The sequence below is a fragment of the Hylobates moloch genome, unplaced genomic scaffold (assembly GCF_009828535.3).
Source record: "Hylobates moloch isolate HMO894 unplaced genomic scaffold, HMol_V3 SCAFFOLD_9, whole genome shotgun sequence".
In the NCBI taxonomy this organism is placed as follows: domain Eukaryota; kingdom Metazoa; phylum Chordata; class Mammalia; order Primates; family Hylobatidae; genus Hylobates; species Hylobates moloch.
Window position 1 is genome coordinate 10948312 of NW_026652284.1, and position 70513 is coordinate 11018824.

Consider the following 70513-nt stretch of genomic DNA (forward strand, 5'->3'; position numbering starts at 1 on the left):
CTCACCCTCACACAGCATGGCAATGGCCTCCCTCCTTTCTGGCTTCCATCACTGACATCCCTCCACCCTGCAGCTGGGGGCTGGCAGCTGGCCCCCTTTTGAGGGGTCCCACTTCACTCTCCCTGGGCAACACCAATGCCAATGCTCTCTGAGCCTTGACGGAGAGAAATGGGCCAGGGCACTGGCCTGCCCCCCTCCCCCGGCTCTTTCTCCTTGTGGCCCTTTGGCTAGGGGTGTCAGGCAGGCCATGTGCTAGAGCTGGAGGGATGCCCGGTCCCAGGGGCTGGCATGGCTCCGGGTTCTGGTGCCAGAGGGGTAACTGAAGAACAAACGAGGAAGGGAACGCGCCAGGAGCCTGGGCTTGGCAGCTCCCTCCGGAGGGCGCCCGGGGATGCCTGCGAGTGTCCAGGAGGCTGGTGACCTGCCAAGGCTGGGCAGGCTGGCTGGAGAGGAGCGGGAGCGCGGACCCAGGAGAGACTTGGGTATCAGGAAACTCGGGGGCGGGGCTGGGCGGGGGGGGGGCGCCTGGCCCGGACTGTCTGCAGGGGCGGGGACCGACCCCAAGGGGTCGCTGCGCAGCGCGCTTTCCCCGCCCGCGGGCGCCAGGGCCGGGCTGAACCACCGCGCGGATCGGTAGGGGGAGCGGCGGAGAAGACAGCGCCAGACAGCGGGCCCCGGAGACCGAGCGTGCGGCGTTGCGCAGGGTCTCGCCGGCCACGGACTCAAGGCGCGGCGACGCGGAGCCAGAGGAGGCGCCAGGGCCTGGGCGGCAGCGCGGCTCCGGAGCCTGGCTAGGACACCCCCGCGACCCGTGGTAGGAGCCCGGACCCAAACAAAGGCGGGCGGCGAATAAAAGGCGGCAGCGGAGCGGAGTGCTCGGGTTGCGAGCTGGCGACTGAGATTTGCGCGCAGTTTCCCGCCGTCTGCTTGCCCTGGAGCGGAGCGGGGAGCCCCAGCCTCCTGCGGCTCCGAGGAGCTTTCCCCAGCGACTCCCGCGAGGAGACGAGTCTGCGCAGCGTGGTGGCCGCCGCCCCCCGACCCTCTGCGCACTCCCTCCCGCGCCGGCGGCTCAGCCTAGCCCCGTTCGGCCGGCCGAGGTGAGTGCACGGCCGCGGGGCGCCATCCGGGCTCGGTCTCGGGGTTGGGGGGTGCATTGCTACGAGGAGGGGGAAGTCCTCCGCGCCGTCCGCACCCCGACCTGCGTGGCGCCGCGCGCGAAGTTCTCCCGCTCTCCAGCCAGCCCGGGATGCGGGCCTCGGAGCCCCCCGGGAAAGACGGTCAGGAGTGGACAGAACCCAAGCTTGCCCTCTGCGACCCGGCCCCAGCTCCGCACCATCTCCCCGCGGGACTGCAGCATTCTCGGTCGGCCAAGGGGAGTTGGATGTTGGATGTCCAGGAACGGCAAGGCTTCCGACCTCTGGCCCCTGCTCGTCCCCGCTGAGGGATATCTGGGTCCATAAAAGTTGAGCGTCAGTCTGAAGCTGCCCCTGGATCGGGCTCTCGGCCATGCTAGAGCGGAGGGAGGGGACAGAGTGAGGCTAATGACCCCCTCCACCCACCCCCTACCTAGCGTACTCGTGCTCTCGGAGGGACATTTCCCCGATTAACCTGGCTGCAGGTCCGGCCGGGGAGGGCGCGTGGGGTCTTGTGGCGGGACGGGCCAGCGATGGATCCGCGCGCGCGAGGGTCCCCAGTCTCTGCCGAGAACGCGAATGAGGGTGGAGGTGGAGTGGGCAGCCGGGCAGTGGCAGCGCTGAGGGTCGGGAAAGATTCCCAGCGCAAGGGGTGCCAAGTCCCGGGAGCCAACCCCACAGCCGGGAGAACTTTTCCTAACTCCCTGGGGAGGCCGGCAGCAGGGCTGGGAAGGCGCCTCCTTGGGGGCTTCTCTTCTCGGCCTCTCTGTGCTCCACAGCCGGCGCCAGCTTCCCGCTGTCCCCCACTCACTGCAAGATTGCGCGCAGGTCTCCGTCAGCCCACTCCCCGGGTCAGCACCGCGGACAGCGCCTCGCGGCCGCCCTAGAAACTCAGAAGCCCGCGCACACCCACAGTCCACGCGCACACTCACACTCATCCATGCGCACATACATATCTACAGACCACTGGAAAACAATCCACACACATATACTCGCGCAAGTACACACCCACCCACAATCCTCAGGCGCACACAATCCACAGACCCACAGTTCACACGCACGTGGACGGACAGATCTCACAAGCACATACGTTCGTGGACCTGGGCAGCATCTTCGCCCCCGTTCCGCACTCGAGGCTGCTGTCTCCGGACTCTGACTAAGCCCCAGATTCCAGAGTCCACCACCTGGTGTTCCCACCGATGCCCAGTGACTCACAAAGCCACTCAGACTCCCACGCACAGACACACTCCCACCCCCAGCGTGCGCGTGCACACACACACACACACACACTGTCCTGCTCCTATGGGCGAAGCATGGGGATTTAGAGCAAACACCCCCTCCCCACCTCCTACTGCAACACCTGCCTGGGGACCAGGGGATCTTCTGGAGGGAGGGAGGAGGCTGTGGCTGGGTGGAAGCTCCGGGCAGAAGCCCAGCCCGGACAGGTGCCTTACAGAATCTCCATTTTCAGCCCAGGGTCCATTTTGCTTGGCTCTCTACTTCAATACTCACTCCTCTTTCTCTAACCTTAGTCCAGACACACACATGTACAATCAGGGTCCTCATTCTTTGCTTGTACCTTCTGTTTCCCTGCTCTGTTCCCTCCCCCAGGTTTCTCTCTCTCTCTGTCTCTCTCTCGCACACACAAACACACGCACAGGCACCCTCTTTTTTTGGTCTTTCTAGTCATCCTTCCCCACTGTCTTCACTTCTCTCCCCAACTTTCCTTAGGCTGGGTCTGACCCAGTCTTTGCTGGGATGTGGGCACAGCTGACCCTTAGGGGGAGCTGACTCCATTCTCTCAGACTTGCCTTCTTCACTGCAGGTTCCATGTCCCCATTACTCTCTCTTTGGAAATCTGACGGCCCTCCACTGTGGCCTCAGCAGCTTCTGTTCCCCTCCCCAGGAAGTTTTCCAGGGCCAGATGCCACAGAGCCCCAGTGATGTATCCAAGGGGCCAAGAACTTTGGGTGAAGCATTCTGGACCTCCCCCCCGGAGATTTGGCTAGCCATGAGATCTGGTAGCCATGACCTGGCTTGCCCTTTGACACCTCTCCTGCTGTTGTCCTTCAAATCCAGAAACTGGGTGGAAAGAAGAACAGTCCCAGCATGGTGTGGTGGAAGGAGCACTGGACTGGAAGTGAGGGGACCTGGATCCTAGTCCCAGCTTAACCACAGACTCCCAGTTTGCCCTTGGGCAAACTACTTCCCTTCTGTGAGCTTCAGGCTTCCTGTCTGTTAAAGGACTGGCTGAGGTGACCTGTAGGGTCACTTTTTGGCCCTAATAATCTGGAACATTGACTCTCTAGTGAGTCTCTTGAGTGTGGGTGGGATTGAAAATTGTGATTCTAACCCAAATAGTATCCTACCTTTCCCCTTCCTTGGAGCACCCACCACTAGTGAAGTCATCCCGTTCCCTGAGTGAGGGATGTTTAGATGATTTCCTTAATAGGACCAGAGATGTCAAGTAATTTTCTTGAGGTCATACTGCTGAAGTGCAGTCTTCACTGGGGCAGGCATTACTTCTACTGTCTATATATCCTCTGCATATACCACCGGTTCTGCTGGTAGATGTGTGGTGAATGAATGAGTGAATGAACAAATGAATGAATAGAAGATTTAAACCTGGATCTCCTGATCCCCAGGTCCTTGGATGGTTTAAGCCCCTTTCTCTGCTAGTATAGACATACTTCCCTCGTCTCCGCATCCTCCCCACCCCCTATTCCCCTAGTCATCAAAGGTGGATGGAATTGTCTGAGTTAAGGTCCTTCCTCCCAAGTGGCAGACACTGGGCTGGTTGTAAATGGCTACAGAGACGGGAACAGCTGAGAGCAGCTTTAGAGGTCCTGCCCAGTGAGTAGGGGCTTTGCAATCAGCCTCATGTCCTTGGACCCAAGCAAGTAGACTGCCCATGGGCAGTTGGTTGCTGGCCAGGCTCTGATGCCAAGAGGGAAGATGGCCATGACCACCATGTGGCTGAGCAGCCTCTTTTCATAGCCCCATGAGCTGGGGATGGCAAAAATAGCCTTCACAGATGAGCCAAATGAGATGCTGAGCAAGGAGGTGGTGTCGCTAAGGGCCAACAGTCAGCCGACTGCCAGCAATAAAAGTAGGCACCCCAAAATGGTGGGGGTGGTAGTAGTGATGGTTGACAATAACAATACTATAGGTGTTGATAATGATGTTAGTATTGTTAAAATCGAGAGCTCAATGATTAGCTTTTTTGGTTCCCTTCCCCCTCTTTGAAATGGTTTCCCCACCTGAACCCCTCTTATACTCCTCCCTACACCCAAATGTGGAGAAACGCAGGGCTGGGACAGTGAGGCAGGGGTGTGGGATTGTCCGTCAGTCCTAGCCAAGGAAGAGGGCTTGTCGTTTGAAACCCTCTTCTTCTCTGCCTGCCCTCCCCTTACCCAAGCATGGTGTCTTGCCAAAGGAGCTGGGAGAGGTGTCAAAGTCTGTCAAAACACCCTTCCACGCTAGATTCCAAAGCATCGAAGCCCGGGGAAAATAAATAAAGAGAGCAGTGTTGGCCCAAAATAGAAACATGCTCCAACTCACAAATATGCATGTTTTCAAAAAGTCGCATTTCACGGGCAGACAGTACGGCTCACACTGCAGCTGCCCAACAAAGGCCGGAGGCATGGATGCTGCTGGACCAGTCCAGGGATGGCGGCAGAGCCTCCCCGAGTGAGCTCACTCTCTGCCTGGCCGCCGGGAGACCAGACTGCCGCACTCCACTCTGCACCAGCTGGAAGGTACACGGGCGGGAGGATTGCGAGGAATATGTGTCTGTGTGTTGTCAGAGCTCTTTGGAAACAGGCACCAGACATGGCTGATCGCCTCAGGTCCTCCGCCTTATGATGGGAGGCTGGTGATAACAATACCAACCAATCATAACTGCCATGTGTTGAATACCTACTGTGTGCCAGGTGCTAAGCATTTACGTGGACTGTCTCACTTAAGCCTTGCCACCATCTCATGGCACATGAATTGTCATCCTCATTTAATGTATGGGAAAAACAAAGTTCAGAGAAGTGAAGAGACTTGCCCAAGGTCACACAGCGAGAAGAGGCCACGCTGGGATCAGATTTTGATCTGAATGAAGCAAAAACCCCCATTTTGCCCAGTACCCTGTATTGTTTTGGTTACTGTCATTCAATAAATATTTTCTTGTTGAGAAACCTGTTTATATTATGGGTTTCAAAAGAATGTAAATTCCTCTGCCAGTCAGGCCAGAGGTGAAGGGCAGTACCCTCACCTGCGTTTATCAGTCAGTGGCCTGGGCTGGGTACTCAAGGCTTCTGAGCCATGGCTGGGCTGGAGCTGAGTCCCCGTGAGGGTCTGGAATGGGACAGCTTGGAGTGTGAAAGACAACTTAACTCTGTAAGAGGTCAAGGATATGAGAAGCCTCTGCAGATGGGGAAGTTACTTCAGAGAGGGCAAGTGAGTTGCCCAGCATCACACAGCATGTTGGTAGCAGAGCCTGAGTCTCAGAATCCCAGGCCAGAGATCTTCCCAGGCAGCCGGACTGGCTTCCTTGGGTGTGTGGGAAGCGTCCAAACCACACCAGGGAAGGGGACCGAACTGATGCAGCCAGTAAACCTAACAACTTCCTTCCAAGGGCAGAGGTGAAATTCTGCTTGCTGTCATTGCTCCAGTCCTCTCCGCTGCACCCCCTCTGACATCAGCCACATGCCAGGCAGTGTGCTAAATGCTTCATGGACCTTAACCAATGTGATCCCCATAACCACTCAAGAGGGAGGTGCCCTGATTCCATTTCACAATGGAAGGGCCTGAGGCTAGAGAGGTCAAGTCACCTGCTCAAGGTCACACTGCTGGTGAGGAGGCAGGTGGAGCCCAGCAGAGCCCCTGCTGGCTGGTTCGCTCTGGGGGTGAAGAAGGCGAAGGTTTGGAACTAATGCCAAGGGGGCGGAGGAGCTGATGGGCAGCGGCAGGCTATTTATATTACACCTCCGGGCTGGTCACGCTTGCTGGCATGTGTACCAGCAGAGGCTGTGTCTCTGCCAAAACCTGGAAGGAAGAACCCGGTGCAGCTTCCTGGGGCCATTCCCTGAGGGCATTAGTGAAGTGTAAGGTCTGGGTATATTTCTCCCTGAACTCAGGGGAGAGAAGATGCTGGAGAGGGTCTCGTTGCCTGCAGAACTCCCAGCATGCCCTTGATCTTGGCAATTTACTTCCTCCCATCCGTTCCTCCCTCTGAGGGAACCAGATGGGGAACCTGCCAGTTTGGAAAAGGCTGTTGGGTGGCAGGTTATGGTGTTTCTGTATACAGTGAGCTTCACCTGGGAACAAGGGGGTGGTAAGGACAATGGGAAGGATTGGCGTGGATTTAGATTCTAGCAGGTACCATTTACAGGGGCACTTCTTGGAACCACAGAGTGATGTCCTGGGAGATAGTGTCCAGGGACTTCAACCTCCTCTGTCAGAAAAGGCCTTCTCCATTATCTCCCATCTCACAGGCATCTGCCTGAGCAGTCCTACTGTGTGCCAGGTGTGGGCTTGGAGAAGTGTTAGGTTGGTGCAAAAGTAATTGCGATTGTTGCCATTGAAAGTAATGGCAAAACCCCTGATTCCTTTTGCACCAACCTAATGGAAAGGTCTCTGTCTCTGTCCCTGTAGAGCTCATCAGAGTCCCCATTCCCACCCCCAGGACCTCTGGCCGAAGGAGCAGAGGTGATAGATGATTAGTGGTGTCTCAGCCAGGCCCCCCACCACAGTAGAAGAGGGACCCAGCTGTCCCCTGGGGCTGAGAGGGCATGATCCAGTCAAGTGGTCTCTCCAGGGTCAGGAGGAAGGTTTCCTGTAGGTGTTGCCCCCAGTACAACTAGACTGTCCATGAGCTTGATGTCTTGGTAGGAGGAGGGTGCAGTGGAGAAGGCTCACTCCGCCCAGCCATCTGCTCGGGGCAGCCAACACCTACACTGGCACCTGGATGATGTGTCCTTCGCCAACCTTGTTAATAGAGGAGATGTGACTGCCAGCTGGAAGCCAGTCCTGTTGTGAAGGAGGATGTGGTGATCTTCTTGTCTCTGGGGAAGGCAGCTTCAACGAGGGTCAGGGTGGGGAAGGTTGTGGCAAATTGGTGTTCCTGGGAGGTTTGGGGAAAGTATATGTCCCCCACACCCTGCAACTGCGTTGACCTTTGCACTGTCCTGGGAGATCTCTCTATTCTTCGGTGGGGAGCTCTGCAGGCCAATCACCCCGATGATAATGATCATGATAATAACAGTCAACATATTTTGAATGTTTACTACCTGCCGGGTCCTGGGCTTAGAACTTTACAGATATGATCTCATTTCATCCTCATACCTGCTCAGCAAGGGGGATAGCACTGTTATCTCCATGTTAAGGATGAGAAATATGAAGTGCGGAGAGTCTAAGCAGCTTACTAATAAGCAATGGAGATGGGACCCAGCTGCCATGTGCACAAGGACTGAGCCCCACACTCTGGCCTTTACTTTCACTTGATTTGGGTCTTTGAGGATGAGTATGATTGAAGCCAAAGTACCTTATGAGTCCTTCAGTAATCTGGGTAATTGTACATAGGGACTCGGGCTGTGTTCTGATGGATAGGGTGATGTGGGCTGGCCATTTGCTTCTTGACTGCTAAGCCACCGAACAGATCACTTTTCGAATGTCCAGATGTGGGCAGCATCTGGCAGAGTGGCAGGACATTGCTGGCTTTCATCCAGATGTTTCCCCTTTTCATTCCGTGTAGACACAGCTGAGACTTGCACCCCTCTGGACATGACCGTGTGTGGGGACTCCCAGGTTGAAAAGTATTTGTTGGTTTTAAGGCATCATCTTGTGACTTCAGAAAGGCAGGATGTTGGTTTTTGTTCCTCCCTGCAATCCAGGCCTGGGAGACATTAGAGAGGAATCAGGCTTTGGAAAAGTGTCAGCAGCCGGAAGAGAACCCCCGCCCCCTTCCCTTCTTTAGCCGGGAAAGCTGGGAAAAGGCTGGCTGAGAGTGTGCATTACAAGCTAGTAGCTGCTGTGGGTTCCCTCCAAGGGTTTCTGACTTTCCGACCTAGTGCTCCAGAGACTTCCAGCAGATGATCCCAGAGTAACAGAGCCAGGAGTCTGCAATGAACAGGGACATGTCAGCCAATTGGCATTCTTGGGAGTTAATGAACATGCGAATAGATCTGGGGTGAAAAGGTTCATGGAGCCTTCAGGAGGAAAGGAGTTGAAGACATCACTAAGTTAAGATTATGATTATTATTTTTTTTTTTTTAAGATAAGCTCTCTGTCTTCCAGGCTGGAGTGCAGTGCTGCAATCACAGCTCACTGCAGCTTCAAATGCCTGAGCTCAAGCAATCCTCCCCCATCAGCCTCCTGAGTAATTGGGACTACGGGTGCGCATGACCACGCCCCGGATAAGTTTTTTACTTTTAGTAGAGACAAGGTCTCCCTATGTTGCCCAGGCTGGTCTTAAACTCCTGGGCTCAAGTGATCTGCCTGCCTTGGCCTCCCAGTGTGCTGGGGTCACAGGTGTGAGCCACCACACCTGGCCAGATTATGATGACTTAACAGAAAGTCCTTATTTTATATAGCAAGCACCAAGCGAATGAAGTTAGAATGAGTGAATGAATTGGTAAATGTATGAATTGGGGAATGGGGCTGAGGGACTTTGACAGTCAGGGCTTTGATTTGGCAGGGCCTGACCCCAAGTATGGACAAAGAGAAGGGTCCTTCTCTTGTCCTCATCCCCCCAATCTTGAAAGAATGTCGCCCACCCCAGGAAAAGCTGAGGAGCCGCCCTGCTTGGCAGCAGAGTGCCCTGGGTCGGAGGAGCCTGGGATGGGGAGGGCAGCTTTGGCTCTGGATTGGAGACAGTCATGGATGTCCTCCCTTCCTGAGGGGACATAGAGAATGGGCAGCTACATGGAGAATGGGCAACTGAGCCCAGGTCTGGGGGAATGGGGCGGCTGCCACTGCTAACCCTGCTCAGAAGTTGCTCTGATGCTCAGCGGGTGCGCTTGGAGGTGATTGCTTCTGGAAAAGGAGGCTTCTGCTTTCCCTGCCACCACCTTGCCTGGGACAGCACTTGAATAGGAATCAATTTGCATCATTCCTGCTGTCACCAGCCTAAAAGACTAAGTAGCTTAAGTAGCTTATTTCTCCCTCTGCAGACCTACTCTCAAAGCATTCCCAGGCTTCACCTCCTCCAGCTGCTTCTCCCGTCCTGGAGTAATGAGGGGCCCTGAACACCCTTGGCTCAGGTTCGGTAGAGAGACTGACTCCCTGAACATTGCCCTCTCACTGCCTGCCCCACCCTCATCCCATTCTGCAGGACCCTCTGGTCATGGGGTGTCTCTGGCTTCTGGCTATGGCATGGATTGGAACCCAGGCGGCTGAAAGCGGATGGAAGCTGCTGCCTCAGGACCCCAGGGACCCTACAACACTTTTGACCTTCTCAACTCGTTCCCCAGCCCTAAATTACCCCATCGTCTCTCCTGTGTCACACTCCTGTGTCCTGGCCCTCTAGGGACTCCAAAAGACAGAACTGGGAGGTACCTGAAAGCTCGAGTCCAGCCCTCCCATTTGACAGAAGGGCAAACTGAGGCCAAGGAGAAGGAAAGGCTTGCCCAAATTCAAATAGGAGACAGAGCCCTGTTATCATGGAAGAACTGGTGCGTGGGGAGGGGCGTTCCCATTAGACTTTGGATAACACTCCACCACTGAGCGGGGCAGGGGTGTGAGGGAAGCAGTCTGGGATTTTTGAGCCCAGGTAGCTTCGCTGGGTATCTCCTGGCCTTTGGGGCTGGGAGCAGCAGTTCTTAGTTCCTGGAGCCCTGAGCCTCCCAAGCATTTTATGAGAAAGGCAACAGAGTTGGAGGGGGTCAGTACTTGAGGGGCCACTTTCCATCCCCAGCCCTAGCGGCTGAGCACCAACCCCCGACTCCTGTCTCCGTAGGGAGCTGCATCATTGTGAAGGGGGTGCTGAGGCTGAGGCCAGTGTGAGACTCCCCCCACCCCAGAGCAAGGGCCTCTGTGCTGGCCCCAGGGGCTGAGGGGTACTGAGCCCATCTCCTGGATGGACACCTGCTCCCCACTATCCATGCCTGAGCTGTCACTCAGCAAGGGAGCCAGGAAGCCTTCCCTGGAGCCACTGACCTGTGTGGGCACCGAAGGTGAGATTCCACCTGGGCACCCGTGATGGGGGAACTTGCAGGTCAGTCTCTCATGTCTCCACCCTCCTCCCTTCCGTGGGACCCACAGTCCAGCCAGCGCTGTACCTAAGCTGTGACCAGAACGGCTGAGGGCAGATGCTGTGTGTGTGTGTGTGTGTGTGTGTGTGTGTGTGTGTGTGTGTGTGTTGTGTGTGTGTGTGTGTGTGTGTGTGTGTGTGTGTGTGTGTGTGTGTTTGCAGATACGTGTGTGCATGCATGCACACACACCCAAGTGGGGGTTGGGAGGACTGATTCTAGGACCCTGAGATTTTCAAACATGTAAGACTCAAATAAAATCTACCACAGTGAGAAGGGTACTAAGCTCATCAGAAATCAGGTTTGAATAAGTCCCTTCACTTCCTTAGCCTCAGTTTTCTTGTCTGCAAATTGGAAATAATTCCTAGGAGGAGAAAACCTACGCAAAAATGATCTGGAAGCTGGAATTTGCTGCATGGATGCAACATGATTCAGTCCCACCGCCACCCCCGCGATGAGAGGATCGAGGATGGGAAGAGAAAGGGCTCTGGCTCAGGAACACAAGGGCAGCCTCCACCATCTCCTCACTGTGCCCCTTTCATCTGCTGCTGGCCTCCTCAGCCCTTCACAGGCCCAGGCAGCAGGGGATGGGGGAGCCCCAAGTTCTCAGAGGGAAAGAGATTTGCCCTAAGGTTCTCTGTTCCTTCCCAGGCAGTGAGGCTGCGGGTACAGACCTCTCCCAAAGCTCCATCCTGAGCACCTCATGGTGGCCCCTCAGCAGGTTTGAGCACGTTTAGCTTCTGATGTATCCTCCAGCTTCTCTTTGGGGGCTATGGGGCAAAGAAGAGTTTTGCAACATCTCTGGACCCACAGATTGTGGTCTGGGTGTGCTGGGGCTGTGGGAGGGATTGCAGTCTCCCAAGCCTTCTGCAGAGCTGGGAACTGGCAGGTGACCACCTGCTGTGTCCCAGCAAAGCTGATGGCACCCGGTACATGGCTATTGGCTATTCAGCTGTTCTTGCCACTTGGCCAGGCCCCTGTCCGTGTTCCCCTCCAAAGACAGCAGGACCTCTGAACGCTGCCCCCTCCAGTAATTCTGCAGAGAGGTGAAGGGGAGCCTCTCCCAGCATCCATCTCCCCTTGCTCCGCCTCCCCCAACTGGGTGGTGACTGAGAATCAGAGGCAGAAGATTTAGAGAGCATCTCTTCCCGCTCCCCATCTGGCAGACGGAGAAACTACCTATCCAGAGATGTTAAGTGACTTGTTCTAGGTCACACAGGCCAGTGGCCAGGCAGGTTCCAAGCCCAAGTCCTTGCGGCCACTTCTGCTGCCCCAGGCACAGATCCCCTGCTTCCTCCACCTCCCTTGCCCCCAAGCTTGAACTTGCAGCAAGATCCCAAGATGAGATGCTGGGGGAATTGTTTTACATATCTGTTAATCACGTCTCAGAATGAAAAGGGCCCTGAGCTCATCAGCCAGGAAGAAATCCAATTTGGCTTTTATGGCCGTAGTTATTGGTCATATATCGTTGGGATCTTTTTATTTTTTATTAACCCAGCAGTCTAGGGGCTGGGGTGCTGGACTGCTCTGCTGGGCCCAGAGGTTCCTCTGTACTTGGCAGCTGTGATCTCCAGCCTCACACACCCAGGACTTGGGACTGAGGATGGGAGAGATGTGGGGGGCCTGGGCAGTCTGGACGGATTGGCCAAGGCCTGCAGTGAGAGTTTCCAGGAACCTGTTGACCTGTCAGGCCAGGGGCATCTGGGAACCTGGTCATATTTCAAAGGTTCTGTAAGTGTTGCTGGGGTTTTTTGTTTTTGTTTTTGTTTTTGAGACGGAGTTTCGCTCTTGTTGCCCAGGCTGGAGTGCAGTGGCATGATCTTGGCTCACTGCAACCTCTGCCTCCCGGGTACAAGAAATTCTCCTGCCTCAGCCTCCCAAGTAGCTGGGATTACAGGCACCCGCCACCATGCCTGGCTAATTTTTTGTATTTTTAGTAGAAACGGGGTTTCACCATGTTGGCCAGGCTGATCTCGAACTCCTGACCTCAGGTGATCTGCCCGCGTCGGCCTCCCAAAGTGCTGGGATTACAGGCGTGAGCCACCATGCCCGGCCATGTTGCTGATTTTATTAAGCTTCCATTGTCTTTTCCTCATTGATGCCAAGGCTGCTTTGTGGGCTTCAGGATCCAGTGCTGATGGGTCCTGGAGATGAGGCCTGAGTTGCACAGGCAGGGGCAGGAGGTGGCCAGAGAGGGTTAGTCGGGTGGAATTCCTTTTGGCATCAGGGCATGGTGGCTAAAAGGATGGGCTCTGACATTGCCTCCAGAGGCTCAAATCCAGCCCAGCTCTGTAAGCAGCCTTGTAAGGTGGGGGTTGGATCAGACGTGATATAAATAAATAAAGCACCTCCCATGTGCCAGACACACAGTAGTGCTCAATGGATGGTAAACTCCCCACCCAGTCCCCTTGTAAGGGGCCTGGCAGATAGTAAGCCCTTGGACTTCCAGTTCCTTTTACTGTCTGGCCCTGCCAAGAAGAGCTGTTTGGCAGATCTGGGTGTTCTGTTTGTATCCCCCTGTCTGGCTGGCCCAAATGCCATCATTTCTTCCCTCCCCATGGCTGGAGGAAAAGACACCCTGAGGAGTGAGCCTTGGCTAGAGATACAACAGCCTGAGTCCATTCCCCGAACCCCCAGGGACACATGTGAGCCACGGTGGAGGGGTACGGGGAGGCCAAAGGCTGAATCAGTTGCTGGAGGGAGCCACTGGGAACAGGGAAGGATGACCAGGGCAGCAAGGGTTTTCCAAGAATGCTTCTGGACCACCTGTATCAGAATCACCTGGGGAGGTGGTTTAAATACAGATTCCAGGTTGGGCATGGTGGCTGACACCTACTGTAATTCCAACGCTTTGGGAGACTGAGGCAGAAAGATTGCTTGAGTTTGAGATCAGCCTGGGCAACCTAGCAAAACCCCATCTTTACAAAAAATTAAAAACAAAAAACAAAAACAGCCAGGTGTGGTGGCATGCACCTGTAGTCTCAGCTACTTGGGAGGCTGAGGTGGGAGGACCACTTGAGCACGGGAGGTCAAGCCTGCAGTGAACCGTGATAGTGTCACCTCACTCCAGCCTGGGCAACAGAGTGAGACCCCATCTCAAAACAAACAAAACAAAACCCAGATTCCTGGGCCCCACCGCCTCAGAATCTGACCTGGTATCACCCTAGAGTTTGCACCCTAGAGTATGCCTAGTGACTCCGATTCACATTAAAGTCCAAGGATCTTTGGGGCAGAGAATAAAGGAGTCCGCTCCAGTTGACTTGTGGACCTGCCTACAGCGGGGGCCAGACCTGGGCTCTGGCTGGCTAAGAAGTTAATAATCATACTAGCTGCTCTGGTTCAGCAGGGGAGCAGTATCACCATCCCCATTTTACAGATTTCCCTCTTGGTGTTAGGGGGTCAGATTCTGTTCCACTGAGCCCACTAGAGAGGGGACACAGAACAGGGAAAGTGATAGTGGCTGTTGTGCCCATGAACGTTGGATCCCTCTGGTGTTGGCTGGGACGTTTCCTCAGGTGATATATTGACCCGGACAAAGCTTGTTCGCCTGATAAATATTGAGCCATTGGGTTTTTCGAGTCAGCACCTGCAGTTTCCTCACCAGCTGTCAGCCCCGGGAGGCCAGTCATCGTTCATCCACTCCATCTGTGCAGCCTGACCTTCTCTGAGAAATAGGGGGCTTGGACAGGCTCGCCACAGAGCCCCTACCGGATTCCTCTCCCCACCCCCACCTGGGCTCCTAATAATAAGCCCAGATTTTCTTTGCAGAGAGGAATGGTCATTTGTACCCCCTCTGAATTTCCGGCTGGCAAATTGAGCCAACAAAGATCGTGTTTCTTAGGGGGCAGCAGGGGTGATGGGGAGTAGAGGTAGGTGTTTGCTTTGGCTGCAGCCACAAAGTCAGGTTTCCCTGGGGCTGGGGCAGGAGATATGAGGTGATAGATTTAGGGTCTTCTTGCTGGGGAAAGAGCTCAGACAAGTGTGGAAAGTCATCCAGCCATACCCCTTCCTCTATGGATCTAGAAGGCATTCCCTGGCTCTGTTGCCATTTTTATTTGAGATTCTAGGTAGGACTTGGAACCTCTTCAGAGAAGACTCTGGGAGGGCCCTAGGATCCATCTGCTAGGATGGGGCTCTCTGCTTCACTCCTACTTTCTCGCTGGGATGCTTCACGGCCCCAATGTATTAGGGTTCTCCAGAGGAAAATAACCAATAGCATATATATATCAGAGAGAGAGATTTATTAAAAGGAATTGGCTTATGTGATTATGGAGGCTGAGAAGCCCCGAGATCTGCAGGCAGCAAGCTGGAGACCCAGGAGAGCTGATGGTTTAGTTGCAGTTTGAGACTGAAGGCCTGAGAACCAGGAGGGCCAATGGTGTAAGTTCTAGTCTGACAGCTGTCAGGCTGAAGACCCAAGAAGAGCCGATATTTCAGCTTGAGTCCAAAGGCCAGAAAAGACCAATGTCCAAGCTCTAGCAGTCAGCAAAAACAATTCCCTCTTAGCCTTTTTGTTCTATTCACATCTTCCAACTGATTGGTTGAGGCCCACCCTCATTAGTGAGCACCATCTGCTTTACTCTGTGTACCGATGCTAATCTTATCTGGAGGCTGGGCTTGATGGCTCACTCCTGTAATCCTAGCACTTTGGGAGGCTGAGGTGGGCAGATCACTTGAGGTAGGAGTTCAAGACCAGCCTGGCCAACATGGCGAAACCCCATCTCTACTAAAAATACAAAAATTAGCCAGGGATGGTGGCATGCACCTGTAATCCCAGCTACTTGGGAGGCTGAGACAGGAGAATCATTTGAACCTCAGAGGTGGAGGTTGCAGGGAGCCAAGATCTTGCCACCACACTCAAGCCTAGGCAACAGAGCAAGACTCCATCTCAAAAAAAAAAAAAATTATCTGGAAACATACTCTGTCTCACACACACACACCCAGAATCATGTTTGGCCAAATATCTGGGCACCCCATAGTCCAGTCAAGTTGACACATAGAATTAACTGTCACACCCATGACCCATTGAAGGGAAAGCCAAGCTTCTGAGGTTGGTGGGAGACTTCCTTTACATCATGCCCTGAGTTGCCACCTGCTGAAAGCAGAATTGCCAGGCCCGGAGTGATTTCTGGTCTTATGGGGATGGTGCAAGCTTGCTAAAAGGCAATGGGTTTCTTCAATGAGTGCTGACATATCAGCTTTCAAAGAGCTCATAGGCTACCTGGTATGGCCAAAAGAGCCTGGGCTTTAGGATCAATAGACCTGAGGTTCAAATTCCAGTTCTGCCCCTTAGTAGCTGTGTGACCACCAGGGGGTCACTTAACCTCTCTGATTCTGATTTTGCTTCTGTAAAAAGTGGATGCTCATAATGCCTTCCCTAGCATCCTTGCAGGGCTGATGTGAGGATGACAGAGGATGGATAAGGAGTACTGGCACGTGGTAGATGCAGAGTTAATTATTATGGTGGTCTTAATGGGTGTCAGAGTGTCTGCATTGAACTAGCTGGGCTTTTGCCTTCACTTCATGTGTGTGATTTTGCCCCAATTTCACCACCACATCTCCAGTGCCTCTTCAGCCTCCTGGCCTAGGTGGAGTATCCAGGTCTCGGGGAAAGGTTTGGGATTCTGACGACTGGCACATAGCCAGGGCGTCCGGAGAACGGTGGATTCTCAGAAGACGGAGTATCAGGACTTAGAACAGTGATGCCTGGGAGGCACCAAGGCCTCCCCTTTTCTTTCCTCCCTTCTCTGGAGCTGTTCAACTCAAAATAACTCATTTTGAGCCTCTGCCCAAAACTCTCGACCCAAGGGTAAGAGAATCAAAGACCTCGAGATGTTCAAGGACCAGAGCTGAACCAGGGAAGGCAAAACACCCTGAGCCAGGAAGAAAAAGCTGATTAGCTCCTAATTGCCGTTAAATTGTATATACATATACGTATTTTAAGTCAAATCTGCATGTCTAATGTGATTTTTTGATTACATTTTAATAGTCTGGCTGGGATGGGGGAGTGGAGAAGGAAGGGTTCTGTCATCCTTTGCCAGAGGAGGGAAGTTATAAACAGGACCACAGGGAGGCTCTGGCATGGGTTCACATCCCTGGGAGCCCCACCTGCTCTGGAGAGGAGTGAGGCCTGGCAGGGGCCTGGGGGTGGTTTTGAGGCAACACCACCTCCCACCAAAGCCCCGTTCTGTCCAAATGGGGAAGTCCATCTGGCCTGTGACTTGAAGACTGGCTTTTCTCTTCAACTTCAAAAATGGCTCTCCCAGCTGGGGGTGGTGGCTCATGCCTGTAATCTCAACACTTTGGGAGGCGGAGGCGGGCAGATCGCTTGTCAGGAGTTCGAGACCAGCCTGGCCAACATGGTGAAACCCCATCTCTACTAAAAAATACAAAAATTAGCCAGGCATGGTGGTGCATGCCTGTAGTCCCAGCTACTCAGGAAGCTGAGACACGAGAATCGCTTGAACCCGGGAGGTGGAGGTTGCAGTGAGCCGAGATCGCACCACTGCACTCCAGCCTGGGTGACAGAGCAAGACTCTGTCTCAAAAAACAAAACAAAACAAAAACAAAAATAGCTCTCCTATTTTGGCATTTTGAGTCCAGAAGCCATCTCCCCCCAGGTCTGGTTGTTTCCTGGGGCTGCCAAAAACTGCCCCCAGAATCTGGGGATGCAGTAGAGTGAAAACTTCTTCCAGGAGTCCTGGTCCTGCCACCGATAAGATGATCTTGGGTTAGTCCCTTCTCCTTGACTTGACCTGGGGTAAGTCTGAGTTTCCCCAGGTATAAAATGAAGGCATTGGACAAGGTATACTCTGAGGTCTCTTCTGGGTCCAGTGGGCCATTATCTACTTCCTGCTCATTGAACGATCCCTCTCCCCATCTCAGGGGAATAGGTGATTCCACACTCACCCACCGGGCATTTGCCAACTCTCCCTGTTCAAGGTCCTTCTGCCTTCTCACTGGGCTCTCTCCTGCTACAACCTAAGCCAACTCTCCTTGGTTTCTCTCCTCGGAGGGCAGAGCCCTCCTCCTCTGCCTATTACAGTAATTCCTCAGAGTTGAAGGCTGTTAGCAAAATCCCTTCCCCACACATACACACATATTCTATTTTTAAATAACATTTATTTCTGATTCTAAAAGTAAGGATATACCTGATCATTGCAGAAAAATTAGAAACAGACAAGTACAAAGGAGAAAATAAAAATCACCCATAATCCTCCCAAACAGGTTACTGCTATTAATGGGTTTTTAAATGCATATAGATGTGCGGTTTTTTTTTCTGTTATAAAGCTGGGATTTGACTGCAGATATGGCTTTGGATTTCCACAAGCCTGGGCTTGAAAGTGGGTGAAGTCTTTCCTTATGAGGCTCCCTAGGGCCTGTTGTTCTCTTTTAAGCAGCTGCCCCAGTTGCCTTTCCCAAGAGGAGGATGATCGGTTTCGTGGATATGCGTCCACCTTGATTCATGGGCCCTGGCAAGACCCAGAGTTTAATTTTTGACTACCTCTGAGTGTGCCTGTATGTGTGAGAGAGAGACAGAGACAGAGGCAGAGAGAAAGGGCATTGGTCACTGAGAAGGGCCCAGAAAGGCCTGATCACAGCCCCCACTCTACCCCACCTCACTCCACCCCCATGGCCACAGTCCTCCTAGTCCTACTCCGGGCTTTGTCTGAATCAGTGACAGCTACTGCAGGAACCACCTTGGTTCCTTTCCATGGAGCAGCTGGAGCTCCTTGCTAAGCTAATCAATTCCCATCATTTGAGGAAGGAAAACAAATTTACAATTTGCTGCCCATCCTACCAGCTGTGGAGGGGCCTGTGGAGGGAGGTGCTGGCTGAGGCATTGGTGTTCCACCCTTACCAGCCTGCCTCAGTTTGGTGCGAAGGATTCTCAGATGGCTCCTGCCCTACTCGGGCTGCAGACTGGGAGGTGGGAAGGCCTGGCTGGGGTTTCTTGGAGACTCCAGGGGTGGCACAGCTGGAAGGACCTGGGCTTTTACCATCCTGCTCTGAGATAGGGGAGACAGAGTCCCAAGAGGGGCAGGACATACCCAGGGCCACCCAGAAAGCTGGTGGCTGGGCCAGGCCTGGAGACACGTGGGTTGACCACCAGTCTGGTGTGATTCCCTTGTGGCACTTTTCATGTTGGGGGCGGACTGAGAAGGCAGGCGTGGGGTGGGGAGGGTGCATGATAGACCAAGAACTCATCAAATCCACTTCCTACCTTGTCCATTTCACACTCTTCCAGATCCTTCCCAACCCGGAGGAAGCTATATCCCCTGCCTATGCTTATGTGGCTTGGGGTCTGACTGCCCTTTCTGTCTAGGGGAAAGTTCTTTTTTTAAAAAAAATTAAAATTTTTAAAAATTTTTCCATAGGTTATCAAGGTACAGGTGGTACTTGGTTACATAAGTTCTTTAGTGGTGATTTGTGAGATTTTGGTGTACCCATCACCCAAGCAGTATACACTGCACCCTATTTATAGTCTTTTATCCCTTGCCCCCCCACCCTTCCCCCCAAGTCCCCAAAATCCATTGTATCATTCTTTTTTTTTTTTTTTAGACGGAGTCTCGCTCTGTTGTCGCCCAGGCTGGAGTGCAATGGCGCAATCTCAGCTCACTGCAAGCTCCGCCTCCCGGGTTCAGGCCATTCTCCTGCCTCAGCCTCCCAAGTAGCTGGGACTACAGGCGCCTGCAACCATGCCTGGCTAATTTTTTGTATTTTTAGTAGAGACGGGGTTTCACTGTGTCAGTCAGGACCGTCTCGATCTCCTGACCTCGTGATCCGCTCACCTTGGCCTCCCAGAGTGCTGGGATTATAGGCGTGAGCCACTGCGCCCGGCCCATTGTATCATTCTTATGCTTTTGCGTCCTCATAGCTTAGCTCCCACGTATCAGTGAGAACATACGATGCTTGGTTTTCCATTTCTGAGTTACTTCACTCAGAATAATAGTCTCCAATCTCATCCAGGTTGCTGTGAATGCTGTTAATTCATTTGTCCAGGGGAAAGTTCTATTGAATACCTAGCCCAAGTTCATCAGAGACTCCTTTTCCTTCTTTCTCTCAACAAATATCCGACTGCCCCCCTCCCCAAAGGTGTTTTAGGCCACAAGAAGCCAGCAGGGAATACGACAGCCAAGTAAGTCCCTGCTTCCTTAAAGCTCACGTCTACTCGCCTGTGGGGCTCTCACTGGGAGGTGGAGTGGCTGGGCCCAATTTTCTGGTCACTTAAATTCAGCAAATGCTGTCTGCAGGGCATAGAGCCACACATACAGAACAAGGCTTCACTGCAATTGTTTCAGTTGCTATTGCTATGTAACAAAACATCTCAGAGTGCAGAGATGTATAATAACTATCGTGCATTCTGTGGGTCAGGACAGGGCACAGGAGAGGATGGCTGAGCTCTACTCTGTGGTATCTGGGCCTCGGCTGGAAAGACTTCAAGGCTAGGGGTTACTCAATGACCGGCGGCTGGAATTGTCTGCAGTAGCATCACTCACATGCTCACATCACATGGTGGTTGATGCTGGCTGTCAGGTTGGTTGTCAGCAGGAAGTCCTACGAGTGATCTCTTCTGCATGGGCTAGTTTGGACATTCTGGTAACACAGTGGCTGATCCCAAGGATGAGCGTCTGAAGAGAGCCAGAAGGAAGCTGCATCTTCCTTTATTTCCTAATGCCTGCATTCCTTCCCCTTGAATCTGGGTGGGCTGGTGATTTTGGCAGCCTTGCCTGCTTGATGGGAGGAGCGTCAAAGTCACATCACGAGATAAGCATGTCAGATGGCAGATACTGTTGCAGCCATCTTTGGAAAACACAGCCCACTACATGTATCTGTTAGGGGTTCCAGCCTTTGGAGGGAAGTAGCATATGAAAGAATAGTAGCTGCCATTTCCCAAGCACTTATACCTACCAGGCACTGTACTCAGTCTGTTGTGTATGCCATCCTTCCGACAGTTTTTGTGGTGAGTACTGTTACACCCGTTCTGCAGATGGGGAGACTGAAGCTCATCAAGGTTACACTGCCTGCCCTAAATCTTATAATTGGGATTTGCACCCAAGTCTGTCTGCCTCCAAAGCCATAGCTCTTAACACGCTGCTACACTGCCTCTCCCTCCCTTCCCCGCAGTAATTTTTACTAGGCAAAATCTAGTAAGGATGGCGAGAAGCTTAGACAGGAAGCTGGGGGGTTCAGATCTGGGAAGGCTTCTTGGAAAAGGTAACGCTTGAGCAAGGCCTTGCATAATGAATTCAATGTGGACCCCTAGGGGACGGAGGTGGCATTCCTGGTGGAATAGCAGTGGGATCAAGGGGCCTTCAGATCACCCAAGGGGTGTTGCTGTGACCCAGAATCCTGGCCTTTGACCCCCTGCAACACCAACACACTGTAAACTGTACTCCCCACAAGGCAGGCTGAGGCACGGGCAGGATGGATGCGTTTAGTTCCCAGAAAACTGCAAACATGGCCCCTCCCCTCTCCACCTTATTCCCATCAGCTTTCTTCTTCTAAGGCCAAGAATCGGGCAGAGGCTCCCACACTCCTCACCTCCACATGCAGACTTGGTTTTTACCTTTGGAGATGGGGTGAGTCTGAGCTGCCTCCAGTGCGAATACAAATTGGGACTCAGAGCAGTTACCATCCCCTCGGCAAGCTGGCAGGCTCATGTTAGGGCGTTGCAAATGGGAAGTTTAATTATCTCATTGATAGGAATCTTGCATATTACAGGAGCAATTCCCGCCCCTTCCAGGCCTCTCTCTTGCAAGTCTTCTGCTGCGCACCCCTCCTCTTCCCCACATCCTCAGTCACTCTTCCTTTCTGTTTCTTCTTTTGTTTCCCTATTTGCATCTCAGTCTCTCCCTCATCCCCCACCATTCCACTCTCCCTTCGGTCTCTCTCCTCTTTTCCTCTGTCTCTGTTTCCCTCCTTACGTCACCTCCTCTTGCTTACTTTCTCTGGACTGACGGCAGCCTCTCTTCCTGGACAGATCATCTAATTGAAATGGAGCACTCCGAAGAATGTTAATAGGAAAGGCAGCATTAATTAGCTAGCGCTAGCATAATAAGCTTCCTCCTCTCACCGCCTAGCATCTAACTGGATAATGAGTCTCTCTCTGTCCAGAGGGCAGGCAGGACAAGGGGGATAGGCCATGCCAGGGGATGCCGGAAAGCCTCCTCTCTTTGGGCCACCCCGCTGGAGTCCTCGGGCTGCCCAGCCCTGCCCTCTCCTGCCAGGCCCTCCTGCTGCTGCGCTCAAGTCTCTGGGAGGCAGATGCCTGGCCCCTGCCCATGCCCAAAGGTTTGATGTTGCTGGAGCTGCATATTAAGTGGCCCAAGCCTGACAAACAGTGCTGCAGCTGCAGCACCCCACAGAAGGGGTGGGAAGCTACTGAGGGTTCTCCAAGAAGGGGTGGGAAGCTACTGAGGGTTCTCCAAGAGAGCTGTGACAGGCACCTAGTCCTGGCACAGTTCCTGGGCAATGGCTGAGCATGTTACAGTCCGCAGCCGGGAGCAGGGAAATCTGCTTATGTGACTGATAACTAACGTACTACACAGACTGCAGAGTACTTCCACCTTTGACTCCACAGTCGTACGAGGCAGCAATGGCCACTTCTATTTTATAGATGAGGGCTCTGAAGTTCAGGGAGGCTCACTGCCTTGCTGATACTCATACTGCCAGGATCCAAATCAGGGTCTGCCTGATTCCAAAGATCATGCTCTTTCCCTTGCACCCTGATACTTCCTAGAGGTACTTTACAGCTACTCATTAAATGAGAGTGGTTGCAGTGGAGTCACATCTTACATTGGCCTTGAGTTCTAAAGTCAGAGGATGCAGCAAACATTAGAAAATTGTGTAGTCAGATGTTTTTTTAAATCCCTCACCCCAGGAGAAACATCTTTTCTGTTTGCAATTGTTCTGCGATTTTCCTTTTTTCTGTGGCCTCAAAAGCCAAGACCCAAAAGGGAGAAGTGATGGGCAAATAACAGGAATTTTCTTTGTATTTTTTACGGGTAGTTTAATTCAGTTGTGTTGATGCATGCTTGATCCAATTCCATTGCAGTATTAGTATTTGGTTATGAGTGGACACGGTTGGTACCTAGGGCTGGGCGAACTGCACCACAGGGCACCTTCCCCTCGCTCTCTCTCTAGCCTGCTGACCCTCTCCCTCTCCTGCAGACTATGGACATGGAGGATGACCCGTTGCTGCAGGATGTGTGGCTAGAGGAGGAGCAGGAGGAAGAAGAAGCAACGGGTGAGGCCTTTCTAGGGGCCCAGAAGCCAGGGCCCCAACCTGGGGCAGGGGGACAGTGTTGCTGGCGGCACTGGCCCCTGCCTTCCCGGCCCCCAGCCTCGGGCTTCTGGAGTACCCTGGGCTGGGCCTTCACCAATCCGTGCTGTGCTGGGCTGGTGCTCTTCCTGGGCTGCAGCATCCCCATGGCCCTGTCAGCCTTCATGTTCCTTTACTACCCACCGCTGGACATTGACATCTCCTACAACGCCTTTGAGATCCGCAACCACGAGGCCTCACAGCGTTTCGACGCTCTCACTCTGGCACTCAAGTCTCAGTTTGGATCCTGGGGGCGGAACCGGCGCGATTTGGCCGACTTCACCTCCGAGACGCTTCAGCGCCTTATCTCAGAGCAGCTGCAGCAGCTGCATCTCGGCAACCGCTCGCGGCAAGGCTCCCGAGTCCCCCGCGTCATCCCCGCGGCCTCACTCCGCGGCCCAGGCCCGTACCGGGACACTTCCGCGGTCCAAAAGCCCACAGCCAATCGGAGCGGGCGACTTCGGCGTGAGACCCCTCCCCTGGAGGATCTGGCAGCCAACCAGAGTGAAGACCTGCGAAACCAGGGACTGAGCAAGAATGGGCGGTACCAGCCCAGCATCCCGCCCCACGCGGCAGCCGCGGCCAATCAGAGCCGTGCCCGCCGAGGCGCCTCGCGCTGGGACTACTCGCGCGCGTATGTGAGTGCCAACACTCAGACGCACGCACACTGGCGCATCGAGCTCATCTTCCTGGCGCGCGGCGACGCGGAGCGCAACATTTTCACCAGTGAGCGCCTGGTCACGATCCATGAGATCGAGCGCAAGATCATGGACCACCCAGGCTTCCGGGAGTTCTGCTGGAAGCCCCACGAGGTGCTTAAGGACCTGCCGCTGGGCTCCTACTCCTACTGCTCGCCTCCCAGCTCGCTCATGACCTACTTTTTTCCCACTGAGAGGGGCGGCAAGATCTACTATGACGGCATGGGCCAGGACCTGGCGGACATCCGGGGTGAGCCGCCGGGATGCTGGGACGGGGCATAGGTCCTGGTTTCATACAGCTCTTTATGGAGATTTGGCTCAGGCCCAGGCCCAGTCAGTCTGGAGCTGAGTCCTGGGCATGGCGGGAGGGCAAGGTGAAAAGGGCTGGGCTCAGGTGTGAGATGAGCGTAAGAAGGAACTGAAGAGGGAAGCTTGGATGCAGACCCAGGTGAAGGATGGTGGGGGTTCTGCTGTGGTCAGAGGTAGAGAAATCATGGGGTGGGGCTCCGGTGTGAAGCTGGTTAGAGAAGGGCCAGGATGTGGTTTTAGAGAACCAGAAATCTGGCCAGAGGAAGACAGGAGAAATGATTGGGGTTGAAGAAGACTGAGGTAGGGTTCGTTTTAGGTAAATTAGGGATGGGGCTTGAGGAAGGGCGGGGCAGGGTCAGAGAGAGGTTGTGGGGCCTGGGTGGAGTTTTGGTGGATGTGGACAGGGGGAATCCTGGGAGGCAGGGCTGCAATGAGACTGGATGACCTTGAGGGAGGGTTGGTGGGAGCTGACTGGCTGAACTCTTGGGGCCCCCACCCCTGTCCTTGCAGGCTCCCTGGAGCTGGCCATGACTCACCCTGAGTTCTACTGGTATGTGGATGAGGGCCTGTCTGCAGACAATCTGAAGAGCTCCCTCCTGCGCAGTGAGATCCTGTTTGGAGCACCCCTGCCCAACTACTACTCAGTAGATGACCGCTGGGAGGAACAACGGGCTAAGTTTCAGAGCTTCGTGGTCACCTACGTGGCCATGCTGGCCAAGCAGTCTACCAGGTAGGAAGTCCAGCTGCATCCTGTGTGTGCATGCCCATTTTTAATTTCCAGTTGCCTCTTACTCTTAAACCCCTTATCCCTTTCCCTATAATCTTTTCCTTTGGAAGTCTTTCTTTCCAAATTGGGGCAGAACCAAGTACATCCTTGCAGTCTGTCTGACAAATGACAAATGGAAGTCCGCTTTGCTTGATCAGTGCTAATAGCGAACATGACAGCTTTGGGCCAGGTAGGAAATCCTAGACTCTGCCCTGGAGGTCTTGGGTATTGATTTTCTCCTGAGATGGTGCTCGAGGTCTTTCTGGAAAGAGTATTGGCCAGGGAATAAGGAGTTCCTCACTGTATTAGTCAGGGTTCTCAAGAGAGATGGAACCAGTAGGATAGATAGAGAGAGGGATATGTGAGAGGAGATTTATGAGGGGAATTGGCTCATGCAATTGTGAAGGCTAAGTCCCATGACATACCATCTGCAAGCTAGAGACCTATGGATGCTGGTAGTCTAGCTCAGTCCAAATTTGAAGGCCTCAGAACTAGGGAAACTAATGGTGTAATTCTTCGTTCAAGACCAAAGGCCTGAGAACCCCAGGGGACTGCTGGCGTAAGTCCTGGAGTCTGAAGGCTAGAGAGCCTAGAGTTTTAATGTCCAGGGGCAGGAGAAGAGTGTCCCAGCTCCAGGGGGGAAAGAGAGAGAGAGGAAATCACCTTTCTGCCCTTTTCATTCTATCCTGGCCCCCAGCCAGTTGGACAGTGCCCACCCCGGCCACTGACTCAGATGCCAGTCTCCTCTGGGAAAACCCACACAGACACACCCAGAGGCAATGCTTTATGAGTTCTCTCCATATTCCTTAATCCAATCACATTGACACCTAAAATTAACCACACTTCCTGCCTCTAATACCCAGGGAGGTAATGGGCAAGTCACTTCACTTCTCTGGGTGTCAGTGTTCCTATCGTTAAAATGGAGAACACAATTCTGGCTGCCCTCTGGAGTCACTAAGAAGAGATGAGCTAACAGATGTGACGGTGCTTTGGGGTGGAAGGTGCTTTGGGATGGTGTGCCCAGGAGTACAACTGGGTCCCTCCCCACCAGAACAGAGCAGCAGTCCTTCTGGGCAATAACTGTAGTGCTTTCCCAGTCCCCCACCCTGATAGGCCAGTCCCAGGCACAGGAGGAATCATTCTGCCTGAAATACCCTCATTCCTTCCACTGCTCATCCTTTATATTGAGCAACTGCTGGAATAATCAGAGCTAATGTTTATTGAGCACTTACACTGTGCCACACACTGTTCGAAACCCTTTATACATACCAGTTCATTTAATTCTCACACCAACCCAATGAGGTGAGTGCTGTTATGATTATTTCAATTTTATAGTTAAGGAAACTGAGACATGGTAATTAGGTAAGTTGTCCACAATTTTAAAGCTCATCAGTGGTGGAATGAGATTCAAATACAGACCCTCACCCTTTATGTTTTTGTGCCACTTACTGCACTGGGAGCCTTCTCCCTGCCTTACTTCTTTGTCAGGCAAGCTCCTATTCATCTATTAAGATCCAACTTGGGCAACATTGCCCAGAGGCTGGACTAAATGCCTACTACCTGCTATGGTTTGGATATGCTTTGTCCCCCCCAAAACTCAGTACAGCTGTGTTGAGAGGTGGGGCCTAGTGGAAGATGTTTCGGTCATGGGGGTGGATCCCTCATAAATAGATTAATGCCATCTTGTGGGAGTGAGCTAGTTCTCACTCTTGCGGGAATGGATTAGTTCCCAAGAGAGCAGGTTGTTATAAAGCGAGGTTCCTCCTCTTTTTTGGTCCCTTTTGCCTGTTCCCCCTTTTACCTTCCTCCGTGTTATGATGCAGCACAAAAGCCTTCACCAGAAGCCAATGCCATGCCACTGAACTTCCCAGCCTGCAGAACCATGAACTAAACAAACCTCTTTTCTTTGTAAATTACCCAGTCTCAGGTATTCTGTTATAGCAACATAAATCAGATTGAGACACTACCTGTTTCCACAGTCCCCTTTCTTCTCCTTAAGGGAGGCAGGAAAGAGCATACACAGACTTTGGAGTCAGATGTATCTTGGGTCCGATCCCAGTTATTCAAATTATTGTGAGTTTTAGTGAACTATTTCACCCTTCTGAGCTACAATTTTATCACAATGCTTCTCACTCTGTCTTTTAATTGTAACTCACAGTACATTCCTCCAATCAACAACAACGGCATCACCTAGGGGCTTGTTAGAAATGCAGACGCTCAAGTTCTCTCCCAGACCTGCAGTATTTTCAGGTGATTTGTTTGCACATTTAAGTTTGAGAGAGGTCTGGTTTAATTATCTGTCTCTATAGAATGTGAGTTTGTTGGAGACTGGGATTGTTGCTGGTTCAGTTTCTGTGGGCTGAGCCCCAGCACAAGGCCAGGTACCCCTTAGTAAGGATTCGTCAGGGGAGTGAATGAATAAATGAATGGAGATGCCTCAAGGAAAGGTACTTAGCTGGGTTGGGAAACTGAGAGGTGATGACTATAGAAGGACCTTCACGGTTTTAGGTACCAGTATTAACTCTGCCCAGATGTTTAGCTGCTGAGGCAAATCCCCTGCCCTTAGGGAAGAAGCCACTCTTTTCTGTTTTCTCCCATTAGAGCGTCACAGCACTGGTGACAATCCTGTAGACTTAACTTTAGTGCTTTTGGATGAACAAGATTCTTAAAATTACTCTATTATTGGTTACCCAACAGATGGCAACATGTACCTTGACTTATAATAATAATATAAATAATAATATAAATGATGACTTTTATTGCTTTTAATACTGGAATCTTAGAATGTGCTCACTGCATTTATTGAGCTTCAATTTTTTGCATTTATGTTGCATGCATTTTAATTCTTAATACATTTAAGCCCCATAAGACATGACATCATTATTTTACAGAGTCTGTGTTCATTTATATTTATTCACATATTTACCATTTCTGTTGGTGTTCATTACTTTGTGTAATTTCATGTTTCCCTCTGGGATCATTTTCCTTGTGTCTAAAGAACTCTTTAGCATTTCTTTCAGTACAGGTTTGCTGGTGATAAATTCTCTGTTTTGTTTGCCTAGTAGACATCTTTATTTTACTTTCATTTTTGAAGCATATTTTTGCTGGTATAGAATTATAAATTGGCAGTTATTTTCTTTTAATACTTTACCTGAAGATGTCACTCCATTGTCTTCTGACTTCCATCATTTCTGTAGAAAAGTAGGCTGTAAATCTTTTTTGTTGTGCCATTAAAAATTCTCTTTTTTCTGCTTTTAAGATTTCTTTGTCTTTGTTTTCACCAGTCTTACTGTGACGTATCTTAGTGTGTTTTCTTTGTGTTTGTTCTGTTCGGGGACACAGAGCTTCTTGAAGCTGTAGGTTGATGACCATAATCAGCTTTAAGAATGTCCTAGCTATTATCTCTTCAGATATTGCTTCTATCTTGTTTCTGTTTCCTCTTTTTTGCACTCTGATTACACAAATGTTAGATCTTTTCACTGAGCCCATATGTTTTCAATGCTTTTTTTCTGGGTTTTATTTTTTTATTTTTCTTTCTATGCTTTGGTTTAGATATTCTAGTTCATTGATCCTACTTTCTATTTATTGTCTCTAATCTGCCATTTAATGTCTATTGAGTTTTTAATGTTACTGTTCTGTTTGTCGTTTTTGAGAATTTCCATTTGAATCTCTTATAGATCTAAATCACTGGTGTAATTATTTTATTCATCGTTTAGTTAATTTTGTCCACATTTTCCTGTCTGTTCTTAAACATATTAATTATAGTGTTTTAAAATTCTTACCAACTTTTAATATATGGATAACCTGCAGATTTGTTTCTGTAGTCTGTTGTTTCACTTGGTTTGGGATCATGTGTTCCTGCCTGTGGGTATACCTGGTAATTTTTATGTTTTTATTGTTATCTTTTCGAGACAAGGTGTCACTCTGTCATTAAGGCCGAAGTTCAGTGGCATGGTCATAGCTCACTGCAGCCTGAAACTCCTGGGCTCAGGTAATCCTCCCATCTCAGCCTCCTGAGTAGCTAGGTCTACAGGCATGTGCCACCATGCCCAGCTAGTTTTTTGTTTTTGTTTTTTTTTTGACACAGCGTTTCACTGTGTTGCCCAGACTGGTCTCAAACTGCTGGCCTCAAGTGGTCCTCCCACCTTGGCCTCTCAAAGTGTAACTTTTATTAAGTGATGAACATTATATGAAAAAAACACACACATAAAGGTCCAGATGATGTTATTTCCTCCAGAGAAAATTTATCCTTCACTTCGGAAGGCACATAGAGTCATGGCTGATCACCTTAAACAGGCAGTGACCACACAGAGTTGAGGATGGTTTGCAATCCTGGAAAGTCTCAGTCTACCTCTAGTTTGCCCTAGATTCTCTAGGATTTTCAACTGAGAGTTTGGTGTATTCTGCAGAGTCCTTTCCCCTGATAGGTTCCAAACTCTAATCTTTTATCTCTCAAAAGCTGCTGAAAAAATCACAACAAAGACAAAAATTCTACTCTGCTTTTTCCGAGGCTTTCTGCTTCGGTTTTTTGGCTTCAGGCCCCACACAGCCCCAAACTTCTGCAGAAGTGCCGAGGGAAAACCTGGCCATGTGCTCTGCTGATCCGCAAGTGTCTGCCCAAAGCTCTGCTAGCTTATCTGACTCCCAGCCAAGTTTTTCAGCCGTCTGCCCGTGTTTAGAATCAGCAGATGCCTCCAGGGTAAAAATGGCTGTAGAAGGGCAGCTTACCTTACCTAGGTTCTTTCCTTTCTGGAGTCTTAGCCCTCTAGTTCGATTACTTCAGCAACTCTCTACTGTCATCACAGATAGTTTCTGAATTTTAGCGGACATTTTAGTAGTTTTAGGTAAGGATACTGGTCTTCCATGAGCTATTTCTTTCAACTTGAGAGTAAAAGTATGGGCCTATGTCTTTTTATAATCAGCATCTAGCACAGGACCCAGAATCTAGAAGACACTCTATAAATGCTTTTCATTAATGTGTGAATGAATAAATGATTGATTTTCTACTCTAACGAAAGGATAGTTAACCTATTTAATTCAGCAAAGTAGATAATCCAGAGATCCTTTCAGCTTGGCTTTTTAAAGTCCTGTTTACATTTTTAACAGCTTTATTGAGGCATAATTGACATACAACCAACTTCACATACTTTACAATTTGATTAGTTTTGACATGTGTGTATACACTGGGAAACCCTCACCACCATCAAGACAGTGAACACTAGCAGGGTACTGTAGTTCATGCCTATAATCCCAGCTACTTGGAAGGCTGAGGCAGGAGGATCCTTGAGGCCAGGTGGTTAAGACCAGCTGGGGAAACAGCAAGCCCCTCTCTATAAAAACACACAAAAATTAGCCAGGCGTGGTGACACATGCCTATAGTCCTTGCTACTTTGGAGGCTGAGGTTGGAGGATCCCTTGAGCTGAGGAGTTCAAGGCTGCAGTGAACTATGATTGTGCTACTGCACTGTAGCCTGGGTGGCAGAGTGAGACCCTGTCTCTTAAAAAAAAAATTGTCAAATTTGTTGGTGTAAAATGATTTATAATATTTCCCTATTATCTTTTTAATGTTTGTAGAAATTGTAGTGATGTCACCTTCCATGTGTCTTCTTTTTTTTCATGATCAGTCTGGCTAGAAGCTTATCAGTTTTATTGATCTCAAAGAACTAGCTTTTGGTTTCATTGATTTTCTTTTTTAAGAATTAGATTTATTTATTTTTATTTTTAATTTTCGTGAACACATAGTAGGTGTATATATTTATGGGGTACATGAGATGTTTCGATAGAGGCCAGCAATGTGAGGTAAACACATAAATGGGGAATGGGCTCTCCATCCCCTCAAGCATGTATCCTTTGAGTTACAAACAATCCAATTACACTCTTATTTTAAAATGTACAATTAACTTATTATTGACTGTAGTTACTCTATTGTGCTACCCATTTCAATGATTTTCTCCATTGCTTTTCTGTTTTCTATTTCCTTGATTTCTGCTCTGATCTTTATTATTTTCTTTCTTTGGTTTATGTTACATTTCATTTTCTCTTGTACTACTTCCTTAAAGTAGAAGCTAAGGCCATGGATTTGAAACTTTTCTTTCCTAATAGAGGTGTTTAATGCTATAAAATTCCCCTTAAGTATGACTATTTTAGCACATTTCAAAATTTTGATATGGTGTTTTCATTTTCATTCAGTTCAACATACTTTCTATTTTTCCTTTTGATCTCTTCTTTGACCCATGTATAACTTAAGAGTGTGTTATTTAGTTTTCAAATATTTGGGAATTTTTCAGGCTTTTTGTTGCTGATTTTTACTTTAATTTCATGATGGTTAGAGAACACATTTTGTGTGATGTGAGTTCTTTTAAATTTATTGAGTCTTGTTTTATGGTTCAGTACATGGTCTTTCTTGCTGAATGTTCCCTGTATACTTGAAAAAAAAAGTTCTGTTTTTGCATGAAATGTTCTATAAGTCTTAATTAGATCGAGTTCATTGATTGTGTTGTTCATGGTCTTCTATATCCTTACTGATTTTCTGTCTAATTTTTCTAGCAACATTGAGAGAGAGAGATATTGAAATATCTATCTACAATCGGGGAGTTGTCTATTTCTTTTTTCAGTTCTGTTAGTTTTTGCTTCATGCATTTTAAAGCTCTGTTATTAGCTATAAAAACATTTAGGATTGTAGTTTTGATGATCATTTTGAAATTATCTTCTTTGCCCCTAGTTATATTCTTTCCTCTAAAATTTACTTTATTTTTTAATAATATAACCAATCCAGCTTCTTTTTTGGTTCATGTTAGCATGGTATATCATTTTCTCTCCCTTTGCTTTTATCCTATTTGTGTCTTTATATTTAAAGTGGGTTTCTTGTAGTCAGCTAGGTCTTGACTTTTTTAAAGGTCTCTGGGTGGCTCACGCCTGTAATCCTAGCACGTTGGGAGGCCGAGGCAGGTGGATCCCGAGGTCAGGAAATCGAGACCAACCTGGCTAACATGGTGAAACCCCATCTCTACTAAAAAATACAAAAAATTAGCCGGGCGTGGTGGCGGGTGCCTGTAGTCCAAGCTATTGGGGAGGCTGAGGCAGGAGAATGGTGTGAACCCAGGAGGCGGAGCTTGCAGTGAGCTGAGATCGCGCCACTGCACTCCAGCCTGGGTGACAGAGTGAGACTCCACCTCAAAAAATAAATAAATAAATAAATAAATAAATAAATAAAGGTCTCTGATACTTTCTGCCTTTTACTTGGGGTGTTTAAGCCATTTACAGTTAATGCAATTATTAATATGGTTAGACTTAAGTATATTTTATTCTATTTGTCCCATATGCTTCTTGTTTCCCCTTTCCTGTATTTTGCCTCTCTTGAACTATTGAATGTTTTTTACGATTCTATTTTATCTCCTTTGTTGGCTTTTATGCTGTAACTCTTTTAGTAGTTGCTTTAGGGTTTATAGTATACATCTTTAAATTATTACAGTGTATCTTCAAATAATATTATATCATTTCATATGTAGTATAAGAGCTTTACAATAATATACTACTATTTCTTCCCTCCTAGCCTTTATGTTATTGTGGTTATGCATTTTATTTTAATGTATATTATAAACCCCACACTACATTATTTTTGTTTAAATTGTCAATTATCTTTTAAAGAGATTTAAATAAGAAAATTGTATGTATTTATTTATGACATTACCATTTTCAATGTTTTTTGTTTCATTGTATAAATCCATATTTCCCTATTTCCATCTGTTACCATTTTTCTTCTTCCTGAGGACTTCCTTTAACATCTCTCATAGGCTGAGCACAGTGGCTAACACCTGTAATCCCACTTTAGGAGGCCAAAGTGGGAGGATTGCTTGAGGCCAGGAGTTCAAGACCAGCCTGGGCAACATAATGAGACCCCATCTGTATTAGTTCCTTTTCACACTGCTGATAAAGACATACCTGAAACTGGGAGAAAAAAAAAAGAGATTTAATTGGACTTACAGTTCCACATGGCTGGGGAGGACTCAGAATCATGGCAGGAGGCAAAAGGCACTTCTTAGATGGTGACAGCAAGAGAAAATGAGGAAAAAGCAAAATCAGAAACACCTGATAAACCCATCAGATCTTGTGAGACTTATTCACTACCATGAGAATAGCACAGTAAAGACTGGCCCCCATGATTCAATTACCTCCTCTTGGGTCCCTCCCACAACACATGGGAATTCTGGGAGATGCAATTCAAGTTGAGATTTAGGTGAGGACACAGCCAAACCATATCATTCCACCCTGGCCTCTCCGAATCGCATGTCCTCACATTTTAAAACCAATCATGCCTTCCCAACATCCTCCAGAGTCTTAACTCATTTCAGCATTAACCCAAAAGTCCACAGTCCAAAGTCTCATCTGAGACAAGGCAAGTCCCTTCCGCCTATAAGCCTGTAAAATCAGAAGCAAGCTAGTCACTTCCTACATACAATGGGGGTACAGGTATTGGGTAAATACAACCATTCCAAATGGGAGAAATTGGCCAAAACAAAGGGGTTACAGGGCCCATGCAAGTCCGAAATCCAGCGGGCCAGTCAAATTTTAAAGCTCCAAAATGATCTCCATTGACTCCAGGTCTCACATCCTTATATCCAGGTCACGCTGATGCAAGAGGTGGGTTTCCATGGTCTTGGGCAGCTCTGCCCCTGTGGCTTTGCAGGGTACAGCCTCCTTCCTAGGTGCTTTCATGGGCTGGCATTGAGTGTCTGCGGCTTTTCCAGGCACACGGTGCAAGCTGTCAGTGGATCTACATTCTGCGGTCTGGAGGACAGTGACCCTCTTCTCATAGCTGCACTAGGCAGTGGCCCAGTAGGGACTCTATATGGGGGCTCTGACCCCACATTTCCCTTCTGTACTCCCCTAGCAGAGGTTCTCCATCAGGGCTCCTCCCCTGCAGCAAACTTTTGTCTGGGCATTCAGGCGTTTCCATATATCTTCTGAAATGTAGGTGGAGGTTCCCAAATCTCAGTTCTTGACTTCTTTGCATCCACAGGCTCAACACCATGTGGAAGCTGCCAAAGCTTGGGGCTTCCACTCTCTGAAGCCACAGCCTGAGCTGTACATTGGCCCCTTTCAGCCACAGCTGGAGTGGCTGGGACACGGCACCAAGTCCCTAGGCTGCACACAGCATGGGGACCCTGGACCTGGCCCACGAAACCAATTCTTCCTCCTGGGCCTCCAGGCCTGTGATGGGAGGGGCTGCCATGAAATTCTCGGAAATTCTCCATGTCAGAGAATGTTAATCCCCATGGTCTTGGGGATTAACATTAGGCTCCTTGCTACTTATACAAATTTCTGCAGCTGGCTTGAATTTCTCCCCAGAAAATGGGTTTTTATTTTCCATTGCATGGTCAGGCTGCAAGTTTTCCAAACTTTTATGCTCCACTTCCCTTATAAAACTGAATGCTTTTAACAGCACCCAAGTCACATCTCGAATGCTTTGCTGCTTAGAAATTTCTTCTGCCAGATACCCTAAATCATTTCTCTCAAATTCAAATTTCCACAGATCTCTAGGGCAGGGGCAAAATGCCACCAGTCTCTTTGCTAAAACATAACAAGAGTCACCTTTGCTTCAGTTCCCAACAAATTCCTCATCTCCATCTGAGACCACCTCAGCCTGAATTTTATTGTCCATATCACTATCAGCATTTTGTGCAAAGCCATTCAACAAGTCTCTAGGAAGTTCCAAACTTTCCCACATTTTCCTGTCTTCTTTTTAGCCCTTCAAACTGTTCCAATCTCTGCCTGTTACCCAGTTCCAAAGTTACTTCCACATTTTCAGGTATCTTTTCAGCAGAGCCCCACTCTACTGGTACCAATTTACTGTATTAGTCCATTTTCACGCTGCTGATAAAGACATAACTGAAACTGAGAACAGAAAGAGGTTTAATTGGACTTACAGTTCCACATGGCTGGGGAGGACTCAGAATCATGGCAGGAGGCAAAAGGCACTTCTTACATGGGGACAGCAGGAGAAAATGAGGAAAAAGCAAACGGAAACCACTGATAAACCCATCAGATCTCGTGAGACTTATTCACTACCATGAGACTAGCACGGGAAAGACCAGCCCCCATGATTCAATTACCTCCCCCTGGGTCCCTCCCAAGACACATAGGAATTCTGGGAGATACAATTCAAGTTGAGATTTGGGTGGGGAGACAGCCAAAGCCTATCACCATCTCTACTAAAAGATAACAAAATTGGCCAGGCATGGTGGCATGCATCTGTAGTCTAGCTACTCAGGAGGCTGAGGTGGAAGGATTGTTTGAGCCCAGGAGTTAGAGGCTATAGTGAGCTATGATCATGCCATTGCAGTCAAGCCTGGGTGACAAAGTGAGACCCTGGCTCAAAAAATAAATAAGTAAATAAAATCTCTTTTAGTGCAAGTATACTGGATATGAATTATTTCAGTTTTTGTCTATCTAAAAAAGTTTTCTATTTTGCCTTTGTTTTTTAAATGTATTTTTGCTGGGTATAGAATCCTGGGCTGACTTTTTTCACCACTATCTGCAAAGGATGTTGTCCCCCTGCCTTCTCATGTACCCTGTTTTTAATGGGAAGTCTGCTGTCAGCCTTGTCTTTGTTCCTCTGTGTCTTTTTCTCAGGCTGCTTTTTAAGATTTTCTTTTGGTCACTATTTTTGAGCAATTTGGTTATGATGTGCATTGTAGTTTTTTTGTGCTTGGGGCTCGTTGCTGAAGCTTCCTGTATCAGTGGGTTTATAGTTTTCATCAAGTTTGAAAAATTTTCAGCCTCCTTTGGGGAGTCCAATAACCCATATTTTAGGCTGCACTGAGGACTGGAAACTCTCAAAGCACTAAGCCAGGATAAGCATGGGACTCATTTTGTTTCTCCTCTCTCAGGGATAATCATCCTTGGTTGCCTTGTTTCATGCATTTTCTCACATTTTTGTTAGTTCTAGTGAGAAGATAAATACGGACTCCATCTTGGCCAGAAGCAGATGTCACTTATGTTTGTATTTTAAGACACAGTTTGACCAGCCTGGTTATGTTTTTTTTTAATTAAAAATAACTTGTGTTAAGGACACATTGAATGGCAGTGTAAAACTGGATATCTAGCAGCCAGTTTGAATTTAGAACTTGGCCATAGATATGGAGAATTGGAAGATGACATAGAAGCTGATTATAATTGATCACGATCTGCGTAGAGCAGTGGTTCTCAACCTTGACCCTACATTTGAATCACCTGAGAGAGTTAAAGAGCACTGATGATTCAGACCCACCCCACCAATTCTGATCTAATTTGTCTGGAGCCTGGCCTGGACATCAGGATTATTGGAAGCCCCCAGGTGATTTTGATATCCAACCAAGGTAGAGTCACAGGTGAAGTGGACAGCTCCTGATACTCCTCTACGTGTTCACAGCCGTATCTAATCCTCTTCCTGTCATTCTTCTCTCCACATCCTCCCTTCCCCCAGCAAAGTCCAGGTTCTCTATGGGGGGACAGACTTGTTTGACTATGAAGTGCGCAGGACGTTCAACAATGACATGCTCCTGGCCTTCATCAGCAGCAGCTGCATCGCTGCCCTGGTCTACGTCCTCACCTCCTGCTCAGGTAGGGCTTCTCTCAAGCCAGCCCCCTCCTCCCCTCCCAGGGTGCTCCTGTCTGCCCAGAGCCTGCCTTCTCAAGAATGCCGCAATACTCTTGAGCCCAGCATGTCAGAGCTTGGGACACAGGGATATGCACAGAAATCATCTTCCAACCCCAAGCAGGCAGACTGAGTCCTGGAGGCAGGTTGGGCTGTACCAGCCTGGGTCATGCCCTCTGCCCTGGGCCCCTGCACAGTTGGACATTTTGCCTGTTGACCATCTTTCTCCTGTTGATAGCCTTGTGTTGGGGAGTCTGGGTTATTGTATTCCTTTGTGGATTACTTTGTAGCCTATTTTGGAGTCCCAAGTCAACTGCCCTCTGCCCCCCGATCACTTTTTCACCTTCGTGTACCCCTGGATACTAGCTGCTGCTTACAGTGCTGTCTGTATACAGTAGGCACACTCTACTGCCCAAGGAGACAAGACAATGGTAATACTTTCCAAAATGGAAAAGACATTCATTCATCCATACAACAGATATTTACTGGGCACCAAACTATACGCCAGATGCTGTAAGGTGCCAGGGATCCAAACACAGTTCCTACCCCCAGGTAATATGTAATGTTCATAAGGCTCTTGAGGTAAGGTCTGCAAAGAGGAGGACAACCTGACTTACCCAGAGATGGCTTCATCTGCCACTTGGGCCTCCTGCCCGGTGCCCTCTTTGGGCATGGAAAACTGAGAATTGGCCCTGTGCCTGTGTTGGGAACAGACAGAGTGGTGAATGGTGCCCAGGGTTGGGAGGAAGAGACAGGACCCAGTTGAGGTCAGGGACTCTAGTGGGGTTTGTGTCCCATGAGGGTCCCCCACCGTCTCCCTCGTGCCTCTTACCCTGCCCAGTGTTCCTGTCCTTCTTTGGGATTGCCAGCATTGGTCTCAGCTGCCTGGTGGCCCTCTTCCTGTACCACGTGGTCTTTGGTATCCAGTACTTGGGCATCCTGAATGGGGTGGCCGCCTTCGTGATCGTGGGCATTGGTGAGTCACCTCTGTTGCCATGGCAGTGCGCCTCCCACATGGGAAGTCTGCCCCATCCCCTTTCTCCCTGGTTACAAAGCCTGGCTTCCCTGGGGACTCTACACAGCCCCCGCTGAGGCCTAGCGCCTTGGATTGCGGGGTTAGAATGTGGGTGGTGGGCGGATCCTTGGCATAGGGTGAGTGGAGAGAGCAGCAAGGTTTGCTGGATGGAGGTGAGGATGGTGGGAAAAGCCCAGGAAGTGTGGGAAGGAGGCCAGGTTGTGGGAGAAGGTGCCTAGCTCTGGGTGAGGTTAGGGCCAAGGAGTGTGGTGGGTGGAACTTGAACTCTTGGTGGCAGGAGCCAGTCAGAGGAGTCTCTCCAAACTCTAAGCTGAGAAGCAGGACTCCTGCAGCCTGACCGCCCAGGAGGCCACTCCCACTCGGTCTAGGGCCAGGTTGGGCCTGATCCTGGAGACAGCAGAATGATCCTGAGCCTGGCCCGGGACTCCCTCCCACAGGTGTGGACGATGTCTTTGTGTTCATCAACACCTACCGCCAGGCCACCCACCTGGAAGACCCACAGCTGCGTATGATCCACACCGTCCAAACTGCAGGCAAAGCCACCTTCTTCACCTCCCTGACCACAGCCGCCGCCTACGCAGCTAACGTCTTCTCCCAGGTGCGGACCTGCCCTCCATTCCTGTCCGGGCCTCCCACCCACCCATGCGTACCTAGCCCCTGGTCTCTGCCCTTCCCACTACCGCTTGAGTGGCCACATAGCCTTCACCTCAAGGTACTTGCCCTGTCTCTAGAGTTCATTTTTGTCATGAATCACCCATTACCCAAAATTAACAAGTGGGAATATATAATAATCCAGACAGCACGTATTAGGGATCCTCAGTAGTAATCCAGCCTCCACCCTGGAGGACATTTGGCAGTTTCCAAAGCTGTTTCTCGTTTAATCTTCATTACTCATGGTAATTGACAAAGGTACCATTACCATGCTGTTTTCCAAAAAAGAAACTTGGCCTTTGAGAGGTGAAGTGACTTCCTCAGGATCACACAGCAGATAAGTGAGAAAACTGACCAAGTCCATAGCGATTCCCTTTCTGCCTGCTTCTGGCTGCATTTTCCTACCTCGTGCTGACTTCCTCTTGCTGCCTCTAAGTGGGGCTTAGGAGAAGGCATTGAGCCCAGGCTGGGTCCTTGGTACAGAAAGACAGTGAATTGGCCCAAGTCTTTGAGAGACTTTACGACCTGAGCTGAGTAGCCCCTCTGGAAACCAGTAGATGCTTTAGGATTATCCAAGTCCTTCTACAGAATCACTTCTAGAAGGTAGGCAGAGCTGGGTTCAGCTTCTGCTGTGTGACCTTGGGCAGGCTGTGTGACCTCTCTGAGCCTTGCTTTCCTCATGTGTGGATTATCCGGGACTGAGATGCGAGGATGACTGTGGAAGTGTTTCACAGAGTGAAGGCTGCTCTGTGGGTGGTTACAGCCTCCTTCCAACTAGCACCTCCCTGTGTGATCCCTGTCGTACTTCTGGAACATACCCATTGCTCCTAGTCCCCAGGGTCCCTGCCTCCATCATGCGGCAGCATTCTCTCCCTTCCCCTCACTAGCACATGGCCTGGTCTAACGGGATGTGTCTTCCTCTGTCCCCCATTCATTTGCGTAATGACAGCTACTGACCACTGCCTCTGTGCCAGACACTGTTCTGGGCAGTGGACTGCAGATAGACAAGAGCCTCCACTTGAGCTGGGGACCCTTCCTGTGCTGCTGTGTCCCCTGACACCAGCCCTTGGCTCCTGGTGTCCTGCGAGGCTGGTGGCTGGCATTCTGGCAGCCTGGGCCTCCTCCTACTGCCTCAGTCTGGGCCAGATCTGGGGTCCTGAATGTCTCTTGCTGCAGGGGGGCACCCAGGCCCCCTGACTGCAGGTCCAACCAGTCCCACATCCCTCTCTTCCTTTCCATCACCAGATCCCAGCCGTCCATGACTTTGGCCTGTTCATGTCTCTCATCGTGTCCTGCTGCTGGCTGGCCGTGCTTGTCACCATGCCTGCAGCCCTGGGCCTCTGGAGCCTCTACCTGGCACCGCTGGAGAGCTCCTGCCAGACCAGGTAAGTCGGGTGGGGCCTCTACCCACAGCAGGGTATCCACAACAGGCCTCTGTGAGCCACTCAGTGTACCAGCCTCTCTTCCAAAAGCCTTCTGTATGCCCAGTCCTTTGCTAGGCAGGGAACAGGGAAGGAGAAGATGCTTCCATCCAATAACTGCAATTTGGGATCACCAGTGTCAACAGGAAGTGAGCAAAGCACTTTTGTCCAACATCTTATGACATCACCGTTCACTTCCCAAAGGACCCTGGGAGCTGGGTTCTCTTGCTGTGCCCATTTTATAGATAGAAAACAATGACTCAGGGAGGTTGGGCAGCTTTTTCAAGGTCACCTATTTAGTAGGCAGTAGAGCCTGGATTTAAACCCAAGAACTCTGCCTCCAGATCCCACGCTTTTAGCCACCATGTTAAGTGTCCTCAGGTTCTTGTCTTTAGATGTAGTGAGACGTGTGCAGAGTTGAACGGGTCAGTGCAGAGTTGCTGCTGGAGGTTTAGGGGGAAAGACCTTGTGGGCCTGGTGGTTGGGAAGATGGAGGGGGATGGTGGTGGAGTTGAATCAGGCCTGGGTGGCTGCCTGGGGTGGGGAGGATGGAGCATCTCTGGGCTTGGAACAGGGCCCACTCATTGTGATAAAGGCCTTGGTCAGTCGTGTTCAGGGACCCATGACAATGTCCGCTTGCCCATAGCGAGCCCCGGAGGGGCTGGAGGGAGAGAAGGGCCCAGCGAGGAGCTTAGACTTGGGCCTCAGATGGACTCCTCAGCTCTCCCCACTCACATCCTCTCCCTTCAGGACTCCTCTGTGGTGGTGCGGGCTGGCACTGCACACAGGTGCCCTGGAGGAGGCACTGTTCTGTGTACCATGGGTGCTCAGATTTGACTGTTTTCCATGGCAGTTTCATGACATAGAAGCAGGATCATGGGGAAAGGGCACCTTTTTCTGATCTCTACAGAGATGCCAAATAAGCCCCACCTCCGCCCCCCCGCCTGGGGCTGTCTGCCCAGTGGTCCTATTGGGCACAGTCATCTTCCCAGTCAGTCAGATGTGGGCTCCAAGCCCAGCCTCCTCCCTTGGCAGCCGTGGAACCCTGGGCAGGTGACTTCACCTCTGCATCTCAGTTTCCTTTTCTATGAAATGGTTGTGACGTCAGCAGCACTGTGATACGTGGGTTCATCTGTGTGTGAGTCCCATGAGGATTAAGTGAGATAATCCACGCAGGGCTCCCAGCTCGCAGCTGGCACGTGGCAGTGGTATTAGCCACATACACAGCGCTTGTATCAGCCATGAGGATTATTCTGGTGCCCGGTCCCTAGGGTGGGCTGTGTCTCTCATGTGTTCACTCCAGCTGAGACCTCGGCCACGAAGCTACACCCTCAGCCCAGCCCTGCTCCCTCCTCCTGGCTCCCCTGAGTATTAAGTTGGTGGCAGAGCTCCTGGGCCACACAGCAGCAGAGGAATGAGTCCCCTGATTTGATCACCTTAGTGCCCGGGCCACTATGTGTTGTCATCCCCTCTTCCTGGGTAATGTTTGCTGTCACCATTTGTCTCTCTGGAGGAAGACTGGCACCTGAGGGCACTGGGGTAGATGGTACTAGAAGGAAACCAGGTGACCAGCTCCCAGAAGCCTGGGGTGCCCATTCTGTGTGTGACGTCAGCAGCACTGTGATACCTGGGTTCATCTGATCCTCAGGGCCCTGCCCCACCCTCCCTGGGTACCCAGGACCCTCTGGCTCACCCCTGTCCCCTACTGTCTCCACAGCTGCCACCAGAATTGTGGCCGCAAGAGCTCCCTGCACTTCCCCGGAGACGTGTTTGCGGCTCCCGAGCAGGTTGGAGGCAGCCCCGCCCAGGGCCCCATACCCTACCTGGATGATGACATCCCCTTGCTGGAGGTCGAGGAAGAGCCAGGTGAGAGCTGGCACAGGCCTGCCCTGCTGACCCCAGCGAGACCCAGCACTGCCTCTGCCAGGGGAGTAACGCTTGACAAGTTGGTCCTGAGGCTGGGGGCTGGACAAGATGGCCTGCGGGCTTCCTCACCAGGCATCGGGGCTTCCCCGGAAGCGAGCGTGGACCACAGTGGGCTTTGACTCAGGCTCTGACGGGCCACTGCTCTGCCCTGGCAGTGTCACTGGAGCTGGGAGATGTGTCCCTGGTGTCTGTGTCCCCTGAGGGTCTGCAGCCAGCCTCCAACACGGGCAGCCGCGGCCACCTCATTGTGCAGCTGCAGGAGCTGCTGCACCACTGGGTCCTGTGGTCAGCCGTCAAGAGCCGCTGGGTGATCGTGGGTAAGTGGGCCCTCCGGCCCTGCCCCCTGTCTCACAGCTCCACCCCCAAAACACACAGGAACTGGGAGCCCACCCCCTCTTGCAGATGCCCCAGGGTCAGAGGCCTGGGCTGGGGTCTCTCCCTCTCTGACCCCCCCTCCTTCCTGTGCAGAATGAAGTTGGGCATGGCGGCTGTTGCTCATTGGCCCCTGCTGTGTGCCAGCCACTCACGCTGGGCAGTATAGCACAGAGCATGCCACGCATGGGCCCTGGAGTTAGACCCACTTGAGTCTGAGTCCCAGTTTGGCCGTGTCCTAGCTGTGTGAATTGGGCTGTTCCAGTCCGTTAGCACTCAGTTCCTATTCTGTAATTGAGGATGAGAACGGTGGCTAGGAAGGCAGCTGTAAGTGGAGAGTATGTATAAAGACCTCAGCCCAGCACGTGGCATGTGGTAAGTGCTCAGTGAATGTTAAGTGCTATTAAAATTGTCATCTTCAACAGTATTTCAGAGTTGTGTGAGGATCAAGTAGTGCACCAGCCCTTCATAAACTATGAGGTGCTCCGAGGTGGTGGCTGCCTCTTGTCCAGGAGTATTAGATTATAGCTTATAGTCCAACCCCACAGGACACCACAAAGCAACTGATCCCTGGCCCTGTAGGACCATCCCCAGCAAGCTTTGCCCACAGGCTGGCATGCAGGGCCTTCCCCCACGCCCTTAGGACACCCGCCCCCCAACAACCAGGGCAGCTATCTCCCGGCACTTTGGAGCCCCGCTGGGAATGGACCAGCTGCACCCAGCCCCGCCTGGTGTAGCGCCCTTTCCTCACAGGGCTGTTCGTCTCCATCCTCATCTTGTCCCTGGTGTTCGCCAGCCGGCTCCGCCCCGCCAGCCGGGCCCCGCTACTTTTCCGGCCTGATACCAACATCCAGGTGCTGCTGGACCTCAAGTACAACCTGAGTGCCGAGGGCATCTCCTGCATCACCTGTTCAGGTGAGGCTTCCAGCCAGGCCGTCCCTGGCCCACTCAGGTGTCCAGGTCCCAAAGGCTATTGGTCTGAGATGTAGGATCCAGGGTCCCCATCAATGCCTGACCTCAGGCAAATCCCACTCCCTTCTGAGCCCCCATGTTCCCACAGTTCATTCAACAGATGCCTGCTGGGTGCTGGCTCTGGGGAGGTACTGTGGGAAGGAGGCATAGGCTTCCCAAGCTCAGGGAGTTCACATTTCAGCTCTAGGGACTGGTCACTGTAATAGTAGATCTGAGCTTTGGTGGAGGAAGAATAGGGTGTCTTAGAGGCCCACATCATGGAAGGCTTCCTGGAGGAAGTAACGTCTAGGCCAGAACTCACAAGAATGGGGAGGAGTTAGCCAGGCTGGGACGGGAGAGGAGGAAAGAAGAGGGGTTAACCAGGTGGGGAGGGGAGAGGAGGGAAAGGGTGGGGTTAGCCAGGCTGGGAGGGGAGGGGAGAGGAGGAAAGAAGAGGGGTTAACCAGGTGGGGAAGGGAGAGGAGGGAAAGGGTGGGGTTAGCCAGGCTGGGAGGGGAGAGGAGAGAAGAGGAGGAGTTAGCCAGGTGAGGAGGGGAGAGAGGGAAGGAGCCGGGTTAGCCAGGCTGGGAGGGGAGAGGAAGGAAGGGGTTAGCCAGGCAGGGAGGGGAGAGGAGGGAGGAGTCTAGGCAGAGGAGAGCACCAGAGGTAGGAAAGACCAATGCCACGTTTGAGAGAGGCAGTTGCAGGAGCTAAGGCTGGCCCAGTGGACTGGGATAGGGCAGGTGGGCTGAAGTGAGGGGTCTGGATTTTATTCTGATTGTCACTGGAAACTAGTCACGTGGTTTAAGTGGAGAAGCGGGGTGAGGGAATCTCCCAGGTGCTGTGTGGAGGTGGATTGGGGCACTGGGGTGGAAGCTAGCTGGGAGGCTGAGAGTTTGTGGCTCTGGGACCAGCGTGCTGACGGCAGCGATGGTGGAGTCAAGAGGTTTTTAGGAGGTGGTTTCCATAGGACTTGGTGACGGAGTGGGAGTCAGGAATGAGCCAGGAGGGAAGATAGAGATGGCTCCTTGATTTTGAGGTAGCTGGCCCAGGCCGCATTTTACAGAGAGGGAGCAGGTGAAGTCAACCCAAGGTCATCTGACTTTGCCCGGGTAGTTAGAAACCAAATGAGAAGACACCTGGGTGAGTGCTTCCAGCTCACAGGAGCAGATCTGCTGGTGCTGTAATTGCCTTTATTTAATTAGGGCGGTGCTGAGATTAACCTGGCCTTCTCCTTGGTAATGGCAGCCAAATGTGTGATAATCCACTGCAGCTCCGAGAGGCACCAGAAGAGCCCCTCGCACTTCGGAGCCAGCCCTGGCCACGTCCCCAGCTCCTCTCCCCCACTGCCAGGACGTGGCATTGCTCCCCATCATCACCGCCGCCACAGGCCTCCTGCCCACCCAAAGGACCTGCTCCCCTTCCACAGATGGACAAACCCCGAAGCTCCCTGACAACATCTGGGGCCAGGACCCAGCCAGGACCCCAGCCAGAGCCCAGCCAGAGCCTAGCCAGGACCCCAGCCAGAGCCCAGCCAGGACCCCAGCCAGGACCCCAGCCAGAGCCGAGCCAGGACCCCAGCCAGGACCCCATCCAGAGCCCAGCCAGGACCCAGCCAGAGCCCAGCCAGGACCCCAGCCAGAGCCCAGCCAGGACCCAGCCAGAGCCTAGCCAGGACCCAGCCAGAGCCCAGCCAGGACCCAGCCAGAGCCCAGCCAGGACCCAGCCAGAGCCCAGCCAGGACCCAGCCAGAGCCCAGCCAGGACCCAGCCAGAGCCCAGCCCCTACTCCCTGTGCCGCTTCCTCTGGAAACTGCCTCTTGGAGGGACCCCTTCAGAGTACAGCAGAGTGCTTCGGCTTTACAAAGGGCAGGTGAGGCCAGTACCCAACGGGGCTGCGAGTCCCTCCCTGGACAGGTCACTTCACCTCTGCTTTCCACTCCATCAGGTGGGGTTCATGGGAACAGCCTCAGGATGGCTGTGAGGATTAAAACTTTGAAGGTGTAGTTCTCTCATTTCTAATTTAAAAAACCCAAAGGAAGGGCTAACACACAACGCTTGAGGCAAAACGGGAATATATGTCTCCCACCATGTCTGCCAGCTGATGACCTTGGGTCACTCTAACAGTCACTCCTGTTAATTGGATGCAGAGGAGGTGATGTCCCACCCCCGAGGGAAGTGTGGCATCATCTCCACCCGACAGAGGTGGCAAAGTGGCACAGAGAGGGTGAGCAGGGGGCAGAGTGGCACAGAGGGCGAGCAGGCGGCAGAGTGGCGCAGAGACGGCGAGCAGGGGGCAGAGTGGCACAGAGAGGGCAAGCAGGGAGCATTTCAGTGTTTTCCTCTGGGCAGGCTGATGGTGCCTTTCTCTGGGCCTAAAATTCCTATAAATTCGGTATTTGATTTTTTAAAAGTTCTTCCTAGTTTCTTTCTGACCCCTGACACCCACCCCCTCCGGTCCCTGGGCCCCAGTTCCTGAGACTGTCTCAGATCCCAGCCTCTTCCCTCTGCCCATCGGGCCCAGACCAGGATGTCCTGCTGTCCTGCTGTCCTTGACATGGCATTGGGGGGCAGGTCTGTTCCAGGAGAAGCCCCACAGCCTGCAGAACAACATCCGGACGTCCCTCGAGAAGAAGAGGCGAGGCTCAGGGGTCCCCTGGGCCAGCCGGCCTGAGGCCACCCTGCAGGGTAAGCACTGGGGGTGGAGGGTGGGGAAATCCTCCCTGGTGCTAGGGCTGAGGGCCCTGTAAGGAGAGCAGATAAAATTCCTTCTGGATTCTCTTCGAAGAAGGAGAATATGTGTTCCTGGTCACGGCAGAGGAGCTGGGGCTGGGGGTTGAATTTGGGGCCCTCACCTGCCATCCCGCCAGGACAGTAGGCCCCCGCAACACCCTGGCCTGTGGTGCTCCCCAAGCCCTCCCCGTGCACCAAAGCCATCCTGAGTGTCCAGGGGCAGAGGCGGGCATCCCGGGCCCTGAACACTGGCTTATCCCTGCTGGAGTCTCCCTCAGAGGTGGGTGCTGGGACAAGTGTACTGGGGGAATGAATGCCCCATCAGGCAGCTCTGTCTGTCCCTGTCACCCTGTGGCACTGTTGCCACCTCTGTCCTACCACTGTCACTCCCAGCACCAGCCCTGTACCATCACTGGCACACCTTCACCAGGATGCCCTCCATCACTGTCACCTCCGCTATCTGGGCCACCCCATCCAGTGCCCACCACCTCCCCCACCATCCCTCCTACCCCATCCCTGTGCCCATCCCTGCCACCGCATCCCAGTGACTGCCACCTCCCCCACCATCCCTGCCACCCCATCCCTGTGCCCACTATCTCCCCCACCATCCCTGTCACCCCGTCCCTTTGCCCACTATCTCCCCCACCATCCCTGCCACCCCATCCCTGTGCCCACTATCTCCCTCACCACCTCCCCCACCATCCCTGCCACCCCATCCTGTGCCCACCACCTCCCCCACTATTATTGCCATGGACCTGGTCCAGTAGAGAGGGGCACAGCCAGCATTTTGAGATGAGCCCGAGGCCAGGACTGAGCTCATTAGTTGACAGAGCTGAGGGTGGGCTGCTCCAGGGTCAGGAGTAGCCAGTCAAGGTCAAGTCCACCCCTGTTTCATCCCTTATTTGTCCGTAGATTTCCCAGGCACCGTGTATGTCTCTAAAGTGAAGAGTCAAGGCCACCCCGCTGTCTACAGGCTCTCCCTCAATGCCAGCCTGGCTGCTCCTTGGCAGGCTGTGTCGCCTGAGGATGGAGAGGTGCCCTCCTTCCAGGTGAGCCTGGGCTGTCGTGAAGTGAGCCGCCACCACTGGGGGTGGTGGGGGGCTCTCAGGGCCACACTGGTGGGCACCGGCCACATAGGGAGGGAGAAGCAGCTTTGAGGATGAAGACCCCCCTCCCGTAAACCAGCCATGTCTGTGACAGGGACCTGCTGAGTGATAGCATGGGCTTCTGAGTCACCCGGGCCTGGATTCAAATCCTGGCTCTGCCATTTATTAACTGTGTGTCTTTGGGCAGATTACTTACTCTCTGAGCCTCAGTTTCCTCATCTGTGCCATGGGGATGCGACAAGCACCAGCCAGCATTGTTGGAGGTGTGCGAGGTGAGGCCTGTGCCGTGCAGAACGCCTGGGTGCAGTCCCTCCTCAGGCAGTGGCAGCCAGGAATCTTGCTGTCCTTGGTAGCTGCTCCAGCGCTGCAGAAGGGAGTCCCCGAGCCCAGACTTGAGTTTTCCCCTTCATGGGAGTCATTTGTGTTTCTTTTCTTTTTCTTTTTTTTGGGGGTGGGGGGAGGACAGGGGCTTGCTCTGTCACCCAGGCTGGAGTGCAGTGGCGTGATCATAGCTCACTGCAGCCTCGACCTCCTGGGCTCAAGCGATCCTCTCTCATCAGCCTCCTGAGTAGCTGCAACCACAGGCACACACCACCACGCCTTTTTTGTAGAGACAGGGTCTCTCTGTGTTGCCCAGGCTCGTTTGTGTTTCTTTAACGTGGTACACACCCTCCATGGTGACAGGAACACGTGCCAATTCGTTTGTTCAGGATGTATATTTCCATTTGGAAGATGAGGTCTCTGAGGCTTTTCCTGCCTCTAAGCTTCTGCATATGCTTTTCCCGCTGCCTGAAAAGCTTTTCCTTCAGCTTCGTGCGTGGCTGACTCCTTGGTGCTCGTTCAGGTCTCAACACGTCTGTCGGGCCCCACAGAGCCCTGCCCCGGCGCCTTTCTCGCCTTGCCCTCCTCTCCCTGCCATTTATCCTGTCTTATCTTCCTTATTCTTGGAAGCCATCATCATTGCCAGCTCCATGAGGTCAGGGACCATGCCCCTTAGAGCCTGGCACAGTGCCTGCCATGGGACAGACACTCAGTGAATGATAAGAAACGAGGCTCAGAGAGGGAGGAAGGGATTTGCCCAAGTGCTGAACTCAAACCCAGGCCTCCCAAGCCTCTACCCAGGGCTCTGTCCCCGACTCCAAGGACTGGGACAGGGTGAACTATGCTGAGGAGGGAGGGGACGGAGCCTGAGGCTGGCCCAGGCCAAGGCAGCCCCCCCGAGTCACGTGTCTTGTCTCTGTCAACCCACTGCTTAGGTGTATAGAGCGCCTTTTGGTAACTTCACCAAGAAGCTGACCGCTTGTATGTCTACAGTAGGGCTGCTCCAGGCGGTGAGCCCCTCTCGCAAGTGGATGCTGACGACCTTGGCCTGTGATGCCAAGCGGGGCTGGAAGTTTGACTTCAGCTTCTACGTGGCCACCAAGGAGCAGCAGCACACCCGGTAACAGAGCCTGGCAGACAAGCTGGTGCCCATCAGCCCAGCTGCTTCTTTGCCCTTTTCTCTCTTTTCTCTCTCTTTTCACATGATGGATGCCAGCAGGCCCCCTCACTTTTTTTTTCTTACTCTGTTGCCCAGGCTGGAGTGCAGTGGCACAATCTTGGCTCACTGTAACCTCTGCCTCCCAGGTTCAAGTGATTCTCCTGCCTCATCCTCTTGAGTAGCTGGGATTACAGGCATGCACCACCACTGGGACCTGCTTAATTTTTGTATTTTTAGTAGAGATGGGGTTTTGCCATGTTGGCCAGGCTGGTCTCAAACTCCTGAGCTCAGGTGATTCACCTGCCTTGGCCTCCCAAAGTGCTGGGATTACAGGCGTGAGCCACTGCACCCAGCCCTGAGGGATGCCAGCAGACCCCTTTAAGAAACTGCTGGCCAGGTGCAGTGGCTCATGCCTGTAATCCCACCTCGGGAAGCCGAGGTGGGCGGATCACGAGGTCAGCCAATCGAGACCATCCTGGCTAACACGGTAAAACCCCTTCTCTACTAAAAATATAAAAAATTAGCCAGGCATGGTGGCATGCACCTGTAGTCCCAGCTGCTCAGGAGGCTGAGGCAGGAGAATCACTTGAACCCAGAGGCAGAGGTTGCAGTGAGCCAAGATCACGCCTCTGCATTCCAGCCTGGGTGTCAGAGTGAGACTCCATCTAAAAAAAAAACAAAAAGAAAAAAAGAAACTGCAGTCCATTTCCACCTACTTGCTCAGATGGGTCTCTGCCCAGGGCTGGGGAGTGGAGAACATTGGCAAAGATGATGGGCCCGGGAGCTGCTCCCCACCTCGATAGCTCCTCAGGGGTTGCAGTGGCCACCTGGCTGTCCCTCTGGCATACCAGGCCCCTTTCCATCTCAGGCCCTTTGTGTTTGCTGTTCTCTCTGCCTAGAATGCTTTCCCCAGCTCCTCAAGTGCCAGACAACTTCTCAAGATTCAAGTCCCTGTCCAAAAGTCACTTCTTGGGAGAGGCTGTCCCTCTCCAACTGCCACATCCAGCCTATCTCCATACGTCACCCACTGCTCTCCTGGCCCCATTGCCACCTGCCACCATGCTGACCTACAGTGTTACCTGTCTTCCCACAGAAGCACACAGGCATCCTGTGGTAGCACCTTGGCCGTCTCATTTGGTGCCGCCTCCCCAGCACCTGTCACGGTGTCTGGCATAGTAGGTACAAATAAGTACTTGCTGAATGAATGAGTACACTCCACACTTCCTTGACAAGGCACTCACCCACACTCTAAATATATCATTAATTCCGAAAATGTTTGTTTAATGCCCCTGCCCCTTCTGCTGGAAGGAGAGCAAGGGGAGGGCCCCTGTTGTATTCATTTGCCACAGGCCAAGTCCCTGCTAGCACCCAGTGTGAAGTCGGGTCCCCACTACATGCCAAGTCAGAGGCTGCATTCTGTGCTCTCGGGGTCTCCACACCATCCAGGGGCACCTTTGCTGGGGTTTCATTCCCCATGTTGTAAACACAGCCCTGCATCCATTTATCTGTGGAGGCCATATTAGCCAAAGGTCTCCTCTCTCTGCTGTTAACTGATTTAACAAACTGTGGGCTTCAACTGTGCTGGCACTGTGCTAGGGATATGGTAGTGACAAAGACAGATGTGACTCTCGCCCTTGGGCCATCTAGCGGGAGACAGGCCGCTAACAAGTAAACAGCAATATCATTACAAACTATGATACGTGCTCTGAAAGAAATAGCCCCACTGTCATTGTAGTGGAGAACAGTGGTGCAAGGCCATGCTCGGTGACACACAGGGACTGTGGTCTCTGACGGGGCTTGGTGACACACAGGGACTGTGGTCTCTGACAGAACTCGGTGATACACAGGGACTGTGGTCTCCGATGGGGCTCGGTGACACATGGAGACTGGTCTCTGACGGGTCTAGCTTTGGAGTGTCAAACACCCACAGGAGCCTGAACTCTGCGTGGGGCTGAGGGCTGCAGCTTGGAGGCCAGGGAATGGCAGGACAGCACCCACTGGGTCCTTTCCAGCCTGGGACCCTGACTTGGGGGTGGGGGCCCCTCTGCCTGTCCTCCCCTGAGCCCCAGGCTGGGCTCACTCTGCACAGACACGTTAGTGGACAGGGGTCAGGCAGGTTGCCTGGATGAGCTGGAAACATTCTAGAAAGAACTTTGAGCTGCACTGGGTCTAGTGGTTAGCCAGCTGTTGACCCTGGAGCCCTTCCTTCCTATAGAATCTAGAGACTCCCTAACTGTTGGGGTTGAGGCAAGGCAGGGGGCTTCTGAGCGAGGACCGCTAGGGTTGGCCCTGGGGTCTCTCCTGAACCCTCGTACCCCCGGGGGCAGTTTGAAAGCTGCTGGTCTTCTCCACCCTTCATGACTCCTATGGGGAGACTGAGGCCCAGAGGGGCAGGGCCTTTACTAGGTTCCCATAATCAGCCTCGGCAGGGGTGGGGCTAGAACAGCCTCCAGACCCTCAGCCCAAGGCACTTCCCCCAGCTCTCAACCTGAGAACAAATCCTTATGTGAGGGCAGAGCCCAAGTCCAGACCCCATGACACCCCAGCCCCAGTCCCAACCCTGGCCCGCTGGCCTCACCTCCCCTGACTCCTCCTGGCCTTTCCGGCCTCAGCCCGGCCTCCATTGCCTCCACAGGAAGCTGTACTTCGCCCAGTCCCACAAGCCCCCCTTCCACGGGCGTGTGTGCATGGCACCCCCTGGCTGCCTGCTCAGCTCCAGCCCTGATGGGCCTACCAAAGGCTTCTTCTTCGTGCCTAGTGAGAAAGGTACGGCAGGGGCACACACGTGGGGACCTCAGGAGCTGAGACCTCGGGGCTCAGGAGCTGGATCCCGCCTTCCCTTACAGCTGTGACTCCCTGTTCGCAGTGCCCAAGGCCCGTCTTTCAGCCACCTTCGGCTTCAACCCCTGCGTGAACACGGGCTGCGGGAAGCCGGCGGTGCGGCCACTAGTGGATACTGGGGCCATGGTCTTCGTGGTCTTTGGCATTATTGGCGTCAACCGCACTCGGCAGGTGGACAACCACGTCATTGGAGACCCGGTACGGGCGTGCGTCGGGCAGATGCCAAGGGCCCCAGCTGCAGCAGTCTTGCACATGAGCACCTGTCCAGGGAACCACGTCCAGCTCCTCACACCCCCTCTTGGCTCCTCAAGCCCAGACAACCTCGATGGGCTCCTGGGGGTCTGATTTTTCTTGAGGACTCAACGGCGTTGACCTCTTAGACTCACCCAGGAATCTGGATTTAGGGCCCAAGCTGGATGCCCGTGAGGGACTGGAATGGAGAGAGGGCAATCCAGGTGGACACTTCCTTGCCCTCCTTCTTGCCCTCCCCCTTCCTCTGAGCTCAGCCGTGGCTTTCTCCCCTCTGAGGCCTCCCTCCCTCACGTGCACTCCTGTCCAATGTGGGGCTCTTCCGTTTTTGAAAGCACTCGTTGAGCTGGGACTGTTCTGGGCATGTAGTGGGTGCTAAGGGGCATGTAGAGGAAGGACAGGTGGGTGTCCCTTGCCTTTATTAGTCACAGCCCAGCGGGGTACACGGGAATGGCAGCCATGGAGTATGTCGGGGACAAGGTGGAGTCGGAGGAGATCTGTGTGCTCAGTCCACACTGGGCATCTGCAGGCACTCGGAGCAGGGGCTGGGGGACCAGGCAGGTCCTTCAGGACAGTGAGGATGTGGCTGTCCGGGAGGGTGGGGAGAAAAGCAAGAAGTCCAGGCGAGAAGGTGGTGGGGGAAGGGGAGGAGGTGAGACAGAGGGTCCTGTGTGGCGTGGGCAGTGATGGGAGCAGAAGATGCTGGCGGGGGCAGGGCAGAGGGTTAGGGTGGAGCAGTGGGTGAGCAGTTGCAGGCTGCCAACATGAGGGTGACAGGTAGCAGGAAGCTGCTGGAGGTTCTTCCCCAGGGTGGGGGTGAGCACCCAGGACTGAGTCCCCGTCTCACTGAGCGGCCCGGGCCGCCTTGTGTCTCCTTGGGAAAGGGTAGTGTTATCTACGACAGCAGCTTTGACCTCTTCAAGGAAATTGGGCACCTGTGTCGCCTCTGCAAGGCCATCGCAGCCAACTCTGAGCTGGTGAAGCCGGGCGGGGCCCAGTGCCTGCCTTCAGGTGCGTGGGGTGTGGGGAGCTGGTTCCTCCAAGGGAGGATGGACTGACTGGAGAGGCACAGAGGCCGTGGTCCAAGGTAGACAGCCCGAAGGACACAGTGTCTGGCATGTGGGGGTCTTGTGCAGATGTGTATCTGTGCCGAGCGTGTCCACACCAGGGTGGGGTGTGTGCCGGCAGTCGAGGGTTTCTGGATGTGTGTGAACAGGACTGGTGCAGAGGTGCACGTGTGTGGGATGTGGGGCACATCTGCAGGAGTAGCTTTTCCAAAATTAGGGGGGGTCCACAGCCAATGTGGGTGAGGTCACCCCCGGGGTGTCCCTGGGAGGGGCCCTCATGTCATGTTCCACCCCGATGGCAAATGCATGTTGTAGGTTTCCCAATGCCGTTGCCAATGGTTACAAGCACTCTAAGCCTCAGAGGTATGTGAGTGCGTGGGCACAGGTGTGATGCAGGGGGACAGGCTCTTCCAGGGCCACCACCCACTCCCTTTCTTGCCTCTCCCCGCAGGCTACAGCATCTCCTCCTTCCTGCAGATGTTGCACCCTGAGTGCAAGGAGCTGCCCGAGCCCAACCTGCTCCCGGGGCAGCTGTCCCACGGGGCAGTGGGCGTCAGGGAGGGCCGCGTGCAGTGGATCTCCATGGCTTTTGAGTCGGTGAGCCCAGGCAGCCTCGCTGGGTGCCATGCTGCGTACTTGCCCTGGGTGTGCCACCTCTGATCCCAGCCCTCTTCGCAGATCTTGGGGGGGAGATGCTGAGGCCCAGAGAGGTGGAGTGACTTGCCTGAGGTCACACAGTTAGTGGGTGTCAGTGTCGAGTGTGAAACCAGGCCGCCTGACTGCAGAGCTCTGCCCTTTCTTCCCCATGGGCAGCCTGCCAGTTCCCTTCCACCCACCCTTCCCCTTCCCTCCCCCTCCACCAACCGGGGATCCACGGCATTTTTTAGTCTCTGGTCTGTAGGGGCCGGTGGAAGTCCAGGATGCCCCCCTCTGCCACTGCGGGAGGCCAGGTTGGGGCCCCAGACCCTGGCAGCCTCCCTCAGGGTAGCCAGGAGTCCGGCCATCCCCTGTACCTCCCTGCTGCCTCTGTCACCCCTGGACGCTTGCTAGGCTCTGCCCAAGGAGGCATAGACACACGTGTGCACATACCCACACATGCACACACGCCTGACCTGGGCACTGTGGGGACTCTCGGCCCTGGCATGTAGCTCTCCCAAGCTTGGCAAGTCCGTCCCTGCTGCCTCCAGTGCAGAGACCTGGGCTCAGTCCTTGCTGGGATCCCGGTGTGCTCTGTGTCCCTGAGCAAGTTACTCATCCCCTCTGGCCTCATCTGTAGAAGAGGGTTCAAGATCCCTGTGCCCCTCTGGCAGGTGTGGATATAAGAACACATGGGAAAGTCTGGGGACTAAGAATCAATGTGACAGCTTAACTGGGGAGGTGATTCTCCTCTGGTCCCACACCCTGACTTCCTTCCCACTATTTATTTGTGTTACTCATTGGACAAGCAACGAAACCAGCCACCAGCCAGGAGGGCCTCAGAGCCCTCAGCGAGCCCCCAGGCAAATGCAGACACCAGTTCAAAGCCCCAGATGGGTCTTTTTTAGGTTATTTTTTTTTGCTGTGGTAAAATGTACATAAGGTAAAATTGACCATCTTAACCAGGTTTTTTTGTTTGTTTGTTTGAGTCAGAGTCTCACTCTGTCACCCAGGCTGGAGTGCAGTGGCACGATCTTGGCTCACTGCAACCTCCACCTCCCGGGTTCAAGCAGTTCTCCCACCTCAGCCTCCCTAGTAGCTGGGACTACAGGTGCACACCATCACGCCTAGCTAATTTTTTTAATTTTTATTTTTTGGTAGAGATGGGGTTTCACCATATTGGCCAGGCGGGTCTCGAACTCCTGACCTCAGGTGATCCGCCCACCTTGGCCTCCCAAAGTGCGGGGATTACAGGCGTGAGCCACTGTGCCTAGCCGGTGACTGGTTCATTTTACTCAGTGCGAGGTTCACCGTGTTGCAGCAAGTGTCAGAACTCACCTCCCTCTGCAGGCTGAAGCCCCAGGCAGTTCCAGGGAGAAGAGAAGTCCCCACTCAGGCTCACCACACGGCAAGGCGCCCACTTCCAAGCTGACCCCACCAGCACTCAGACACACGTGCACACACGCGCACACACACACAGACCTACTGTGAACTGGCTTGTGCTCGGCAAGAGCAAAATTGATGAGCAGATACCTTAAGAATCTTCTAGAGCAGGGCGAGTGCCTATTTCTCTCATTCATCATCCATGAGCACCCCTCGGGGCTGGGCACTGTGGACCAGCCAGCCTGCTCCTGCCCTTGCAATTCACAGTCCCACCTGCCAGGGCCAGGCAGGTTGCCAGGCAGTGACAAGAGCAGGGGAAGCACTGAGGGTTTGGAGACACTAAGGGGGCCTACCTTGGGGCATCAAGGAAGGCTTCCTGGAGGAGATGGAACCCCAGAAAGCCCTGAAGGATGAGCAGGAACTGGCTGAGCAGGCAGAGGGAACAGCATGCACTCTGGGTGGACAGGAGAGCGTGGGGGGCCCTGGGAGCTGAAGGGGGTTCTGGTGGGCAGGGACTGTGGTTGCATGTGGACCAGTGCTGCTGTCACAATCACATGATGCCTCCAGAAGCTGGTGGGGACTCATTTTGGATTGAATCGTTGTTCATACCCTCCCCAACACACGCAACACTCCATTGGTGGCCGCAGAACAGACCAGCCATGCCTGGGAAGGGCGGGTGGGCCACAGCCCCTGCCTGTCTCACCAGCTCACGTCTCTCCCCACAGACCACGTACAAGGGCAAATCCTCCTTCCAGACCTACTCGGACTACCTGCGCTGGGAGAGCTTCCTCCAGCAGCAGCTGCAGGCCTTCCCCGAGGGCTCAGCCCTGCGCCGGGGCTTCCAGACCTGCGAGCACTGGAAGCAGATCTTCATGGAAATCGTAGGCAAGTGGCAGCCTCGCCCCTCCACCCTGGACAGGCAGAAGGCAGAGGGACCTGGGGCCGGGAGGGCACAGAGCAGCCTATCTGAGTCACACTCTCCATCCTGGCCAAGAGCCCTGGGGAAACCGGGTGGCACGATGGCCGGGACACTGATCGGAAGCTGGAGTTTGGGTCCTTTCCTGTCGGGGGCATCTGGCCACATTCTCTGATCTGGACTTTGGCCACCTAAAAAGTAACAGTCATGACCATGATGGCAGCTGCCAGTTACCAGCCCCTCCTAGGTGCCTAGGCTCCGGGCTGGGGGCCGGACCTGTGTTCTCTTCAACTCCAAACAAGGCCGGTAGGGTAGGTCCTGTTATGACCCCATTTTACAGACTGGGAATTGGAGTCTCAGAGAGGTCAAGGGCTCACCCCAGCAGCACAGCTTGCTGCGACCGCCCAAAGAGCAGTGCACTGAGGCCCTGTCCTCCCTTGCAGGGGTGCAGAGCGCCCTGTGTGGCCTGGTGCTATCCCTGCTCATCTGCGTGGCCGCGGTGGCCGTGTTCACCACCCACATCCTGCTCCTGCTGCCCGTGCTCCTCAGCATCTTGGGTACGTGGGCGAGGGGCTGGCGGGCACCCGGCCGGTAGGGACGGGAACAGGCAGTCTCCCTGGTGGGCTCCAGGTAGCAAGTTTCTCTGAACCCTTCACTGTCACATCTCCTCGGTGGAGGCTTCCCCCACCCCCACCCCAGGTCACAAGATCTGCCAGGTGCCGTCTGGGACAGTGGCTCATAGGACTGTCTCTCCTGCATGTCTGTGCTTCCGAGCAGAGCTGGGGTACCCAGGTAGTAGCCCTCAGCTTAGTGATGTGTTGCTGCACCTGTACCCTCCCTCGGGGGTCCCCTCAGTGTGCCTTGTCTCTCCTGTCACCTGAGGGTGGGGGCTGGACTCCAGACCTCCCTGTTCCCCTGAGGCCTCCAGGGCGGGGGTTCCGAGCTGCCTCCCCTGCTGTCTCCTCGTAGGCATCGTGTGCCTGGTGGTGACCATTATGTACTGGAGTGGCTGGGAGATGGGCGCCGTGGAAGCCATCTCCCTGTCCATCCTCGTTGGCTCCTCCGTGGATTACTGCGTCCACCTGGTCGAGGGCTACCTGCTGGCTGGGGAGAACCTGCCCCCCCACCAGGCTGAGGTGCGCACCCTGCCCGCCTTACCCACCTCCCACCGCGTTGGTTCTTCTCCCACCTGGGTGCAGCTGAGGGACCCTCAAGGGCAGCTGAACATCCCAGCACCAGGACCCCCATGCAGGCTGTGTTCTAGAAACTAAGGTTTCCCGAAGCTGATCCCCAAGCCCTGGGACGCAAGTTCTAAGGTCCACACCTGCCAGCCTCAGGCTCCCCAAGTGAGCAATGAGAGGGTTGGACGCAGGATTCCAAGGGGACCCTTGTGCTTCACGCTGCCCCAAGTCCACGGCTCATTCTCCTTCCAGCCACGACCCAGAGGCCACAAGTCTGCTCCGGCCCCTAGCGGCTTGGTGAGGACATGTTCACATACTCAGTGCCAAAACCAGCTCTGGCCTAGTAACGATTTTTTTCTTTAGTTTGGAATTGCGTTGGTGTGAAAACATTCACAAATATGTAAAAATCAAATCAGTTACACATTTAACTGCCTGTGGTCAAAGGAACAAAATAAGTTCCAAGCAGGGCTCCCATTTATGAGGACCCACTGTGCAGACCCTCGCGTCCTGTTGCCATAGAAACACCCACCTGCTGCCTACCCTCCCAACACTGGGAGGCCGCTTGCAGCTCTCATCCCAGTAACAGAGCAGGAACCTGGCCTGGGGCGGGGGTGCGCGATTCCCCAGGTGCTGGCCAGAGGGGTCCCGCAGTCAGGCTGGGCTCCCAGCTCTCCTCTTGCCCCCAGGACGCCCGAACGCAGCGCCAGTGGCGTACGCTGGAGGCCGTGCGGCACGTGGGCGTGGCCATCGTCTCCAGTGCCCTCACCACGGTCATCGCCACAGTGCCCCTCTTCTTCTGCATCATCGCCCCATTTGCCAAGTTTGGCAAGATCGTGGCACTCAACACGGGCGTGTCCATCCTCTACACGCTGACCGTCAGCACCGCCCTGCTGGGCATCATGGCGCCCGGTTCTTTCACTCGGACCCGGACTTCCTTCCTCAAGGCCCTGGGTGCCGTGCTGCTGGCAGCGGCCCTGGGGCTGGGTGCCTGCCTCGTGCTCCTGCGGAGCGGCTATAAGATTCCCCTGCCCGCAGGGGCCTCCCTATAGCCCGGGACGGGCTCTGGACACTTGCACCTTTGGTCCCATGGGTGGGGGACAGGAGCTGCTTCCCAGCTCCGCTCCAACTAGCTGTTTCCCCAGGCCTGGGCCCAGGGCGCCCTGCGGGCCAGCGTGGAGGCTGACACCCACACAGATGGTGTGGACCACGCTGCCTTTGCGGAGCTGGGAGTTGGAGACAGCTGCCACCCCACAGGCCGGGCTACTGGCAGCCACACTCGGCTTTTTGCCCAGCCAAGAGACCAGCCCTCCTCCCATGCCTGGTCACCATGGGGGTCAGGTTATTTTTGTAAGGGGTCTCCCTCTCACACTGCCTCAGTGCTCACAACCTTCCAGTGTGGATGTTACAGGGTGGCCCCCATTCTACCGATGTGAAAACTGAGGCGCCAGGACACAGTGGCTGCCCTGTCGCTGGATCAGTAGCAGAGCCAGAGCTGCCTCCGAGCTCCATGCTACCCTCGGGAATCATACAGGAAGAGCACAGTGGATCCGGGGTGGGGGCCTCTCACCCCCTACCCCCGCCCCCCCGCAACCCTCCCCTTCAGCTTTACGGCGGCCAGTGCTGAATGGCTCTGTGGCCCTCCCTGGGCCTTTTGGTCCTGGCCAGAGAAGACAGAGGGACCCGGCTTGGGCTTCTGCATGTCCTACCCCTGACCCCAGTCTCAAGGGGCCCCTCAAAGGCCCTCTCTGGGGGCTCTGGGGATCAGCACAGCTTTCCTCATGGATCTAAGCCCCCGTCTTTCCCAGCTGACTCTGAGTGGATGTTTTGGGGTATGGCCCCCATGAGGAGGAGCTGCCGTGCCTGCCACCTGCTCATGGCAGAAGGTTCCTATTAAAATGACATAGGATTGCAGACTGCTGCTGTTAATATGAGCATTTTAAGTACCGCTGTCTCTACGGCATTTCTAAAGTTGAAGTGACCTTGCACGCTGCCCAGCCTGAGCCTGGCGCAAAGGCTGGGGTTGGCGCCAGAGGGAGAGGTGGGTGGGCTGGAGAGTGGCCGACTCCCCTGGAACAGGTCACAGGGCGCTCTAGGGGAGGTGGGCTTCAAGAGATGCTTCTCTCTTTAAGGGGTCCAACTGGCTCCACAGGGGGCGTTTTGAGGATGCCTTTGGTGTGCCGAGTATTGTGCTGGGCACTGAGCTCTTTCCCTGGGGACAGACATCATTGCCACCGGGCTTTATGAGCGTGGACTCGGATTGAGCTGGAATGACTCCCTGAGGGTGGGAAAGACATCAAAGGGGGTTTCCAGGCCAGCCCTCCTGGCCTTCTGTAAATATTAACTGGGGGCCTGGGGATGCAAGACAGACGTATGCCATTGTGTCCTCCACTTAGCAAGTGTTTGTTGAGGGACCGTCAGACCTTGGCCCACCATGCATAGTGAAGAAAGACATCAAACAAGCAATGAGTGAGCCTAGCAGGAGGCACTGACTGTGCCAGAGTCTCTCCTCAGAGTTTGTGTCCGTGTCCTGGAGCTGCCATGAAAAAGCTCCATGCACTGTGTGACTTCCACAACAGAAGTCTATTCTCACAGTTCCGGAGACTGGATGTCCAAAAGCAAGGTGTTGGCAGCGTTGGTTCCTCCTGCAGGCTTTCAGGGAGTCTGTCTCCTGCTTTTCTGGCTTCTGCTGCTTGGTAGCAAACTAGCCTTCCTGTTCCTTGTCTCCAAGAGGCATCACTCCAGCTTCTGCCTCTGTCCTCATGTGACTTCCTTAGTCTGTTTCTCTGTTTACGTCACCTTCCTTCTTTCTAAGAGGGGCACCAGGCATACTGGATTAGGCACCATCTTAATGACTTCATCTTAACTTGATCATCTACAAAGAGCCTATTTCCAAATCTCGCATTCACAGGTACCAGGAGTTAGGACTTCAACATCTTTCCAGGGACACAGCAGGGTTCCCATGTGTGAGCTCACTTGTTAACCATAAGGAGTAGGTGTTGTCACACCCATTTTGCACACGGGGCAGCCAAGGAACTGAGATTGACTTGCTTGGATCACGCAGCTACTGAATGGTGGAGCCAGGCGCCGAGCCCCACCAGCCTGTCCCCAGGGTGTTTCCTCAGCCATTAAGATTCACAGCCTCTCAGTACAGTCTAACAAAGGCTAATGGTGGTTACAGGGTTGTCTGAGGTTGGTGGTCAGATCAAGAGGCCTGTTCTTAGAAAACCCGGAATGAGAAGCCTTGTGTTTATACAATGCTTCATACCTGAGCATCTTCCCATCCAACATCTGGAAAACCTGGACCCTTGGAGGCCCAGCCAAGAGAACAGTGGCTGAGGGGAAGGACCATGGCCTGAAGCCCACAGCCCTGAAGGGCCTGATCAGGGCACAGGCTGGGCTCTGACCTGGGACCCACTGGCGGCGGTCCCCAGATGTGCAGGAGGCCACATCTGCAGGGTCAGTCCTCGTCCAAATGACCACCCATGCAGGGGAAATGGGGCAGGTTGGTGGGAGGAGGCCTGGTAGGAGCCAGGGAAGGGGAGGGGAGGGGCTGGCAAATTGACAGGATGCCCCAGAAGGTGCTTAGAAAAAGGATCTACATCTCCAAGTGCTTGTCCTGAGACCTTCCCAAAAGCTTAGTTTTAATATGGAGATAGAATCATTTGCATATCATTTGCATGCAGTTTAAATAATGCCCATTTGGCCAGGCACAGTGGCTTGAGCCTATAATCCCAGCACTCTGGGAGGCCGAGGCAGGTGGATCACAGGAGGTGAAGAGTCCAAAACCAACCTGGTCAACGTGACGAATCCTCGTCTCTACTAAAAATACAAAAGTTAGCCGGGCATGGTGGTACACATTTGTAATCCCAGCTACTTGGGAGACTGAGGCACAAGAATCACTTGAACCTGGAAGGTGGAGATTGCAGTGAGCCAAGACTGGGCCTGGGAGACAGAGCGAGACTGTCTCAAATAAATAAATAATAATAATAATAATAACAATGCCCGTTTGTAAAGAAACCCTCACCTCGCCCATCTCCTTTTGTGGTACAGCTATTCCTCCTTCCCCTGGCCTCTGTCTTTTCAGCGTGTTGTGGGGGTTTTGGGCAGGAAGGTCCAGGGTGGAGGAGCCAGGCCCTATGTCACTGTTATCTCCCCCAGGGTGGCGAGGGCTCCGTGGCACATGTACACCTCTGATGTAACCCTCATGCTCCTGTGAGTGGAGTTCCCATTTCACAGATGAGCACTCAGAGGCCCAGAGCAGGGGAAAGAGCGCACACCCAGCATGCTGCCAGGCAGCTTCTCCCCCGGCCAGCCTCTGGCCAGGGTCACCCCTGGGGATGGCATCCTCAACTTCAGGTCTGCGTTTCATAAAGCTGACCTGTCTGGCCCTTGTCTGGCCCTGTGCGGTGCCTGATCTGTCCAGCTCTCAACGGGTGGTAGTTCCTCCAGGAGTGGGGCCACGGCCAGGCTGGGGAAAGGCTGTGAGTGTTTGGGAGTTTCCGAGAACTCTGGCCACACAACCAGTTGCCTACTTACCTCCAAATAGATCCCCCTTCACCTTGTTTGTGAATACTAGCGCCACAGGGTCCCAGAGGCACTAACTCTCACGAAAAGAACCTTGACCTTCCTTTGCCACTGATGCACAGCTCACGGTCTTAATGAGCTTTGCTGAGCGTTAATGAGATGCTCTTTGTTAGCTCAGGCACAGCAGGTAGCCCGAGGTCTATGAGGATGTGCAGACATTTAGCGTGCCAAGGTGGCAGCGCGTGGCACAGAGGAGGGGCAGAAGGCATGAGGAGAGTGAGGGGAGAGGGACCCCTACCCCTTGCCAAGGTTCCCTGAGCCCCCGCTTCTCTCTCCTTCCCCCTGGAGACCAGGAGGTATCAATGTGTGCTTGTGTGTATGGAGCGCCTGCCTTGCCTGGACGAGAATCTGTGCATTCTCGGGAATCTTTAGAGCACTGGTCAGAGGGAATGCTTTTGCCCTATTTCACTGCTAAGCAACTGAAGCCCAGAGACATGAGCTGTGCCCAGGTCCACCCCACCAGCTGACAAGGGGCCTTGAGGAAGGGCAAAGCTGTGCCCACTCCCATGTCCACCCAAGGAAGCTGGACTTTATCCTGGAGGGAATGGAAATTACAATGAAAGGTTTTTAACAACAGAAGACCATCTTATGTTTATCCACTCGGTAAAGATCTACAAGGTTGATAGCACGCTGCTGGCCGAGCTAAGGGGACACGGGCTGCCACCCATTGCTGGTGGGCATATAACAGATTCCACTGGAGTGGAGGGTAATTTGGCAGTCACTATCAAAATTACAATCTCACAGTTCTTTTGATTGAGCAATCCTGCTTCTGAGAATCTATCCTGCAGCTAAACTTCCTGTGCTGGCCAAGTGTAGAAGTTATTCACTAGAGGCTTGTCCGGTGCAGCAAAGGGCTGTGAGCCCCCTACATCCATCAGCACAGGGGCGGTGGAACATTCTGTAGCATTCTACGTAACAACATAAAAAAATTGCCAAGAGATATTACTACAGAAATGTATTATCTAGATGATGTTTTGTAAGCAGGAGAGAGACGTGGCTGTCATTTGCTCCTTAGAAAGCTCTCTCTGGCTGCAGGGCTGAGGGTGGAGGGGAGGCAGAGAGAGCAGCGAGGAAGGAGAGAAGAAGCTCACCCTGTTCAGCAAATGTGAACTGACTTGCTCTACCCTGGAGGCATCGCCAGGAGATGCTGGCACCAGCATCAGCCACCCTCCCTGCCTTCCCTGAGTAAGGACGCGGCGGGACTGCCCTGGCCTGCTCCAGAGCCAGAGTCCCTGTCAGAGGCTTTGGAGCATCGAGCAGCACGACATTGCCTGATGCTGCTCCCTTGCCCACCCTTGTAGTTGAGCAGAGGGGGTGCTTGGGAGGGGGCCGCACAGGGTAACAGAAAGAGGCTGGAGTTCGGATACAGCCATCCTGCGGTGCAGTCATGGAACCCTTCCTCACCCTGCCTCTGTCAACTGTGAGGATGTGGGCAAGTCACATTCCCCATCTTAACCTGTTTGCCCATCCATTCAATAGAATAATACCCATCGTGCGTGATCGTGTTTTAATAAGATGATATTTGCCAAGGGCTTAGCCACAGCGGTACCTCTAAACCATCATCCCAACATCATCATTGTTATGAAACAGATTTCTCCCAACTCAGGACAGCATTTATGCACTTGGAATTGCAAAGCACTTCGATAAATAGGAACTATTGTGTCCCTGGCTGGTCCCTCTCCAACTGCTGGTGGTGTATGTTGTCCTATTGACGCCGGGCCAGCCATGTGATTTTTGTTGTCCCTGGGGATCTTGTCAAGAGCAAGGCCAGTGCAGGCTTGTAGTTCCTGTCCAAGGGGACCTCCCTGTGCTTCTGTGCCTCCCTGGGAAGAGCAAGCCCCAGAGAGCCCACTGGTTCCAGCAGGTTGAGAGACACATGGAACTCATTTGAGCCAACGTGTGGCCTGGAGCCAGGTTGCGCTGGTCCTGGTATAGGTCAACTGACTCCCAGCTGACACCAACAAGTAACTGTCACGCAAAGCCACGGAGTGTGAGGGATTTCTCAGCTTTTCTGCAGCAATAATTGCCTGAAGCATTGCCTGTTGCCTCCAGAATCAAATTGAAGTTACTTCACTCAGCCTTCCAGGCCCATTAGGGTCTCAATGACTTCTGTGTTTTTATCTCATGTCACTGCCTCTATGTTGCACCTCAGGCCTCAGCAGAACCAACTTTTCAGTTCCTCAGTTGTGCCAAGCTGTGGCTCCCTCACTGCCTAAACACTCCTCCTGCACCTGCTACACCTTCATAGCCTCCCCTTCTCCTTCAGGACGCAGCTTCCTCCAGGAAGCCTTCACTGGTGCCCAAGTTTGGGTTCGTCGTCCTGGTATATGAACACAGAGTGCTGTACTTCCTCTGCCCTGTGTTGTCAATGACCTGGTACTTGGCTCTGTCCCCACACTGGGGGGAGAAGTCATGAAGGCTCCATGAAGACAAAGACTGGGTGTCCCCAGTTCCTGGCGTATAGTCTATTCATCATAAATATCTATTAACTGGACACATTTTCTATCCCTTCAAGCCTCAATCTGCCTTTCTGTAAAATGGGAACAATCTCATCAAAACTGGGGCAGAGCAGTGTCCTGGCCTGTCCTTGCTGCAGCGGGAGGAGCCAGCACCACATCTTTCACTCTCCAGCCGCCTCTGCCTGCCCATCCCTGCTTCCCATCCTCCTCCTGCCTCTTCTCCAGGGAACTCCAGGTGAAAATGCGGATTGTCAGCAGAAGATGAATACCCAGGTCTACCTGACGGGACGCTGCTTGTACTTCCCTGGTTTGCACGGGGAGAAGAGAAGAGCTTCCTCCGGGGCTGTCCCCAGTCACTCCACTCTGCCTGCCCGAGCGCCTTCAGGGCTGATCTGCCTTGCTTCGTTGGTGAGGACAGGCAGAAGCTAGGGCGCCAGGAAAAGAGGGTAGGAGGGAGGGGAGCTGAGCTGTAACCGAGTCCCTTCCACAGGCCTCCTCTCCACCTAAGCTCACTTCCTCCGCACTACTCACTCTGCGAAAAAGGTGCACCCCCATTTCTCAGAGAGGACAGTGACTCACCCACCTTCATCGAGTGGTGGGATTGGAACCCAGGCCAGCTGACTTCAAGGACAGTTTGCACTACATATGAATGCCTCACAGGGAGCAATGGCTCAGAGGGCCTCAGTGATGCAGGCAGCATCAGAGGAGAGAGAGGGCATTTGTGACACTATTACAATAAGAAGAGAGACTATGTACCTCAGGAGAGGCTGGCTCATTCAGAACCTCACCAGCTCTTCACGACTTTGCAAGGCAGGCATGTTACCACCCCATTCTACAGATGAGAAAATCGAAGCTTAGCAAGGTGGAGTGACTTCCCCGGGGGCTCACAGCAAATGATGAAGCTGAGGCAAGATTCTTCCCATCTTGTCCCCTGGATCACTGAATTCCAGAGGTCCCACCCAGGGGATCCCTTGTCCCAGGGACACTTTGGCAGAACCTGATACCTTGGGACATATCCTGTCCCTTTGGTGTGGTAATGAGACCATCAGCCTCCCTACATTCCACCCATAGCTGTGTGACCTGTACAAGCCTCCTGATCTCTCTGAGCCTCCAGGTATCAATGATCTCTTGCTGCCTAACAAACCACTTCAACATCTAGTGGCTTAAGACAGCCATGTATTTAGCTCATGATTCTGTCACAAAAGTAGCTGGGCTCATCTGGGAGGTTCTGGCCCTGGCAGGGCTCCCTGGTGTGTCTGCAGTCAGCTGTTCCGCAGTCAGCTGTTCCGCAGTCAGCTGTAGGTTCAATGGGTGGTTCTGCTTTGGGGAATTAGCTGGCTGTCAGGCTGGAGGCAGGGGTCACAGGGTCATATGCCACTCACCACCCAGCAAATTAGCTTGGGCTTGTTCACAGGGCAACACCAGGGTTCCTGGAGAATGAGTGGAAAGGCCCATGGCCTTCTGTTATGGGCTGAATTTTATTTCCCCAAAAAAGCATGTTAGGCCGGGCGCGATGGCTCACACCTGTAATCCCAGCATTTTGGGAGGCCGAGGCAGGTGGATTGCTTGAGGTCAGGAGTTCAAGACCAGTCTGACCAACATGGTGAAACCCTGTCTCTACTAAAAATACAAAAAAAAAAAAAAAAAAAAAATGGCGTAGCAGGTGCCTGTAATCCCAGCTACTCGGGAGGCTGAGGTAGGAGAATTACTTGAACCTGGGAGACAGAGGTTGCAGTGAGCCAAGATCACACCATTGTACTCCAGCCTGGGTGACAGAGATAGACTACATCTCAAAAGAAAAAAGAAAAAAAAAGTCATGTTGAAGTTCTAACCCCCAGTATCTCAGGACATGACCTTATTTGGAAACAGGGTCTTTACAGATTGAACCAAGTTAAGATGAGCTCATTAGCATGGGCCTTCATCCCAGCATGACTGGGATTATCCACTGAATTGTGTCACTCCACCGCAAAATTTGTATCTTGATGCCCTAATCCCCAGAACATCAGAATATGACTGTATTTAGAATAAGGTTCTTAAAGGGGTGATGAAGTTAAAACAAGGCCATTCAGATGGGCTGCAATCCAATCTGATTGCTGTCCTTATGAGAAGAGAAGATTAGGACACCCAGAGAGACACTAGTGGCCTGCAAGCACGGACTGACAGCCACGTGCAGAGGTGGCAAGAGGGCGGCTGCGTGCAAGCCCAGGAGAGAGGCCCAGGAGAAACCAACACTGCCCACACCTTGATCTTGGACTTCCAGCCTCCAGAACTGTGGGAGAAAACCTTTCTGGGCTGTTTAAGCCCCCAGTCTGTGGCACGTGTTATGCCAGCCCCAGCAAACTAACACAGCTGGTATCCTGATAAAAAGAGGGAATTTGGGCACAGACACAGCTGAAGATGAGGTGAAGACACTGGGACAAAATGCCATGTGAGGATGGAGAATAGGGTGGTGCACCCACAAGCCAGGGAGGGCCAGCAGAGCATCAGATGCTATGGAGAAGCAAGGAGGGAATCCCGCCCCGCCAGGTTTCAGAGGGACGTGGAACCTATCAGCACCTTGGTTTCAGAGTCTAGCATCCGGGACTGTGAGATGAGACATTTCTGTTGTTTAAGCCACCTGGTTATGCTACGGAGTTATGGCAGCCTTCAGGAACTAGCACCCTCCCCAGGCCTGGCATCAGAGCTGGCACAACATCACTTCTGCTGCCTTTGGCTGTCAAGGTGAGTCCCGGGTCAGCCCAAGTTCAAATGGTGGAGGAATAGGCTCTACCTCTTAATGGGAGGAAATTTGAAATGACATTACAAAGGCGTGGGGACACAGGAAGGGGAATTTGTGCAAACAATCAACCACTCACCGTTACTTCATCCATCAGAAAAGGACCAAAGATGCACCTAACTCAGTGTTCCAGTAAGGATTCAATATGGCAAGGTTGGGAGGCACGTGGCACAGAGCAAAGCCTCCATAAAAGCAAATGATGATTTAGCAACATAGCTATTTTTGAGGGCAGGGTCCTTGCTCATGTTTGACCTCCAGTTTTATCACAATGCCTGGCATGAAACAGAGGCTCAGGAAGAATCTTACAAATTCCAGCGGGTTTGGTATCGAAAGTCCCTGTCCGCCGCAAGGACCCACCCAGTGCCGCCTCATATCTGAAGCTGCCCAGTCCACTACATAAAAGCTGCTGCTGAAGCCAACAACCTTGTTCCCATGGCAGTGGCTGCAAAGAACATACAGGCCTGTTAGCCACTCTGAGCTCATTCATCCTGGGAAGCTGCCTCTGGGGCACATGTTCCTGTCTCCTGGTCCAGACAGAGGAAGTGACCCACAGAGAAGAGGACACAGCCACCTCCCACTCTGAGCCAAGCAGAGCCAGCTCAGAGACAGGTCGGCTACTCCAGGCTCCCTCCTCTGCTACACCCTCCTCCCTGAGCTGTCACTGATGCACAGGTGGGTCACAGGTGTGCAAGCTCTTTGCAGCATCCTTCCTGCCCTAATTACTTCAAACACCAAAGACTTTTGAGTAGCTAAAGATCGCAAGCTCAGACCACAAGACAGGTGATCAAACCTTTTTTTTTTTTTTTACAAAAAGGGGGAAGGCATGAGTTGAGGGGAGAGGAAGGACACACACGCTCACATTTGCCAACCCAAAAATGCAATTTATAAAGTGAAAATCTGATGTCACATTCAACTAAATTAACAATTTGTAGATAATTCACAATGCTCATACCATTAAGCAAATGCACTTTAAATTGATTTCAAATTAGCAGGCTAATGATTCCCCCTAGGTCCAGTCTCCGCCAGCCCCCAGTGCAGTGTTTTTAATAAGAGGTAGGTGTGCAGTAGCAGCCTGTTTATTCCATAATTGAAGCCATAATTGAACCTGAGGTCATAGCCAAGGGCCCTGTTGATCTGCATAGAGAGGAAAAGTGCTGACAGTGACCATCATCAGGCCAGAGGGGCTGGTGGGCCATGGGAGGCTCCTGCAGTTGTGTTGCATTTTGAGCTCATTTCCTGTATGACCTGAAGGTAGCTGTGATGGCTAACAGGGGAACTAAATAACCTTGAGACAGGCAGAACTCTGATTCCCAGTCCTGCAGATTGTACTCAGAACTGCCCTAAAAGCATGTCAAAGATCTATGTGATCCTCTAATATTCCTAGGGCCCCAGAATGAACTCTCTGTACCTTCTATTTTCTTACCATGCCTGCCTGGCCTCTAAGTCTCCAGGACAAGGAAATCCAAGCCAAAGTACACCACAAACGTGTACTCTCCCTCCTCATCCTAAGTTTGGAGTCCTTTAACCCTCAGCCAAAACCTCTCTTGACCCCAACTCAGAAAGGCAGGGTGAAAGGTCTTTAGTCCTGCTGGCATAGCCCTGATTGCTCCCATCTCTCAAAGCATAAAACATTACCCATCTTTACTGCTGCCTCTACAAGGGCTACGAGAACCTTTAGCTCCATCTGAGGACACAGGAGCCTCATCTTATTCTACACCAGCTACTTTGGCTGTTCTGAATTGAGAGCTCTTTTCTCCAAAGAGTATAACAGAGAAGAGGAAGTGGGAGGAGAAGATGACAGGGATAAAGAGAGGTCCAGGGATAAGGAGCAAGGAGGATGATAGACCTGGAGTTCAAAAGGACAGAGAGTGGCTGGGCAGGGTGGCTCATACCTGTAATCCAAGCACTTTGGGAGCCTGAAGCAGGAGGATCATTTGAGCCCAGGAATTCAAGGCTACAGTGAGCTATGATTGCATCCTTATACTCTGGCCTGGGTGACAGAGCGAGATCCCATCTAAAAAAAGAAAAAGGACAGTGAGAGACAGAGACAAAGAGACAGAGACATGCAGAGAGAGAGAGACAGAGAAATAGAGACAGAAATAAAGACAGGCAGAGAGAGAGAGAGAGACAAAGACAGAGAGACAGAGAGTCAGAAACAAACAGGCAGAAATAGAGACAGAGAGAGGCAGAGACACACACAGATTGATTTTACAGAGGAGTCAGTGTGTGATTAGAAATCTTGTGACCCCAGCATCAGAGAGGATAGCAGCGGGATGAGGCAAACTCAGCACTGGGTGCTGTAATGAAAGGATCAATGTCTAGGACAGTCTATAAAGTACTCCACGTGTGCCCCTGAGATTGTTGAGCTGTCTATAAAACAGTCCCAGTTTGACAGTTTGAGCCTAAAGTTATCTAAACACTATACACACACTGGGAGTAGATATGTTGCCCCAAATCTCATAAAATCTAAGGAAAAGGTGAGGAGGGAGAACAAAGGAGAAGCTTGCTCTTTTCCCTGCTAATTGCCCACTCCTCTTCTTGGAGCAAAGAGCTCCTTGCAGATTGATTTTTTTTGTTAGTTGGTTTTTGAAATGGAATCTGGCTCTGTCACCCAGGCTGGAGTTCAGTGGCACGATCTCGGCTCACTGCAAGCTCTGCCTCCCAGGTTCACACCATTCTCCTGCCTCAGCCTCCCGAGTAGCTGGAACTACAGGTGCCTGCCACCACGCCTGGATAATTTTTTTTTTTTTTTTTGTATTTTTAGTAGAGACGGAGTTTCACCGTGTTAGCCAGGATAGTCTCGATCTCCTGACCTTGTGATCCGCCCACCTTGGCCTCCCAAAGTGCTGGGATTATAGGCATGAGCCACCTCACCTGGTCAATTTTTTTTTTTTTTGAGACAGGGTCTCGCTCTGTTGCCCAGACTGGAGTGCAGTGGCATGATCTTGGCTCATTGCAGTCTTGACCTCCTCAGCTCAAGTGATCCTCCCACCTCAGCCTCCTGAGTAGCTGGGACAACAGGCATGTGAAACCATATCCAACTAATTTTTAAAATTTATTGTAGAAGTGGGGTCTCCCTATGTTGCCCAGGCTGGTCTTGAACTCCTGGGCTCAAGCAACCCTCCAGCCTCCCAAAGTGCTGGGATTACAGGCTTGAGAGATTGCACTCAGCCTCCTTGCAGATTTTTAATTGTCCTTTGCCTATCTGGAGCTCTAGGACTCATCTAGGGTACTGGGGATGAAGACCACACTCATGGCTCTCCTTGGCTGGAGTCCTCTCAGGCACGCTCTAGCCTGAGGTGTGGAGGAAGAAAAGCAGGTGATTTATTCTAAACTCTGCACCGTCTCATTCAGATTCCATTACAGGAGTCAGTCATGGTAATAGCCAAAGAGAAGAAAGACGTGAGAGGAGAATAGTTTCCAGGGAGGGATTAGTAGGGAATAGTCATCTAATCAATATTGATCAATAGAGTGCCCTATAAAACTCTAAGGCCACAACTATTGAAACAGAGCCTCCCCCCTAGAACATCTCCATTGATCAAGAGAAGACAGAAAAGTTAAAATCAGAAAGGAGAAATTAATTTTTTTCAAGCAATGGCTGTAGATTGATACAACCACTTTGAAAACATAGGTATATGCCACCACCCAGCAATTTCACTCCTGGGTATGTATTCAACAAAAACAAGTGCTCTGTTCATCAAGAGACGCACACAAAAGTGTTCAAAACTTCATTCATCATAGACTCAAACTGGGAACAACCCAAATATTCATCAATAGTAAAATGGATAGATAAAATGTGACTTATTCACACAAAAGAATATTAAACAGCAGAGAAAAAGAATGAACTGCTGATACACAGCAACATGGATGAATCTGAAGACACGATGTTGAATGAAAGAAGTCAAACTTAGAAGAGTACATATGGAATAATCCCATTTATATGAAGTTTGAGAACAGAAAAAACTAATCTATGGTGACAGATATAAGAAAAGTAGTTACCTTTGGTGAAAATGCTTCCTGTTAGGTAGCACAAGGCAGGAAGCATGCTGGAAATGTTATGTGTTTGTATCTGGATAGTGGTTACACGCACACATGCATACACACAAATTTTTTTTTTTTTTTTTTGAGACAGAGTCTTGATCTGTCAGCAAGGCTGGAGTGCAGTGGCACGATCTCGGCTCACTGCAAGCTCCACCTCCCGGGTTCACGCCATTCTCCTGCCTCAGCCTCCTGAGTAGCTGGGACTACAGGCACCTGCCACCATGCCAGGCTAATTTTTTGTATTTTTAGTAGAGATTGGGTTTCACCACGTTAGCCAGGATGGTCTCGATCTCCGGACTTCGTGATCCGCCCGCCTCGGCCTCCCAAAGTGCTGGGATTACAGGCATGAGCCACCGCACCCAGCCCACAAATTCTTCAAGCTGTGCACTTAAGATTTGTGTACTTTATATCTCAAAATTTTTAACAAATTTTTTTATGAGAGGGAGTCTCACTCTGTCACATAGGCTGGAGTGCAGTGGCACGATCTCAGCTCACTGCAGCCTCCACCTCCCGGGTTCAAGGGATTCTACTGCCTCAGCCTTCCGAGTAGCTGGGAATGCAAGTGCGCACCACCAGGCCTGGCTGTTTTTGTAATTTTACTAG

The 70513-nt window shown here is 52.4% G+C and overlaps 1 protein-coding gene across 1 annotated transcript; it reads left to right on the forward strand.

Moving 5' to 3' along the window:
• Positions 1–878: 878 nt before the first annotated feature.
• On the forward strand, positions 879–57961 carry DISP3 (dispatched RND transporter family member 3). Its single transcript, XM_032758915.2, has 21 exons — positions 879–1097; positions 22544–23642; positions 24212–24431; positions 35932–36068; positions 36944–37078; positions 37576–37736; positions 39035–39174; positions 40928–41076; positions 41292–41453; positions 42262–42423; positions 45033–45146; positions 46104–46240; positions 47554–47738; positions 50413–50543; positions 50644–50816; positions 51752–51878; positions 52386–52531; positions 54679–54838; positions 55313–55426; positions 55839–56005; positions 56737–57961. Exons 2-21 carry the CDS (start codon positions 22547–22549, stop codon positions 57097–57099), a joined length of 4179 nt encoding a protein of 1392 aa, XP_032614806.1. The 5' UTR covers positions 879–1097; positions 22544–22546; the 3' UTR covers positions 57100–57961.
• Positions 57962–70513: the final 12552 nt, after the last annotated feature.

Bases quoted from the DNA above. Each gene is read 5' to 3' on its own strand.
- DISP3 (XM_032758915.2), top strand. From the start codon at position 22,547: ATGGACATGGAGGATGACCCGTTGCTGCAGGATGTGTGGCTAGAGGAG. The intron at 23,643-24,211 runs GTGAGCCGCCGG...CTGTCCTTGCAG, and splicing joins GGACCTGGCGGACATCCGGG to GCTCCCTGGAGCTGGCCATG. The intron at 41,077-41,291 runs GTGAGAGCTGGC...CTGCCCTGGCAG, and splicing joins GGAGGTCGAGGAAGAGCCAG to TGTCACTGGAGCTGGGAGAT.